Below are 72089 nucleotides of genomic sequence, written 5' to 3'. Positions count from 1 at the left end.
GCACTTCCCAAGTTTCAGACAGCTGGCACACTTATTTTCTGAATTAAAATCAGAGGCGCACTTAACATACTCTAAAAATAAATGTGTTCATACTGAAGAGCAAGACTTACCTGCTCTCAGAGGAGCCAAAGCATTAAGGGAGTTGCCAAAGCTCAGTGGCAGGGAAGGTCTCCCGTTCCATCCCTGGCATCTCCAGTTAAAACGTAGCAAAAAGGTGATGGGAAAGACTTCTGCCGGTCAGACTAGATTATACTGAGCTAAGTGGTCAAATACTCAGCCCTGGTATAAAACAGATTCCCATCTTCCTAACACCTGCACTTTTGCATGAGTCACTGATCTGGGCATGCCTCCTGCCTGGAAAGAGGCAAGTCCAAAACAGTGATTCATGCAGACATATAAGAGGCAGTCTCCTCTTAACAAAAGCAACACAGGTAATGCTACTAAAACTTTAGGAGTGACTGAATGATCCAACCGCACTCAGTGTCACCCCTCACCCCATAATTCTACTTCATTACATATCCACCACACTGAGGAAAACGGGAGGGAGAATATCTGCAGCAGGCAGTTAAAATCACCTAGAAGGCAACTCTTGAATAGGATGCATTAATGGGTTGAGTTACTTGAAAGAAGCCCATTTGCTCCCCACTTTTTTGTTTCAGACCTGCACCTATTTTTGTTTCCAAGAAGAACCAGATCACTTGGGTGTGTCTTCCGTGGCCGTTGGGGAATGAAAACCAAGCTGCTTCATTTAGAGCACCTGATCTGCATGCAAGAGGATCCAGGCTCAATCTCAGGCATCTCCAGGTAGGCTAATTGGTAAAGACCCCTCTGAAAGTCACCGTCAATCAGAGCAGACAATACTGAGCATCTTGTGGTTCATGACTTTGGGTGGGAGAAGAACCATTGCTCCCAGACAATTGTTATGAGTTTGAAGGACAACTGCTTTGTCCATCGCAATAGCTCCACAGCAGATTAGTGTCTCTCTGCTGCAGAGAGTGCCAGGAGACCTACGGTAATTCCACTGCGTGGGTTGAAAAAGACTAGTTGCATCCAGTACTACAAACCAGCTCAAAAACTTGGCAAAAAGCATGAATGTAATAGGTTGCTAAAAATATACATGCTTTGCTGATCCAGATGCATGCTTTACATGCCAAGTAGATGATGAATCCAGTTCCCCAAACCCCTTGATGTAAACAAAAATGTCCACTTTTCCATTAAATAACACTCTGTTCTCAAGGTTCATATTTTGGTCATTTTTATACAAGGAAAAGATACGCACAGTTGCAGGAAGCAGCTCTCATGGTAGAAAAAAGGGGAACGCAGCCCACTTTTCCCATGCTTAATTTGGCAGCCAAGCCCCACATATTAAGGTAATTAAAGTAGCTTGAGGGAACCGAGCCCTGGAAGAAACCTATTTTAAAATCAACACCAGGAAGCAGTAGAATTCATGAAATAGAAAGGGAGGAAAGTCCTCTGGGCACAAGCAAAGTGCAAGATAATTTCAGTGAAATCTCATCAGGGCTTAGAACTGGAATTTGTTTTCAGAACCATGGACCTACTCAAGAATATATGCAGAAGAATTAATGCCACTGGGCATGTTCCAGGTGCTATTTCTCAAGGGAAATGCTTTAGGAACACACAGGGACAAGAGCAGCTATTTGGATTTGAACCAAGTCAGTAGAGAGAGAGAGAGAGATCCAAATTAAAGTACAGTGCTGCTTTTACTTTGAAATTGCATATATGGCTTGCAGAAGTCTTGCCAAATTAGAATGTTGTACAAATAATGCACATACATTAAGCCAATGTGTTTTTAATGTTATGCATGCTTCATTTCCCAGGATATTCCACTGGAAAGGTTTTTAAAGGAAATGGGATTTCAAGTCACCTATGTAGCATGAGAATTAAATTCTACTGAGCTCAATGGAACTTACACCCAAGGAACAGAGAACGTAGGATTACAACCTTAAAGGGAGGGGGAAGGTTGGGCAAGAGTGGAGAAAGAAGATGCAGATGCAGATGAGCTGAAAAAAGGAGCTATAAGAGGGAAAAGCTAAGGTTCCCATCATGGTACCAATGGGAACACAAAGTGTTATTCAATTCAGCTTTACTCACTGACCCACTGAATACCACTCAATCCCCTCCTTCATCACCTGCCAATTTCCCTTGCCCCTGCCATTTTTAAATGAATTTGCTTTTGTTTAGTTGGGAAGGGACTGCCTACTCTTTTACTTTTATTTTAAATTTTTGGCCTACTATTTGCTTGGGCCGGTGTGGGTGTTCTGCCTTTTGTTTGTGGGAGGCTGAGTATCACCAATTTTTTACTGTGACATGGGTATTTTGTGGTGGTGCCCACGATTTTTTATATTTCTATATTCCCTGGGGCCCAAAAAGGCTGGGGCAAAGGAGGGACTGTAGTCAGGGAGGTAAAATGGTCAAAAACATACTTTAGGGGTAGAACAGAGCTTGGGCAGCTGTGCCCCCTCAGATGTTCCTGGACTGCACCTCCCATCATCCCTGCCCATTGGTCGTATTTGCTGGGGCTGATGGGGGTTGGGAGTCCAGCAACATCAGAAGGGGCCACAGCTTCCCCACCCTTGGGCTAGAAGCTTGGCAGTGGGCACCAGAATAGTTTGTGCAAGAGTGGTGCTGAAAGGCAACCAGCCTGCTGACAGACATGTGTCCAATAAAAAGCAGCTACAGCCCCTTATCCTGCCCTGTCCCTGCAACAAATATGCCAGCTATGTTCAGCAAAGACAGATATTAACTGGGATTACAACTTGTTTGCCTGCAGAATTGTGTCAGAGTGAAAGCCTTATCCCCTGCCTTCATTTTTTTTTAATGTAAAGGAAAAGGGAACAGGAACCAAATAATATGACTATTGTTGTAATTGTGCTGTTAAGCTTACGTTTTCGTTGCTCTTTTGTTAATAGTGCTTTATAGATTGCAATTATGTTATTGATTATTTGTTAATGGCACATGTTTTCGTAAAAGTCAAAGCACTCGTAAGCAGAGGGAAGGGAGCAATACATTAAAAGGCCTCCACTGGCATTGCATTACATCTGGACCCCCCTTGCAAAAAGAGAAATAGTCATCTGTCTTTTCCGTAATGGGACAGTTTGTTTCCCTTCACATTCTGCTCCCCTACTTCTACAAAGAAGCCTCTTGAGCTTAGGATTCTTTCCTATTGCTTGAATAAATGCCAGCTACTTTTGGAAAGGACGGAAAATAGTTTTAAGTTCATAAAGTAATAAACTTCCGACAGATGTTCCTTTTGTAACAAGTGGACCATTTTCATTGTGTGTTTCATGAAAAGGAGGCCACTTGCTCAGAAGCAACCTTTAACCCCAAAAGCTGTATAAACTACGTGCTCCTCTTTAAGAGTGTGAGCCCTATGACCCTCCAGATGTTGTTGAATGTCATCTCCCATCAACGGTGACCATTAGTCATGGCAATGTCTGGAGGGCTACAGAGCCGCCCACCCTTGAAGCCATCTTAAACAAATAGCAGAAGTAGTTGTGGTAGTTTCTGTTATAACTCCAAGTTCCCAATGTTCTCAACACATTTAAATACAAAGGCCAAGTTCTCACAATAAATGCCATAGGAAATGCCCCCCCCCCCGAAAATTGGCTTTGTGAGACACACACAAACTGACAGGTGTCCATGGCAGAGTGAGGTTCCAAACCACACCACAAGTATTGCCTTCTAACTGGAACTTAGGATTCAAGCAACAGGATCTGAAAGCAAAGAGTTCACCCACTTTGCTGATAAACCACATGTTACAGTCTGCCTCTGTTCCAGTTAAAATGCTGGGTCATCTGTGAGGATTGGGATGTCTTAATAAGGAACCCAGTGCGATTTGCCACCACACCTATCTCAGCCCCTGTGACCATGTTGCAGTGAAAGTAATTGAACCTTGTACAATTCTCCCTCCTATGCAACTTCTAAAGTTTCTAAAACATCATGGCCTGGTCTTAACAACCTAACCAAAACTAGATGTGGCTCCAATGCATTATTTGGCATGGCATGCAATTTCTAGAACAAAATCTTAGGTCCATCATCCAACTTAAAATGGAGTACTTTCAGATTCTTCATTGCCTATCCTAATATCCAAGGCAAAAAAGCACTTAAAATGGGATTATACCGATTGCTGTGCCCATTCGACACCACCATGACAACACCTGTGCAAAATGTTCAAGATTAGGAAATATATTCCATTATTTTAACTGTGCCAAAAATTAAGTGCAAGGATCCATGTCCAAGTGCTCTGACGTATGTTTGGTGTGTGGAGCAGGAATGGGCAACCTGTGGCCCTTCAGGTGACAAAGGAACTACAACTCCCATCAAGACAGACCATTGGCCCACATTGGCTGGGGCTGATGGGAACTGGAATCCAGCCATAGGTTCCCCAACTGTCACATACAGGCTCTCATGGACAGCAGTGTGCAATGCATCCTGCTGGTTTGCTCAAGAATTAGTGCAATGAAATCCAAGATCTTTCCAAGACTACTATCCGCATCCCTCCTTGTCACTTTAGCCTGGTAGCAGGACCAAAGGCATCTGCAGCTGAACAAGTCCTTTCTCCACCTTAGAGCTGGGGCTTTCAGATCTCCAGGTGTCATTAAGACTCCAGCTCCCATCATGCCTGACTATTAACCATGTTGCCTGGGCTGATGTTGCCTGCAGGTTTCTCCACCCCTGTTCTACCCCCAAGTCCCTGCCGAATCCCAACATTCACAACCTCCTCCCACTTGTAGATGGCTTGCAAGTCTCTCCAGTAGTTCTTGAAAGGAGAGGAGAACCCAAGAGCTGTAGCATTTGCTGTTCTTCAGCATGATAAGAGGTAAGCATAGCATGATCTGTGAATTAGGAAATGCCTGGTTCAAATCTAACCTCAAGAGATGGACCATCATCTCTCAGCAGCCTTGTCTGGCATATGAAATATTGCTGAGCTACTATGCAGGGTTGTTATGAGCACTTTGAAGTGTTGAAACAAAATAAAAAAAATTCTTTCCAGTAGCACCTTAGAGACCAACTAAGTTTGTTCTTGGTATGAGCTTTCGTGTGCATGCACACTTCTTCAGATACACTGAAACGGAAGTCACCAGACCCTTAAATATAGTGAGGGAGTGGGGAGGGGTATTACCGGTACTCAGAAGGGTGGTGGGAATGGGTGATCAGCTGATAGGCGTGGAAAACCTGTTGACGACTTAATGGCTGCAATTGGTCTTGCAGGGAAAGGCAAGGGGTGAGATGGCTAAAGATAGCTTTGTCATGTATAATGAGATAAGAATCCAATGTCTTTGACATTGAGATAAGAATCCCTAATCATTCTTCCCTAGTTTTTCTCTCATTAGCCCCAGTTGTGGCCAAAAACATCTGGAGAGCACAAGGTTGGGGAAGGCTGCTCTTGTTGACTCCCTGAATACTGCAAGCCCAAAGCTGAAGTGAAGGCCTGGCTCCAACACACAGCATTCCCCTTTCTAATTTCCAAAGCTGTACCACATACATGCAAGTGCTCATCACCAAGAGAATGGGTAATAATGAAATGCACAGCCCTGGCATTCCTTTGTTCTCAGAGCAATTCAGGCAGCTGAGTAACAGCCCAAACTGAACATGTAAGAACTTATTCAGTTTAAATGTTGCTGAAGACCAACCCTGGCCTAAAGAACATCCAGGGCTTGTAAACTAGCAACTGTTTCCTTGTTTAGTCAACAATATATACGGGTCCCAATTCTGCAAGCTGCAGAACATCACTGCACCAAAATCCTAGGCAGACTTACTTGGGGGCGAGTCTTAGGGAAATCACTTAGCCTCACCTCCAAGGGATGAAGCACAAGTTGGGCTGCCAATACTGCTCACACTTAGCAAGCTCCACTGAAATTCCGAATGAAGCTCCCTTGGAGCAGGCTGCACAAGTTGGGATAAGGTGTTTAAAAAGCTGGCACACAGTCCCTATCAGCTGATCCAGTCAAATATAACATCTCACTTTTTCTCTCCCCGTGCTGCTTTCAAGGCAAAAGCTGCCGCCAGTCAGGTAGAAAACACTGAGCTAGAAAAGTCTGGCTTTCGTCAGCTTGCTTATGAATCCAGACTAAGTATGGCACACTTTGCAAAGAACATACTTTGCAGAAGGAGAAAGATAAGAGCCACAGGCAGCAGCTGTGCGTGCTAGTATCTTAAAACCTTATACAAGCGTACGTGCGCTGAAGTGGCCTCTAGTGCAAAGAAGCGGACGCCACAATAACAACACGCCGAGTGCAATGGGAGTCGACGCCCACACAAGGATTGCAACCAGCCTAAATCCCACGCAGGCTGCAGCACAATCCTGCGCGGGCTTCCGCGCAAATCCCCAGCCTGTGCAATGGAGCAAGTGCGTCGAGGACTACAACTTTGCAGCGCCATCCCAACTAGGTCGACTTCAGTGGGTCTTGTAGCCACCCCCCCACCCCCCCACCCCAGGTAAATGGGGCCGGGATTCAAGGGGCCACGAGGGAGTCCCTTGGATGCAAACAGGCAAGCGAAAGAAGGCGGCTTAACTTACTAGCGCTCGGTCACCCTCCAGTTTCCCACAGAAGATCAGCGCGCCTGCTGGGATCCCACGACGGCGACGGCATTCCCATATTCGTCCGGCTTTGGAAGCCTCGGGGGACTGCGAGGCGGCTCGCTCATGGCGCTCCGGAGCGGCCTCTCGGCAGGAATGGAAACAGCCGAGCGCCTCGCTCGCTGTCGGCGGCGTTGCACAACTCTCCGCCTCCTTCCTTTGTGTAGGTCCGGGAAAGGGGCAGCCGCAGGAGAGGCACCCCTGGCTGGAGGCTGGAGCTGCCTCCTTCCGCGTCGGGGACTGGCGGCAAAGGAGGCTCCCCAAGCGGCTGGGTCTGGGCCGCAGGGAGCGGCGGCGCTGAGCGCACGGAGACGGCCCACGAGGCGCGAGAAAACGGCCCGCCTCCCTGGCGAGCCTCTCCGGGCGCTGCAGCATCTCCGCGCCGACGGCTGCTCTGCGCGGCGGGGAAAGGGAGCAAGAGGACGCTGGCGAAGGCTCGTCGCGAACTGCTGCCCTCTCCCGGGTGCCGCGGGCGTAGCCGGCTTGGCAAAGGGCCCCCGGGACCACCAGGGAAGATCAAAGGGAGCTTAATTAAAAACAGCGTCCTGGGAATCGAGGCGCCTCTGTGGAGTGAGCCTTGCTAGGTGAGATTGGTCGAAAGCTGTACGGTGGCGGGTGGTGGTGACCTCCAGGTGTGGCTGGGCTACAATTCCCATCCGGTTAGGGTAGCTGGTGAAAGTCCGAACCCTCTGGAGGGCGCCCGCTTGCTGAGCCCTTCTCTGCTGGGGTGGGATTTCAGAGGGATGGGTCTTCCTCCTCCTCTTCCTATTAATCTCCTAACGAATTCCTAGCCAGGCACTGTTTCTCAAACTTGGGTCCCCAGCTGTTGTTGGACTACAACTCCCATCATTTTCCTGCTATCAATCTAGGGATGATGGGAGTTGTAGTCCAACAACAGCTGGGGACTCAGCTTTCAACAAGTCCCGGAGCAGCAGAGTTCCACCTATCCAATGAAATGGAGTGAAACTGCTCCAGGCCCTGATAAGCTGGAATCACATATAAAACATGGACTGGATTGGAACACTTACACAGGTATGGTCTCTTGGGGTCTAGAAATGGAAAGTGACACCTACCTGGCTGGTCCCTTTCTGTCCCCTGCCTCTGGGTTAGTGGGAGCATCTTAAGCAGGGTCAGAGTTGGGGTCAGGAGACTAGGGGCAAGCTATGCTGGGCTTGGGGGCACCTACTGTGGGTTATTTTATTTTGTTTTATTTAGAAAGATTTATAGACCACTTGATCATAAGCAGTGCACTTCATAGAATTATTCAGCTCTCCACATAATGAAATACACAATGCCAACAGATCATGTTCACTTGTCAAGCTGGCAACACTGGCCTGCATTGTGTTAACATGTACATTTTCTCATGATTTTAAAAATAAAAACCAGTCCCTGTTGGTGTGCTTGTGAGTGATGGTGTGCCATTAAAGTAACTGAGTACTTGTGTTATTCTTAACCAATGGAGTGGGAGACACCAAATGTGATGCTTTTGTGGGGTGCTGTCAAGGTGAACTGGTCATTGGCAGTTTAGTGGCTTTTGCACAGAAGAATAGCCAATCACATTCTGTCTTGCAGAAATCATCAGTGATAATGAGACAGCTGTTCCACTGAAATGGCTCCATGGAAAAGAACATTTTCTTGGCAAAACAGAGCTCTATTTTGCCTTTGCTCGCACACATCCCGCTCAGTTTTGCCTTCTGTTCTGGTGCCAGCCAAACCACTCCTCTCAGAAATCTCTCCTGCCAACTATACAAGCCTTCTGTTTGCATACTTCAGTGTTGCAGCCTGGCTTTCACATGAAAGTGACTGCAGCTCAGAACTTTGAAAGTCTCCTGACTGACTGCATTGCAGTGACTCTTATCTATACCACAGACTTAAAACTGGTTTGATAGCCAACTCTGAGAGCCAGTGTGGTATAGTGGTTAAGAGCGGTAGTCTCGTAATCTGGGGAACTGGGTTCGTGTCTCCGCTCCTCCACATGCAGCTGCTGGGTGACCTTGGGCTAGTCATACTTCTTTGAAGTCTCTCAGCCCCACTCACCTCACAGAGTGTTTGTTGTGGGGGAGGAAGGGAAAGGAGAATGTTTGCTGCTTTGAGACTCCTTTGGGTAGTGATAAAGTGGGATATCAAATCCAAACTCTTCTTCTTCTTCTTCTTCTTCTTCTTCCCCAGGGAAGCTGTAGTTCTAACAGAGAATAGTCAGCACTTTCACCAAAGCAAAGTTCCCAGGATTCTGTAGGGCAAGTATGGCTAGTTTGGGAGTATGATCCAGATCCCAAAACTCCCCCAATTTTGGAGGCATCAGCAAAAAAACAAAAACAATCTTATACCTCTGAGGTACGTGAATGCCCTCAGTTTGATGGGGAGAAAAATTGTCCCTCCTCAGTCATCACATCCATCACTTGAGGAGTGGAGAGAGAATGATAGCCCCACTCCTGACTTCGTAGATCACTGAAGGGGGGGCTATGTGTATTTGTGTGTGCTTGTGTGCATGTAAGAGTGTGGGGTGGCCACAGACATTTATGGCCAGTTTCCCTGGGAAGAAGGAATGATTAAACATCAGGAAGAGCTTTCTGATGCTAAGAGCTGTTTGGCAGTGGAATCAACCCACTCGGAAGGTGGTGGGCTTTCTTTCATTTGAGGTTTTAAAGTGGAGGGTGGACGGTCATCTGTCATGGATGCTTTAGTTGAGATTCCTACATTGCAGGGGGTTGGACTAGATGACCCTTCGTGCCCCTTCCAATGCTATGGTTCTATGAACTCTTTCCCCCCTCGAGAGTATTATAGCAGTAGTATAGAGATCAAAGATAGAATAAATTACTACAGCAGTTTCCGCCAATCCTCACAGCCTGTTAATTTCTGTAAGAAGGCAACGGACCTACTATAATTATACCCCCTATTGCACAAATTGATGGGGAGTTTGGCCGGATGACCCGCAAGGTCCCTTCCAACTCTACAACTCTATGATGCTATGGTTAAACCACTCTGATAACACTGGGGAACAATTTTTTTTTCATTTTCTGTTGCATGGGATTTTTCAACTGTTCTTATATGTTCTTTCAATGCTGATTTCAAATCTGAAGTTGGTTTTGTTCTGTAAGCTCTAGTTTTTTGCAATTCATGTTTTTCACTTTTCGCCATAATCTTCGTTTTTCACAATGCAAGAATTCAATATTTTATTAAACACATAGCCAAAGTAGTACAATGTGAGTATAAATGTAAGCGACTTATATAGCATTGAACATGGCATGCATAGCATTGAAAATGACATGTATATCTATGTACAGTTAGAGGTATGCAAAAAAATGCATTCCCTTGGGATACACAGCATCTGCAAGCTGTTCTTCAGCTAAGAATTTGTGCTTGTAGCTCTTGTGTTTGTGGACTTGCACAAGGGATTCTCATTTGATGGTCCAACAGTATTCTGACATCATAGTTTTGTCCCATCGCCCTTGATAAAGCTCTTCCATTGTCTTCAGGTATTGATGGAAGCACTCTCCCTGTTCATCAATGACTGCCCCAAGGTTTTCGGGGAATTGATCTAGGTGACTGTTCAGGAAATGGAGCTTCACACTCATATTCATCAACATGGAAGGAGGAATTCTGGATTTGATTCTGAGATGGATTTAAAAGAACTAATCTGGAGTTTGAAAAGCAACATAGGAGACATGAAAAAGGTGGCTTAACACGAAACGGTGTTAATACCAGATCACTGTCCATTGTCTTACTGTTATTATACATGATAGAAAAATATATACTACTTGTATTGGCCGTTGTGGTGCTTGTTTTTGGTTTCTGCTTGAAGATTGCATCACAGAGGTTCTTTGGTTTTACCACAAAGAAAGGCAGCAAGTTGAATAGCCAGAGAGGCAGAACACAATGTTTGATGTCTGTCTGAATCTAAGTCTGCAGATATGGGAGAAGCAAGACCCTTTGGGGTCAGGTTGTGTGTGTGTGTGTGTGTGTGTGTGTGTAAATAAACCACATATCATAAAGACACCACAGTTTCCCCTGTGACTCATTTGCAAAAGGAAACACAGACCTTGGGTGAGCACCAGGCACCCCCAGAATCCCTCATTGCTCAAAGATTGGGGTAACATGCAACAATATTGTGCAGATGGAGCTTTAGTTGGATACAACCTATTGCAAGCTGCACTTCAGGTCCAGCTATGCTGGTCTGAAACAATAAGAAGCCCTACGACTTTACTGAGTTGTGTGAGCATCAGAAACATAATGATTCTGCTTCAGTTTGGCCTCTAGCTTTCTGAATAAATTTACATGATTTTCTGTCTGAAAGCTTCTTAACAAGTCAGAATGGCAAATGCTGAAATTTGCCTGAAGCCTAGTTGGCTCCCCTTTCTTTCTTTCTTTCTTTCTTTCTTTCTTTCTTTCTTTCTTTCTTTCTTTCTTTCTTTCTTTCTTTCTTTCTTTCTTTCTTTCCATCCTTCTTTCTCCCTCCCTCCCTCCCTCCTTTCTCTCCATTGCATGGCAATGTTGTCCTACTACTACTACATTTGCATTTGGATATACAGGTGTGCATTAAATAATGAACTGCACCTGCGGAAGGACAGAATCTTCCATCTGAGCTTATTGTTGGGCAGGTGGGCAGGATCTCAAGGGACTTGTTTTTGCATAGCTGATCATCAGGGCTTGCAATGATTACAGCAATTGGAAGGGGATTTCCTAGTTTGGGTAATAGCAGGTTATCACCAAGGCACCTCTTAGTGGTTCCCAGTTGAATGGCTAGGTCTCAAGAGAAAGTCATATGAGGGAGGCAGTGTCTGGAAATCAGAAGAAACCCTAAAACCTAGAGTAACTGAAACAGTTGCAGTGTACTTTGGTCTCTAATTATAGCTTCCTGTTTTAGGCTCCTCTGATCACTGGGAAGTGCTATCGATGTTGGCTTTAGAACTCTAAAGGTAATCATTGCCAAAGATGTGTTCCTGTCCTCCCCTATCCCGTAAATGCTTGTACAATCCCTTTTATATTTTTGTCGGTCTGTCTCTTGCTAGGTATCTGCTCATGAAACTAGGAGAGAGGAGGAATGATATGTGGCTACAGAACTGATAAGGATTAAATACGTAAAAGTGGCCATCTCTTAACTGAGATGCAATAGCTGTTAAAGTACATGAAACAATAAGATAGGCAAGGAATTTGAGATGCATTTTAAGTTTAGCCTTCCCATTAAGTGGCACGAAGCAATCTCATTATGCAAAAGATTATGAGAAGACCGAGAGTGGAGAATACCCTCTACTCCAGCATCTATATTTGTGTGGCATTAAAAAAGTGGGGTAGGATAGGGGAGCTTCATTTTGCCCAGGCATAGGCAAACTTGGCCCTCCATATGTTTTGAGACTACAATTCCCATCATCCCTGACCACTGGTCCTGTTAGCTAGGGATGATGGGAGTTGTAGTCCCAAAACGTCTGAAGGGCCGAGTTTGCCTCTTTGTTTCAGTTGCAAAAATATCAGACTGATATTGCTTTAGAAGATTAATATTATTGTGTGAACATGATATTTCAACATTATTGCAATGTTTTAACAATATTATGTTATATTTATCACCTTTAAAAATATTATGTCTGACTCTTTCCCTATCTAGGAAATCAGATTCAGGCATGGCTCATACAAACTGTAGATAAGGTACATGGTTGTAGCCCGGGGGGGGGCAGCTCCCCCCATCAAATAAATAAATAAAAATAATTAACTGACCAATTGCATCACTGATTACTTGGTTCTGCCCCACCCCCACCCCCAACATAAGGCCTGCCCTTCCTAAAATAAATCCTGGCTACACTCATGAAAAAGTATTGAATTGTTTTTCCTGATCTACACCACTTCAGACTGCAGGTGGGGAGATCTCCAAATAAAATTCTCCCTGCACATAGAAAACTAACAGTCCAATCCTATGCATATCTATTCAGAAGGAAGCCCCTTTGAGTTCAGTAAATGTTGTCATAGTGATAAAGTCAGGGATAACCTAGCCTTATCCCTATTGTGCAAGATAAGAGTGGTTAGAGGGTTTGCCTAGGACCTGGGAGAGACCAGGGTTCAAATTCTCACTCAGCCATGAAGCTCATGGGTGTCTTTGGGCCTTTCACTGCCTCTCAGCGTTACCCACCTCACAGGGCTGTTGTGGGGGATTAAATGACACAAGGGAGAACCATGTATGCCACCTTGAGTTCGTAGGAGAAAAAGAAGAGATAAAAGTGCAATCAATCAATCAATAATATAAAATACATTTAGTCTTCACTTCAATAACAGTCCACCTTCTCCACTTCAGAGGTTCTGCTTTTAATAAGAAGACTGTAAGGACAGGCCACATGCAAATCCTTGTTGTTACATGCCCTGCATTTAGCAAGAGAGTAATTTTTCTAACAACAAATAGCAAATTGTCATGTGAGAGCTCTGAAGGATATGATGCAAATGTTACTCATAAATTATTAGCTCACGTATTATTAATTATGCACATGACAGCCATTTTCTCTTGACCTTCTAGTGTTGCATGATTGAGGAGCTCAAAGTGTAACTCAAATATTTCATTTCCATCTCTTCTCTTTTCACAACCAAAATTGAGTTGGATAGCGTTGGTTTTTTTCCGTTGCATGAAATTGAATAAGATCAGCAAGACCAGTCAGCAATCAAAGTTAGAGAACGAAAGGTCAAATGAAACTGGCTTTCTTTGTTCTAATTTATACATCAAGTGGGCTGTTTCAACTAAGTGGCAGACCCCCACACATATCAAAAGTTTAAGCCATTCATTCTCTCTTACTCACTTCTCAGTTGCTCAGTTTCATCTGCATACTCAGCTATGGCAGACCAACACGGCTACCTACCTGTAACTCAAACCAACAAAGTTCATCATTGAAAACACAAGGTGGAGGAAAAGGGGAAGCCCCTAATATTGCTTATCAGAATGAATCTAAAGGTCTTTCTTTGGTTCCAACCCCACCCCCCACAACCCAGTTCCCATAAGGCAAATCAACTGACCCAAGGGAAGAATGTAGAATCTCTGGCAGGCAAGCAGGCTGATAAGCAGCAACGACACTCCGTCAGTTTTATGTAAGTTTATTTACAGAAAAAACCACATCCAGAGAATGGCCTTCCCGCCTGTTCTCATTAACAGTAGTTGCTCAGTCCAGGGGCGTCTTAGCCATAGAGGCTAGTGGCACAGGGAACCACGGTGCCACGTTCTGGAGGGCACCAGGGAAGAGGTCCGGGGGCCACGTTGGTGGCTCAGTAGGGGCGGCAGCCTGCCCGCCGCCAGGGGGAAGGCAGGAGGAGGCGATCGGCGGCGGTGAGCCGGGCGCACAGCGATCAGCCCTCAATCCCTCCCTCCCTCTGCCCGTCCCTCTCCGGCTGGTGTGTGCGCCCCGCCCGCAAGGTGGGTGCGATCCCCGGCAGCCGCCCCTCTCAGCACCGCAATTGGTCGCCGGAGCACTTCTCCAGCCTGCCACTGCGCCGGACTGGAAGAGGGCGCAGGGCGGCTGGGAAGGAGCCCGAGGGGTCCCCGTGGAAGGGATCAATGCAGAACATGAGCCAAGATCAATCCCGGCACCTATTCTCTGTGCCCAGCACGCGCCCAGCCTTACACCTGGAACAGGATCCTGTGTGGAGGGGGGGGTGGAGACCTCCCTGCCGGAGGAGTCGCCCTCCAGCTGCTGCCCGCCTGGAGGGAAAGGTGGGTGTGGGGGGCGCCAGAGGGATCCTTGCACCACAGCACCAGATAGGCTTAAGACGGCCCTGGTCAGTCTGTCTTACTGTCTCTCCCCCAACAGGAAGAACGCCAAAATCCTGCCTTTCTTCTCCTTCCCTTCTGTTGTTCTCTGAGCTTCTCCAGTCTCCTAGTACAGGGGCTGAATGGCTAGCCTGTCTCCTCCTCACTCCCAGAAGACACAGCCTCAGATTCTGGCTTATCTACTAGTTGCCTGGCAATGCTCGGGCCAACTTCCAACTATTCCTTTCCTTGGGAGCTAACAGCTTCTTCACTGGGAAGGAGGGGGGGCAGGCTGTCCTCTCTAAACTCTGACAAACAACTCTCATCTGAAGAGTCGGCCCCTTGCTCGCTTAGCTCAATTTCTGAGGCTGACTCTTCTGCTGCGCTCTGGGGGGGGGGGCACATTCCTGACAAAGCTTTTTCACAGAGTGTATGTCTGGACTCACATCCCAGTGACTTCGGGCACAATCCTAACCCCTGCTCTCTGCCAGTAGTGCTTTGTGGACTGGTGGGGCCACAACTGCATCCATAGCCCTGCTGTTCACAGTGGCTGTGGTGGAAAGTTGAGGGCAGCGGGAGAAGATTTGGCCTGATGCCATCACACAATGCCATCACATCACCGGCTCAGGATGCAGCAAACAGTGAGGCCAGTGGTGGCTGGCTCAATGCACACCTAGCCCAGAGTAACAGCGGTTTGGATCATTCTGCCAGTTCAGTGATGCATGTGATCAGATTTTAACAGTACAAATATTGAATAGTAGTAAAAGTAAGAGAAAAGAGAATTAGACAGCCCAGCAACAAAACCATAGAGCCACATTATTAGCATATACTCGGGTCTGGCTTCACCATTAGACAGGATGAAGCAGGCACCCCAGGCAGCTGATTTTGAGTCTCATGCAACGGCAGCAAATATTAAGTAATTTAATTTATCACCATTGTATTTTTACTGCCAGGGAGGTATGAAGGTACTTCTGGGGTTTTCTGCATCAGGGCCAGAATAACTTGACTGACTTTTAATACTATGCACTAGGAATGCGGGTGAGGGGGTGGGGACCATTTATTTTTCTACCTCCAGCAGGAAAAACTCTTAGGCTAACTTGTGAGTCTTCAGAAACCCAGGTTTATATATCAAAATGTAAAATGTAATTAATTTACCAATCCAGAAAGCACAAATACGTTGTTACAGAAACATCTACAAATCAACATTTTACATCTAGAGCAATTATGTCTTCAAAAGTGAAACACAATTTCATTTCCCCCCACCTTCAGGCGATTCTTAATTGTCTGTCAGAATACTGGAAAGCCTTAAAAAAAAAAAAGCAAAGCATGCAGCCTACTAATTACTCTGGTTTTGTAGCTGTGATAGGATGTTTAGAAACTAAACTAAATGTTGGGTTTCCGAAACAACATTTGGACTAATCTAGTGCTTTCCCAGAACTTTTGTACTCATATTTGCATATGGTTCTCCCACTTCTCATTGGACATTTCCTAGTTTTGGCCTGTGACCAGTTTTCCCTGCGTCTGACCTTGTCTCTTCCCCATATCTGGGGATAGCCCCTTTGAAGCAGATGAACTTTGCCCTTGAAGAGGCTTTCTTCATACATGATTTTGTGGCTGTCATCTTGGGACTTACCCTGACATTTAGGCAGTGCTTTTTTTTTTCCTTAAAAAAAATGTTCAGGGGTACTCTTATCTTCCTGCTCATATTGAAATAATGTCCCTCAATGAGGCCAAACTTAGATTTACAAAATGTTTAGGGGTATGCGTACCCCCAGAAAAAAGCACTGCATCTAGGGATATCACAGATTAAAGAAACAATGTGCATAAATGTATTAGCTGACTGGGATGACCATTCTAGAAGTTAGGTTACAATCACTTGAGCTTTTTTTGGGGGGGGGGGTCTTACAGCAAACACGATTCTGTGACATCCCCACCATACATAGCTCCCCGCCAATCCTGTAAAAAGTAGTTTACCCCTCACGGAGCTACAATTTATCAACTCCCTTAACAAACTATAGTTCCCAGGATTCTTTGGGAAAGTCATGTACATTAAAGGTATGGTCTGGGTGTGAACTTTGACTGCTATTTAAAAGGTCCTCTGCAGCTGATTATATTTTAACCAATGTTCTAACTAAATTATCCCAACTCTGATTTATCTCAGATACTGTAAATATCTTCCTTTAGGCAAGCCTCAGAGGATAACAAACAAAAGAGGACAAACATGACTAGATAAACATTGTTCTAGAAGGAGATGGGGTGTAGGCAACATACAGAACAAGTGGAAAAGAAGAGCCTCACCTTTCTATTTACAAACCAAAGCATCCTTCAAATCTTGGGAGCTGTATGTGCTTGTGTCTTATGATTGACACATAAGACGCAAGCACCAAAAGGAGGGAGCAAAGAGGTACCGGTAACCCTCTGTTGTTCTTTTACAACTTCATTGTGTCTATAAAATGTACCAATTCAAGTCCAGCTTTGTGAATGACAGACTGAGCACAAGGTGACCATGGAGTGTGGTGATCCAGTGTTTTATTATTGAGCAGAGTCAGGTGAATGGTTAGATGAAAAGCTGTTGCATGAAGCCATGTTTTCTTTCAGGACCAAGTGGATAAGCTTCTATTGCTATAATTAGAATAGGAGAATACATAAGATACTGATGGAAATAATACACAGATAAGCTTTCCTAAGTCATATAGCTAAATACCAGGTACTTGGGAGCTTGAAGGCATCTAGTCCAGCATCCTGTTCTCACAGTGGCCAACCAGGTGCCTGTGGGAAAGCAGCAAGCAGGATCTGAGCACAAGAGCACCTCTTTCCACCTATGGTTTCCAGCAACTGGTATTCAGAAGCTCCCTCCAACTATGGTAGCCATTGACGGCCTTCTCCTCTATGAATTTGTCTAATTCTCTTTTAAAGCTATCCAAGTTGGTGGCCATCACTGCCTCCTGGGAGATTGAGTTCCATAGTTTGACTATGTGCTGTGTGAAGTACTTCCTTTTATCTGTCCTAACCCCCCCCCCCCAGCATTCAGTTTCATTGAATGTCCATGAGTCTTTGTATTCATTCACAAAGCCCTAAGCAACTTAGGTCCAGGGTAACTTAGGGACCACTTAAACCCTTAGCTCAGTGGTTTTCAACCAGGGTGGTCAGGGGTGCCATGGGCAACAAGGGCCTCTGTCCCTCTTTCTTCCCCTCCCTCCTCTGATGCCCTCTCGTGTCTCTGCCTCCCAAAGGCCTGCACAGCTGTTTATTGCAGCAGCCCTGGCTACAAGCTCTCCAGATGAATGGTGCCTCTGGGGGCAGCTCAGAGACCAGAGGCAGTGGCAGGGGTTGCCCAGAGGACTTCCAAGGAGAGGGGAGAGGAAAGGAGGCTGAGGGAACACTCCACAAGGGAAGGTGTTTGAAAAAGGGTGTGAGACTGCCAGCTCCGCAGGCAAGAGGTGACATAACTGGGCTCCAGAGCCCCACAGGGGTGCCACAGAAATAACGTAGTTGGTCAAGGGAGCCATAGACTCAAAAAGGTTGAGAACCTCTGCCTTACCTTGATCACTGAGATCATCTGAGGGAGCATAGTTGGTTACCTCCCAAGTTGGCGTGGTTCATCGGGCAACGCCAAGAGACCGAGTCTCTAGTGCAGCACTCTGACAACAGAGATTCAGCAGGTGCCTTCTCTTTGAACCTTGACATGCTTGCTAAAAACTTTTCCATACTGCCACACTTGATTTAGGCAATTAAGAAAGTATCTGTCTGTAATAGTTAGTTGATGGTCTGTAATTTTAATTTCCCCCACAGTTTTCACTGTATATAGACATTGTGGCAATTCACTTTGAAACTTCTTTATGATACAGCAGTATGTAAATAAATAAAAATAAATTCAGCCTGGGCTAGGCTTTCTCCCTGGCTGCTACATGTTGAAATCATTGCCAGAATGGACCCTACCTGAACTGTGCATTTAGTCATTGGGGTTGGATTCGTGGAGAAGCTTTGAGCTGTTGTTGTTGTTGGTTGTTTGGGGGAGGGGGTTGTAATCTAGAGACATTATAATAATTTAATAATATTAATTTATTATTTGTACCCCGCCCATCTGGCTGAGTTTCCCCAGCCACTCTGGGCGGCTCCCAAACAAATGTTAAAACAATACAGCGCTAGGTATTAAAAAGGTCCCTAAACATGGCTGCCTTCAGATGTCTCTTAAGATGTCTCTATGATGTGCTTCCATCCTCTCTAAACGAAAAAAAATAATACCTAAGTATTTCAGAGCAAAAATTCATTTACATATACTGGGAAAGTTCTTCTACGCTTTCTCAACATCTAATCAAACATATCTGTGTTATTTTGTAAGATCTTGAATTCAAGGTTATGTTTGAACGTTTTGAGTAGAAAGAGAGGCCCTCGGCACCAAGAGAATGTTTAACTTGCGTTGGCTATCTGGTTTGCTTAATGCTTGTCTAAATCTGAGCTGAGTCAATAAAACTTTGTCCATTGAGAGGCAGACCTTTCAGCACACAACCTGCCTTTCCCAAAATGAAGTCTTGCAAACATATTTTTGTGTTGCTTTTATTTCTCTTCTCAGGTAAGGTTGCTTTTACATTGCTTTTTTAATGATGCAGAGAATGTGGGCAAGGTTTTCAGAAATAGTTTGTAATCTTCAAACCAACTTAAACTGGATTTATCCTCTAGACTTGAAATAGGCTGAGCCCATGTAAGTGTTTGAAATGTAGTGTCTATATATGTTTAATGCTGACACCTAAATATTTTTTTCAGATATATTCTATAAAGACAATGGATTTTCTAAATGCTTTGCAATCTCAAGAACTATGGAACTAAAAGGATTGGCTCAGGGATACTGTGGTCACATTTAATGTAAACTAGGATGTTTTTATGCTAAAATTTTCCAAACACCAGGTGTTTGGGTTTGCAAACTATGACCCATATAGGAATGCTTAATTATGTAGGTACGAAGATACAGATTAGTCTGTCCTATGAAACATTTATTGTGCCATGCTGTATTTTGACTCGGTCCTTTTATTATTTGAATATCCTCCATTCCCCTCTTATAAATATATTCTCTCCTTTATATGAATATCCTCCATTCTGCCTTTAGCTCAGGGAAGATTAGTTATGTTTCTCCAGACTGTCGCACCCAGGCAACTTTCAGAGCAAGATATGCTTAGGTTCAGCCACAGAACTGTTTCATATCTCACCAGACCATTCTCTTGCTAGAGTAATGTTAGTGTAATAGGCAAAAACTACACATGATAAGCTGCACACATTTCGTGTTGTTTCAGGGATACTTTCGACTGTCCCTCAAAAGGGAGACAGCAGCTTCATAGGAAGGAAACCTGAACTATTTATTTTGGGTATGAGACCTGGAACTCAAGGGTAGTCAATGTGGTGCCCTCTAAATGCTGTTGGACTACAATTCCTGTCATCCTTGACCATTGTATTTGCTAGCTGGGGCTAATGGGAACTGGAGTCCAACATCTTCTGGCTGCCCCAGCTCTAACTGAAGTAACTCAGCAGCCATCTTAACTACAATGTGTTTCTTCTTCCCACAATCCACTTGGAGGCAGAATGTGCAAAACGTTTACTTTCTGGACTATATAAGTAGAGTACAATCATAAGCATGAAGTTTGTGGTTCATTAAGAACTGATAAGGGGATCCCAGATCATGGTCCCAAGGCACATGATGCAACAACTTCAGAAGATCTGGGTTTGCTCATCACTTGTATACCCCCTGAGCTCTATTCATGGAAGAAATGATATAAATATTAATAATAAAATAATACCTTTCCAGGTGTGGCACTTTAGTTTGATCCACTAGTTTGTCATTGGAGGTCATCTCATTCACAATGCATGGTTTGTTCATATGTATTTTGCTGCAAGACAATGCATAGATAAGGGACATGCCTGTTCTGTGAGTTGGTCTTGCAACACCTGTGCCGTGGTCACTGTTTTCTTCACATGCATCTCTTCCCTTGGATTGGTGAAAGGTAGGAAGGAGGGTGCTGTAGAGCAACCAGAAACCAGGGAGACAGTGGGGAGAAAGCAAAAGAGAATGCTTCCTGTTTTGACGGTTGTAAGAAATGCTTTATTTGAAGTGCTTTATGTGATGGTTTGAGGGACTCGGGTGGTGCTGTGGACTAAACTACAGAGCCTAGGGCTTGCCGATCAGAAGGTCAGCGGTTCGAATCCCCGTGATGGGGTGAGCTCCCGTTGCTCGGCCCCTGCTTCTGCCAACCTAGCAGTTCGAAAGCATGTCAAAGTGCAAATAGATAAATAGGTACCGCTCCGGCGGGAAGGTAAACGGCATTTCCGTGCACTGCTCTGGTTTGCCAGAAGCTGCTTAGTCATGCTGGCCACATGACCCGGAAGCTGTCTGCGGACAAATGCCGGCTCCCTCGGCCTATAGAGCTAGATGAGCGTGCAATCTCAGAGTCATTCGTGACTGGACCTAACAGTCAGGGGTACCTTTACCTTTATGTGATGTTTTAGAAAAATATTTCTTATTATCTAATTATTCTAATAATTTCTAATATTGTTCTAATAACATTTAAAAGGCAAGTGTAGATCCAGCCAAAGAGTGGCAACCACACAGCACTCTTTAAGATTTGGTCACAGTGGCCTTGATGCAAAGGCCATCTCAGCCAATGGACAAATTTCACTGGACTTTGGAAGTGGTTCTATAAATCTATTCACAAAAATTGCTACCATGTCTCCTTCAATTCTTGGTCCTGACTCAACAAATATTGCATATCTATAAGAGCTGCCGGATAGAACTCAGTCTAATGATCACAGTCTAAGGCTGCAATCTTCACTGGTCTACTCAGAAGAATTCACTGTTGAATTCAATACGGCTTACTCCCAGGTGAATAGGATTAGGGTTGCCAGTATGATTCAGAGCAACCCTTCTTACCCTTTTATTGGACACCTATAATCTCACACAAGCAAGTGTGCACCTCAGCTACTAATATAGATGGTTCCTCCTTTTGTTTCGAAGCTCCAAACCACAGAGGATACTGTTTCCGTATTCAGAAGCCAGACACCACTCACTGACAGCTTTCTCACTGCTGAGCTGAACAGGGCACCAAAGCATTTTCAGTAGATTAAGCTTTTAATCTGCAGTTGTCTGGATGTTAGAAGATTACTTCTCCAAAATAAATAAATAATTTTACAAAGATTAATAAAGTATTAGACTATATGATAAGATTTTACTGGTGGGTTGGGTCTGCACTCAGTACTCGCATTGAACAAATTGGACTCTGTTTTCCCTGGTCATTTCCCCTCACCACTGGATTTCGGAGTATCTACCGGTATTTAAAGCCCAGATTACACAGTTATCATGGTCAATGTGTAGGCATTCCCTCCTCTGATTCTCTCCCATTTTGGTTTTTGCTGCAGAAAAATCAAATGACACACTCATAGTGGCAAAATAAGCTAAAGAAAGCAATAGATGATTTTACTGCCTTTTACAAGAGGCCAATCACCTACAGCCTGCCTCCCTTCCCCTCGTGCTAATACAGATCCCTTTAGAAAGGCAAAATGGGTGACCTGAAGTCATTATGCAGCAAGTTTCTCCACCCAAAATGTCAGCCAATGAACTGGAGTGGGGATAAGGACACTCACAGTGCTATGATATTACATCATGAGACACTGACATGACAACATAAGAAGATCACACGATAAAGAGGCAATCTTCATAATGGCAAAATCCAAAGAAGTGGCATCCTGAACAACATCTCAGAGAGGGTGACCACATGCCCTACTTTACAGAATACAGTGCTTTATTTAAATAGTTGTCAGAAGATAGCCCTTTGGTGAGAGGAGTCCTCCTTTTTGAATGGCTGCCCAGTCCTAGTCTGGTTTAAAGCAACTAGACAGTGGACTGAGTGGTCATCTGGTCACCCTACTGTTGTGTCCCCTTTTTTAGTGATGTTTAATTGGCCATCCTAATGTTGTGATGGCACATGACAACCCCAACATGTGCCCCAACACATCAAAATTGCCCAGATTAGTCACTTCTTTTCAATCATTTTGTTACTGTTTTTATTAGCTGCAGCATTTTCACCTTTTAATCTTGCCTCTTTGCTCGTTTTCTTTTAGTTCGAGGAGATCTCCTTGATGATAACTATGCAAGAACAGATGGCGCATGGATACTTGGTCAACAAAGCCAGGTCTATAGGACCCTCAATATAGAAGGATGTGCACAGAAATGTGAAGCTGAAACAACATTTACTTGCAGGTAACCCTGACACTGTTACATCCTGTCAAGGATGCCCAAACGTCCTCATGATCAATTATGACCTTCAAATGTTTTGTATCCATTAAGACTTGGGTAGCCATGTGTTCTACCTAAAGAAGACATTTCTCTCTTTGAAGGGTGCCCAAATCTGGCTTAAATGTGAAGAGCCATCAGAAGAGAGAGCAGGGGTCTTGAAGTTGGTCCTCAATGGTCAGCACAGGGGTAACCAATGTGGTGTCCTCCAGATGTTGTTGGACTACAACTTCCATTAGCCCCAGCCAGGGGGGGGGCAAATGTCCGGGGATGATGGGAATTGTTCCACCTTGGTTTCCACACATTGTTTGTTGGGTCCAGGTTCAGATGACACAACATGGTTTGCTTCCCAGGAGCACAGCGGTGGAGGATTGAAGTGCCTGTTGTTTCAGCACGCTGCCTGTTCATATGGAGCCATATTTTATTTTAACTATAGTTTAATGGGACATGTGAATCAGGTTGATCACATTTCATAATGACAGCCTTGATGTAACTTCTGCTTTGATGTAATTTCATACAAATGACTTTCAGTGAGTGAATTCAATACAATCGAAGATGGATAGAATAATTCTCTTGGTAATAATAACTCAGATTGCATTCATGCCACATTCACATCTTGCCATTTCAACAGGTCTTTTATATTTGCCGTCAAAGATCAGCAATGCATTACACTGGCCGACAACACCAAAACAACAGTTGTGTTCAGAAGGGCAGATGCAATTCTCTTTGAAAAAAGAAGTAAGTGTATACAGCTTTTGGATATCAAGACCTCAATTAGTGCCAGGGCCTTTTTGGCCATGGCCCCGGCCTGGTGGAACGCTCTCCCACAAGAGACCAGGGCCCTGTTGGATTTGACATCTTTCTGCAGGGCCTGCAAGATGGAGCTGTTCCGCCAGCCCTTTGGGCAGGATGCAGTTTGACTCACTTTCCTTTGTATAAAACAAGCCTGAAGGAGGCCCCCAACCCACTCACAGGTCCTTGTATGATCAGTGGAAAAATTTGGTCCTGGCAAGTATTAACCACTCTCAATTCCAACCTGATAATTGCCACCTGCCCAGATTTTAACTTGTCTGAATTAATTTTAAGATGTATTTTAATTAATTGATGTCTGTTTTTATGCATATTGTGTTGTTTTTATGATGTTAGCCGATCAGAGCCTGTCCTCGGCTAGGGAGGGCGGGATACAAATTATTTATTTATTTATTTATTTATTTATTTATTAATTATTATTATTATTATTATTATTATTATTATTATTATTATTATTATGAATGTCCTCTCTAGCACTTTATGCAATGGCATGTATTCACAATATCTTACACGATTGACAGCCAAGGCCATTTGAAATATATTTGATGAGTGTCTTTGTCAAAGAAACATTGTCCTGAAGAGAAAATAATTCCAATGTCATTCATGTGCTACTGCCATCTTTTGTCACATACGACCTTAGCCTCAGTTTAAGGGGGGGAACTGATTATTTAAGGAAATGAAAATATAGCTGCTAATATTGTTTAAGGCAGGTGTGGGTAATCTTTGGCCCTTCAGATATTGCCAAACAATAACTCCCATCATTTCTGGCCATTGCCCATCCTTGCTAGGGTTGATGGGAGTTGTGGCTCAGCAACATCTGGAGGGCCAGTGGTTTTGTGTGCCTGGTGTAAAGGCTATTCCTTATTACCTGGAATAATTTCCTGAAGAACTGAGTGGCCTAAAATAATTGAAAATGGCTTAAGTTAAGCCAGAGAGGGACCACTGGAAACTCCAGAAATTAATGCAGCCCTTGAACATCTTCATCTGGTATCCAGTGGCTTCATACTCAAGGTGTGATGTTTGCTTTTTAAAACGCTCTCAGGACCAAAGTATACATGACACTTCAAATCTGTGAATTGGATTTCCCCACAATCATTTTCCTAGCTTAAAATCACAAAACATTAATGTTCTTATAGGATGCCTTCCTTGTAGCCTTACCCATCCTGGTGCTTTCCAGATGTTTTGGACTATAACTCCCATCATCACTGATCATTGACTGGGGCAGATAGGAGTTACACTCCAACAACATCTAGAGTGCAACAGGTTGGAGAAGGCCGTCTATATGCCATGCAGCTTAGTGGTGGGAGTTAATTGGGAAAACTAGATCACTCCCCTCCAGGAAAGCTGCTCTTACGTTCTTAGTCCAAAATTCGCTAAACAAGTATGCTCATGTTCCCATCAGCAGTTGAGAAATAGGTCATGTCAGCCAAGATCTTGACATTTCACGGACACTTAAAGACTGCTCCCAAAGGCTGCACTGGGATTTCTTCAAGGGTGGAGAGAAAACAGCCAGTGAGGGAACAGATGTCTCCTGTAGGAGGATATTTGGCAATGACATCCTCATTTCTTTCTCTGCCATAGTGCTGGGCTAATACACAGGAGATCTTCAAAAGCAGCCTTTGATGTGGTGTTGGCAATAGATATCCCAAGAAAATGAAATCCCCGTTGCCTGTATGCAATTGTTTGCCTATCTCTAAGTGTATATGCTAGATTATAGATTGTGAAGGTCTTTAAAGATCTTCATTTGTCTCTTTGGTTTTTCCAAATCTGTGATGCAAAGACATTACCACTGTCTGTGTTGCATTTCTCTCACATGAAACATAATTCCTTTTTCTGACCCTCCTCCACAAATACGAAAAGTAGACAGAGTTTGCTATAATTGCTTCCCATGCACAGAGGTTTGTGCCAGCTGTCGCAATAATGTGACTTCATTGATGTACTTAATTGAAAACAACAAAATCAACTTTTTAGAGTGGTGTGTTTCTTATAAACTGGGTATTTTATTTACTCCCTTTCCCAGTATACTTGGCATTTAATTAGCTATAGTTAGCATAATCAACAGATTGTTTCACATGAACTTTTTAAATGCAGAGTTGACTTCTGTTGAAGCAAATTGAGAAACTCTTCACTTGCACCTTTTAATATGAGACTAACTTCAGTTGAATCAATTTTGGGAAAGTGTTCCTGTCTGCTGCACTAATTAGCATCTGGCAGACTGTTGGCAGCACTGAATAAATTATAGTTGTTTGGCAATTCCATTCCACCCTATTAACATGCTGCAGAGTCTTGCTGCAGTGACTGCAGGGAAGCTCTCTCACATCCCCATGTGAATGGGCTTTTCCCAGGTCATGCAATGACTTCCAAATTTATTTCCCTATGAACAGAGCTCTCCCCACCTGGACACACCCATATACCCCAATGCTACACAGCCACCAACAGTGGCTTGCTAGTTTCTTTTGATGTTTCCACACTTTGGGGGCACTTGCAGACCGGCAGTTTATTTGCAAAATGTTTAGTTCTTATCCCACACTTTTCTCATGGAATCATCCTGCCATTTTTCTAGCCACAAGCAGTCAGGTAAGAAAACAGATGAAACATTGCAACTGAAAGTGGGGAATGGCAACCACTAGCTGACAATGGACCCCTCCAAAAAAAAATTGTGTGTGCATTCAGGATTATTTGTGCTCATGATGGCATTGGGGCTGTTCTACGTGAGATGGGTTCCAATATTGCTTGCACCTGCAAAAGTTTCAGGGCAGGCATACTGCTTTATTTCCAGTTGGCGCATGCCTCAATTCTTCGTGCTGAAATCCTGTACTCTTTTTTTTTTTTTAATACCACAAATGTTCGGGGGGGGGGGAGAGAAGTTGTCCTGCTTTTGTTACAGCACAAGAATGCCCCTGCAGATGGCGATAATGTGGTAACACTGAAGAAGCACCGCAGAACAACAAATAAAGCCAAATGATGTGTGGATGGTCCAGCATTAATCCACCGCTGACACACTATTATTGTGTTAATGACATGTTGCGGAATACACCTGCAAGAAAAACACCACCCTGAAGGGGCCCAGTATCATATAAGCTCCACACTAAACCTATCAGGATGAACGTTGCATTCTGGAAACATTTTGGGTAGATAGACTTAGGCATTAAACATAGACCTGCTATAATGGCATCATTATATTCTACATTTCCCCATCCAGCAAGCAGTATCCAATGATGAAGAGTGGAGGGTGGGAGGAGGCACAATGCTATGACATGGGGTAAGCATTACTACTTACTGCGGGAGAAAGAAACTCAGCACAGTGCACTAATGCTTCTTCTGGTTCACACACAAAATGTTATCTCTCTTGCTTGAACTGTCTAGCCCACCCACCTGCAATTACACAGGGAACTTGAAGTGTGAACCAGGCTGCCACCATTGTCTGTAACTTATTTCAGCTGCCACAATCGTAGGATTGTTTCTAGCTCGGTCCACATTTCCATTCTTTTCATCAGCAGCACTGATTTGTGTGAACCGGCCTTTCCTGGATAGTGGCTTAAGCATGCAGTTAGAAGAAGGAACAAAATAGAAAATTCTTTCCAGTAGCACCTTAGAGACCAACTGAGTTTGTTCTTGGTATGAGCTTTCGTGTGCATGCACACTTCTTCAGATACACTTCTTCAGATACTTCTTCAGATATCTGAAGAAGTGTGCATGCACACGAAAGCTCATACCAAGAACAAACTCAGTTGGTCTCTAAGGTGCTACTGGAAATAATTTTCTATTTTGTTTCGACTATGGCAGACCAACACGGCTACCCACCTGTAGTTAGAAGAAGGGTCTGTGCAGCAGCACCTGGATTGCAGTGCATTCTGTATTGTTCATTTCAGTAAATGGAAAGTCATAACATTAGATTGGGGTGCATAAATCATTCATTCATTCATCGTTTTATTTGTATGCTGCCTTTCCATAGTTAAAACAATGCTCAATGTGGCTTACAACATGACAAGATTTACATAATTACCAACACAACAAAAGTCATAAACAATAAATAAACACATCAAAAAGTACACAAAAAATTGTGTGTGTGTGTTCATTAATACTGAGTGGTGGTGCTGTGTAGTAGCTGTAGCAATAATAATGATAAATAATAATATTAAGCATTGTCTTTCAGTGTATCTACTTGAATGCAAAAGAGGAACTGGACAAGACTACAGAGGAACTGAATCTAAAACTCAGACTGGAGTTGCATGCCAGAGATGGGCAGCCACCACTCCTCATATTCCCAGGTATGATCTGTTCCCATCTGAGAATGAGCCGCTTCCCACTTCATGCAACGTATAGATTTTCTTTTCTTTCTTTTTTAAAGAATTTATTTAAAAAATTTAAAACAACAAACACAAAATACAACAAAACAATACATAACACTACAAAAATACAAAAATACAAAAAATAAAAAATAAACACAAAAATACAAAAATCTTAAAAACACTTATTAAACTATCCTTATCATATTCCTCACATTGTTTAGGGACCTCCTCACATCCTCTCTTCTGCGTTCATTTCTAATCTTCTTTAGTAATTTTATAACATTTTAAAATTATCATTCTCATCTAATCTTAATCCTTATACACATTATAAATTTATCATTCTCATCTAGTCTTAATCCTTATAAAAATGAGTATTAAATATTTCTATCTACTTCTTATATCCTATGTTAATCTAACTAATAGCATTACTGTAGCCTTATACGTCCTCTGATTTCAATTTCAAATATCAATCTTTTCACGTGTTTCAAATAGTCTTTAAATTTCTTCCAATCCTCCTGCACCGTTTCTTCCCTCTGGTCTCGGAGTTTCGCGGTCAGTTCTGCGAGTTCCATATATTCAATCAACTTCATCTGCCAATCTTCCACTGTCAGTAGTTCTTCAGTTTTCCAGTTTTTAGCTATTAAAATCCTAGCAGCTGTCGAGGCATACATAAAAAATGTTCTATCTTTGTTGAGAATTTCATAATTGGTCATGCCCAGCAGAAAGACCTCTGGTTTCTTACTAAATGTGTTTTTCAACACCTTTTAAAGCTCATTATAAATCTTCTCCCAGAAGTCCTTTACCTTTGGGCACATCCACCACATATGAAAGAAGGTACCTTCTACTTGCTTACACTTCCAGCATTTGAAACAAAATAGGAAACAAAATAGGAAATTCTTTCCAGTAGCACCTTAGAGACCAACTGAGTTTGTTCTTGGTATGAGCTTTCGTGTGCATGCACACTTCTTCAGATACTTCCAGCATTTGTTACACAAACCATGGTACATCTTAGCTAAGATGCAACGTATAGATTTTCAACTAGACTTTGCTCTCTGAAATATGTAGGGCAATTCGGTAAAAGTTAGTTGTGCCTAACAAACTCCAATTATCTGCTTAATTACTTGTGGGTAGGCCCCAGTGAAGTCTGCGGGACCTACTTCTGTGTAAAGATGCACAGGATTGGGTTGTGAGTCCCCTTGATTAAAGCCCAATCTTTCGTGTGATCATTTAGGATTAAGTCCCACTGAGTTAAGTGGCACTTATTCCCAAGAAAGTGTGCACAGGACTGCAGTTTAAGGTGGACCACCTTCTCATAGAAACACTGGTGTACCTGCAGTGCTGCACAAAGCAACTCTTATGCTAATAATCTTCTTTTTAAAGCTATTCATGCAAAACAGTATAAAAGAATTGCACTTTGAACATTATCAAAACAAAATATTGAATGTAACTAAGTACAGTGGTACCTCAACTTACGAATTACTCGACATACGAATTTTTCGACTTACGAATGGACATCCGTTGGCGGTTTTAGATGGGGTTTACTCGACTTACGAATTTTTCCAAATTTTTCGTTTCCAATGCATTCCTATGGGGAAATCGCTTTTTTTTGGCTTACAAATCTTTCGACCTACGAATGTGCATTCGGAACAGATTAAATTCATAAGTCGAGGTACCACTGTACTTATCTGAGTAGATCCACTGAAAGTAATAGACTTAAGTTAGTAATGTCCATTCATTTCAATGGGTTGTAACAACAACAACAACAACAACAACAACAACAACAACAACATTTATACCCTGCCCATCTGGCTGGGTTGTCCCAGCCACTCTAGGTAGCTTCCAGCACATATAAAAACATAATGAAATGTCAAACATTATAAACTTCCCGATGCAGGGCTGTCTTCAGATGTCTTCTAAAAGTTGTGTAGTTCTTTATCTCCTTGACGTCTGATGGGAGGGTGTTGTAGTGCTAAGGAGATCATTTCATCAGCACAAGCATTTCTGTTTGTCTCTCTCCTCTTCATGCACATGCTGTTCGGGGGGGGGGGGGGATCTCTGGAACTTCCAGAACAGATTTGAGGGTGGAGGGAGTGCTCGGTTGCATTAGTGGGAATCTTTACACTGGCTTCTGCTAGCATAATGGGTTCATTCAAAATGAAACAATGGTCTCTGAGTATGACTAACATAGAACACAACCCTCAGTAATTACACATAGTCTTTAAAGACATTTATTTTGCTGCTTCTCTCTCTCTCTCTCTCTCTCTCTCTCTCTCTCTCTCTCTCTCATGTAACAAACATGCCTTTTAAGGATTTTTGACTTTTAACCCGCTGCAATTCAAGCCATGAGCCAGATGATTGGCCAAGAAGATAGAATTTATGTACTTCCTGACTGCGATAGCAGTAATAGGTGACAAAAGGATTCATCAGAGCCTGCATTGTTCTGCAGTGGCAATAAGTTATAGCTCTTCAGCAATCCATGCTGAATTACTAACCTGAAGTTTAGATAGGATAGGCAAGTAGCTATTCATTTCTCAGTGCTTCATTATTGTTTGCTTTGCAACCCTCGTGAAATTATTTGCCATATGAATAAAGATACTTTAGTTGTGCGGGACACCAAAAGAGCAACAGTTTTGTATAAACTCATCGACGTAAACGCAGTTGATTCAGACCAAAGCTAGTTGTTACAGAGGATGGGTAGCTGTTGCTGAAAGGAGCTGCAACACCATGTCTCCCTTCTGCTCTTTCCTCCAGTAATAGCTGCTGCTATAAGATGTATGGCATTGTCATATTATTGTCACATTCCTGCCTCTGCATGTAGCAGGCAATGGTGTTGAATGGGGAGATAGCCTATAACAGAGATGTCCAGCTTCCAAGAGACTGCAATCTACTCCCACTAAAAAATAATAATGGCAGTGATCCCATTGTATTGACCAGAGTTGTTGAGCTTTTTGGGGGGAGCCTTCACCAAAGTTGAGGAAGACCCAAGGTTGTTCAGCTTTTTCTCAAATTCCCTGGCTCCCGAACAAATCAGCTCCCAGACGATTCAAACCCGGAAGTGAGTGTTCCGACTTTCAAACAATGTTAGAAGCCGAATGTCTGGCATGGCTTCCACGGCTTCCAATTGGCTGCAGGAGCTTCCTGCAGCCAATCGGAAGCTACTCTTTGGTTTCCGAATGTTTTGGAAGTCAAACGGATTTTCAGAACGGATTCCATTCGACTTACAAGGTATGACTGTATTCTTTATCTCTGTTTTCTTATTTCTTTCTAGGTATTCACCTACCACTAACCCTGATAGTGGATTAGAAAAAAATTACTGTAGAAATCCTGATAATGATGCGAAAGGTCCCTGGTGCTACACAACAGATCCTTCTAAAAGATTTGACTATTGCAACATCCAAGAATGTGAAGGTGGGTTTGAGTGCACCAGAATTTTAATTTTACAAGGCTATTTTAAATGCAGCATATACTCAAGTATTGTTCTTTTTAATGATGAAGAAACCCAGTTTTCACATGTACATGGCCACATTATTCATAATATCAAAATACAAATATTGTAGTAGTGCCTTTATAGAAGCATTAGTCTTCTGATTAATTCTCACTAATGTAAGCTGCTGTTGGGTTGTTTGGTAATCATTCGTAAGTGAACAGACGAGTTCCCCAAGACTTGATTTTAAGACACAGAAAATTGGATTACAGAAAAAAATCCGTATTGGCAATAATTAGTCTACATTAATCCAATTTTGATGAAGCATCATTATGTTTTTATTCTATAATACCCACTCTAGGATCATTTGGCAAAGAAGGGTAAACTAAAAAACAGTATCGGACGCACACGCACAAGCACACAAGCAATTCCATTACCCCAACAAACATTGTAACATGCTCTTAAAAACATTTTTATAATAGTACATAAGACAGTATAATTTAAAACTTCAGGAAGACAATATGAACAAATTACTTACTACCTTAGATTTTGAAGGGCAGAGTAGCTTAGCTCCGACACCTTCAAGGAACCAGCCCTGATATAACCTGAGCTCTAAACTTCCTAGCGACTTTAACAGCCTTATAATATAAAACCAGAACTTGATCACTGTCCTATTATTGTGTACAGTAAGTGGAGAGCAGAAGACCTAACATTCCACCATTCCTCCTGCCTGTAAGACAAGAAGACAAAGCTGCATGACTCAAAGAGAAACATTTATCTTTACAGAGCAATGCATGTACTGCAGTGGGGAAAACTACCAAGGCAGGGTCTCCCAAACTGAATCTGGACTTGAATGCCAGGATTGGGCTTCTCAGGAACCTCATGCTCATGGATATATTCCATCAAAGTAAGTCACAAGTAAAAAAAAAAAAACCCTCACCAATTCAACTAATGGCAATTACCAATGGTGTGTGGAACAGAATGGGGGATAAAAGGATAACATGTTGAGTTATATGAAGGCTTCAGGCAGAAACCATTTATTTTGATGATTACCGTATTGCTCAACCCCACAGTTTCTAAACAGTGTACAGTAGGGATAGAGCATGGAGTCCGTTACCGATAACATCAGAAAAACTCGGGGGTAGAAGGCATCAGGCAATCCTAAAGGTATCCTGGACTCAGGTTGCTAAAGGCTTTGTAAATTAATACATGAGCCTTGCTTGAACTTGCCCTTTAAGAGTTATGTGCTGCTGCTAACATGCCCCCGCCCACAGTCTCAGTGCAGTATTTTGCTCCATCTGGAGCTTCTGGATTAACCCCACATAGGGTGCAATGCAATAACCATGACTGTACTATAGTTTTAGTTCTTCTGCCCATTGAAATGAATGGAATCTGTGTGAGATGTCTCTGGATGTATATAGGATATAGGAACTTCATGTGTGGAAACTACAGAGCTCAACATGCAAAATATATGCTTGATTCCAAAGTCTTTGGCACATTGCTTTGCAGCTCAGTGGCAGAGCACATGAACTGCAAGTACAAAGTCATGGGTTCAAGGAACCCGGGGATGGGAAGGATCCCTGCCTGATACCCTGACAAACTGTTGCAATTCATAGAATCATAGAGTTGGAAGAGGGACCCTGAGGATCATCATGTCCAACCCCCTGCAATGCAGGAATATACCGCTGTCCCATACAGGGATTGAACCTGCAACCTTGGCATGATTAGCAACACGCTTTAACCAACTGAGCTGTTGGGGTCAAGAGAAGGCAATGCTTAGACAGAGGGACAGATAGTCTGACCTGCCAGAGGGCAGTTTCCTGCACCCCCTCCCCAAGGAAACATAATAACCAGTGCAGTGGTCAATAGGCAGAAGCCTCAACTTTCCCAATGTAATGTTCAGTTTTCCAGAAAAGAATCTGAAGTCAAACTTCTGCCGTAATCCTGATGGTGAGCCTCGCCCTTGGTGTTTCACCACCAGCCCGACTAAACGCTGGGAATTTTGTAACATTCCTCGGTGCAGTAAGTATTTGGATGATCAATTCCAGGTTTGATGTGATGATACATTATAGCAATATATTCGTTTTCCTTTGGCAGCAGTGGGAATCCAACACTCAAGTAGAAGAAACTACAGTCCTTTGATCTCACAAAGCATATGGTAGCTTTTTGGCAACCTCAAACATTCCACAGAATGGAATGCATATTCCACTTAAGGAAGTAGTAAATTGGATTGCTGTCTCTTAGGTGTTCTGAAGATGCTGGCTTCATTTGCTTTCTCTTTTCTGATATAGCGACACCCCCACCAACCTCTGGCCCAGGGCGCCAGTGCCTGGCAGGAAGAGGAGAAGACTATCGGGGTAACGTAGCCGTCACAGTATCGGGGAAAACATGCCAGGCCTGGGCAGCCCAAGAACCTCACAAGCATGCCAGAACGCCAGAGAACTACCCTTGCAAGTATGTTAAACTATAGATCCAATATTGTTATCTCAGTCTTTGAGACTAGAAATGCATTGCAGTAAGCTTGTCATCTCTCTGATTTCCTAAAAATAAGTGCAAAGTTGTTCCAACATCAGTTGCCTTCATGCATTTTCTGTTTTAGGCATTTAGAAAATAACTATTGTAGAAACCCGGATGGAGAGAACATGCCTTGGTGCTACACCTCTGATCCGCAAAAAAGATGGGAATACTGCAATATTGCTAGCTGTGATGGTGCACCAGTAGCTACTGGTAAGAGAGGCTGCATTTGTGCATCTGCAGTAGATGTGAGCAGAACAAGCCATTTTGATATTTTAAAAAAATTAAAGAGCTCATGTGACAAATCTGGCTATGATATCTGGGTTTAATTTTAAGAAGAGGCGACAAGCAGATGCAGAGTAAGTTCAACCCTTTGGGTCGTTCATTATGCTGATTTTTATCTGTTGCATCTGTTGTTCCTATCTGGATGAGGAAAGGGCTGAGTCAGAATTGTATATTAACTGAATAAATTCCTTCTGTTGTTGGGATTGGCTTGCTTCCCAGGCAAAATTCCAATTGAATTCGTAGGAACTTCTTTTCTGAACACATGTGTTTAGGATATCTGCTTTGATCTATACTGTAAAGCAGGATGCAAATCTAATCCACAAGAAATAAATTAGGATTGGGTTGTCAATCTGAACGATATATTGCCTGGCTTTCTTGTAGCCTTTCCTGTAGCTTCAGCGAGCCTACATCATTCTGTCATCGGGATGCAGAACCAAATGCCCTCTAGCATACCTTCCAGGTGCCCTGGAAAAAAGGGACATCCTGGTTTTCCCCACGAGATCTTGGTGGGCATTTTGGCTACCACAATCTTGTGTGCTCTCGTGAGGTCTCGCCCCAGGAAAAGCACTTGGGGGGGAGGCAAAAAAGATGCTTATTTCTGTAGCAATTTTGTTTTAATTTAGCTGCAGCTCCTTCTGTTGCTGGGCAAACCGAACCTGTTGACGACTGCTATCAAGGCACTGGCACAAGTTACCGGGGTACAACGGCCTTGACCATCTCTGGAAAGAAATGCCAAGCATGGAGCGCTATGACACCTCATGTTCACACTAAAACCCCAGAAGCCCTCCCAAATGCGTATGTTCGCCTCAGCTTTCCTCAGACATTGTGACTTGTTTGTGTGTCTAGCAAATCATGTAAAATGGCCCTACATATAGGTAATGTTAAACAAGATTCTTTGGGCGAGTGTCCCACTTTTTGAGTGTCCCACCTCCAGTGAACTCTTCAAACTCCTCTTGGCATTACATACAAACCAGGGTTCTGGATTTGTTCCACTCCGTGCCAGTCATGTGAAATTTCATGTGAAATCAAGAAGAAACCTTGCCTTGACAATGTGGTTTGTTTAGAATGAAACAAACTGCAACCCCTGGTTTGGATATTATGCTAGGCAGGGAATTGTAGTTGCTGTTCCTGCTTGTATTGGGGGATGAGAGAAATGGGAACCGTTACCCTTTAAGCAAGGTTTACTGTACCATGCAAAAAACAGCCAGCGTAGCAAATGCTCAGCTAGATGGACTAACAGTCTGTCGTGATACAAGGCAGCTTCATATGCTCCTAATCTGCTAGAGATCATAGGCTGTTATGATAAGCCAAGATAGTTGATATCCTTATTCATTCAAATTTTTTTTTTTAACAATTCACACATGTTGGATATATTTTGTTAAAAGTGGTACAATTTCTCTGTTGGGGCAAGGTCTATGGTTACAAGTGATGTCATAAGTTTAGGAAAAGAAAGACCTTTGGATCAGACCAAAGGCCCATCGTGTCCAATATTCTGTTCCTAGAAATGGCCAACTAGATGTCTTCTGGAAGTTCATAAGAAGAGTATAAAGCATCAGACACCTAAGTTGTATAATTATTTTATTTGTTAAAAAAACCACATGCTGCCTAAGGCATCTTGCAACAAATTAAAAGATATCATTCAAATAATCAATTACAAAACCAGCTTAACACATACAGCAGAAACCCAGAAACCTTGCAATGCAGCAACAATTCACACCCCCCAAACAGGTTTAAGCAGTTATGGAAGCCTTTAAAAAACAGGTTGAAGGTATTTACTGTAAGCCATGGGTGGGGAGCCTATAGCCCTTCAATTGTTGATGACCTACAACTCCCATCATCCCTGATGGTTGACCATGCTAGTCCAGTAGTATTTGAAGGGTCACAGCTTCCCCCAAAACTACTGTATTGGTTGGTATAGCTAAGAAATGCACCATTATAGTGAGCAACCAGGCACATTACCCTGGGAGCAAGACATCAATGAATCAAACGATAGAATCCTAAGCATCCTAACCTATTATATTCAAACTGTTTTAAATGTTATTCTCACCCTGGATATTATATAGAGTTTTGTATCTACATTTATAGGGACCTGAGGAGAAACTACTGCAGAAACCCAGACAACGATAAGGCTCCCTGGTGTTATACTACGGATCCCAGTACAAGATGGGAGTACTGTAATCTACGAAAGTGTCCTGATCCTGTACAGCAACAACAACAGCCACAGCCCACATTGTCACCAAACCTTGGTATGACTGCTTCCCTCAGTGCAGACAGCCAGCCCAGAGTCACCTTTATATAGAAGTGATATGGAATTCAGTGAAGTAAAGATTAAATAATTTATTTTGTGGCTGCTTTAAGTTACTATAGGAATGCAATACAGTGGTACCTTAGTTTTTGAGCATCTCGGAAGCCGAACATTTTGGATTTTGAACACCAAAAACCCAGAAGTAATTGCTTCCATTTTTGAATGCACCTCGGAAGTCGAACGGCTTCCGCTGCGTTTTTAAAAATCTTCTTCATTGACTGTGCAGACCACCCTTTGCGCCTCAGTTGTCAAACGTTTCGGAAGTCGAACTGTCTTCCAGAACGGATTACGTTTGACAACCGAAGTACCACTGTAGAGAAAGGTGCCTCTAGGCTTGATCTTTTTTCAGTTCACTACGTTAACATTCTCTCTGTTACATTTTAGACCACATTTGTTGTCCATTAAATTCTATAGGTCTGGGGGGTGCAGGCGCGCAGATATAGGATAGATTATATTTCCCTATGCTGCTTTGCACTTCATTCTAAAAAATTAGTTCAATGCTGCAAGCAAATTGGCAGTGAAGCATTTGTGTACATGTTATCAAAAGACCATCATATAGGCTTTCATTATCACTTCTACACAGATGATCTCCAGATCTTTAAGGAAATTGTAGTGATCAGTAGTTATAAGTTACTACTCTCTGTTTCCTGAGGCCTTAAGCAAAATAAGCCAAATATATGGTAGCCACACGTGATCAGAGAGGTCTAAGGTACTGGTTTCAAACCAAGGTTTGACCCAAATAGTCACACAAAAGTGAAAGCTATATATTTGATTGATAATACTGAAATAGCAGCATAGCATGAACCCTGATACCAAAGATACAGAAAATACAGAAACCCACAAAGACTAACTTAGCCAAGAGTAGAATACTTTACCAACACTCTTGGTCTCCCAAGGTTGCTGAAGGTGTCAGTCAGGAGAGTACAAACTTAAAGGATAGACAAAAAGGGCCTGAGGGAAAGCAGATGTAACAGTGAGGTAGATGATTCATATATTCTTGTCTAGTAACAAGTGTCTCTCTCCTCAATCAATCAAAAGGCTTCATAGCTATAATTATCCAAAACCCTATGTCTGGTGATGCTCCCAATGACAACATTGCTGAAAAATGTTATTCCAATTAGCAAACTGGCCATGTAAGTCCTTGAGACACTGGCATGGGATAACACAGGTGCAGTAAATCTTGGGTCTGCCAGCAATGAACTGAGAGAGTGAAAACTGCTTTCTCACGATCCCAGATCTTACTGAGAAGGCTTTCTTGCCGAACCAAAGTTTTACACTTTATCTGGAACCAAAGTCTAAACACAGGACAGAAATAAAGTCCCCACAACACAGAAAGAGCTACAATTCCCAGGTTTCCTGGGCAAAGTGGGAATGAATGTTAAAGCAATTTAATCCTGTAGTGCAAATATGACCTGTGTAAGAAAAGCACCTAACCAACCATCTTTATCTCCCTTTAAAGACTGTAGGACCGGTTATGGTAAAGATTATCGTGGAAAGATTGCAGTGACAACAACTGGCAAGACTTGCCAAGAGTGGCGTTTGCAGACACCTCATAAGCATGATTTTTTCACACCACAGACTCACCCCCGTTCAGGTCTGGAAAAAAATGTAAGTGGCATTATGTAGTAGGTAGGATATGTTGTGAAATGTAAAGAAACAGAAAATACCAGACAAAGCTTAAGCAGGATTGACCTTATGAAAAATGTCCCCAAGCCTCCTGATTTTTTTCTTCCCTTTCATATGCTCCTTTTTCATTTTCCCCACTAATTATTCCCCCTTTATTATCTCATTCTTTTGCTAAATGTCTATCATGTTTAGCTACATTTTAAAAATGTTGTAGTGGTTTGAGTGTTGGGCTAGGACCTGGGAGACCAGGGTTCAAATCCCAGCACAGCCATGCAGCTCACTGGGTCAGTTACTGTCTCTCAGCCTCTCAAGGTTGATGTGAAGATAAATAGGGTGGGAGAGCACAGCACCTTGAGCTACTTGGGTGAAAGGGGGGGATAGAAATATACCAAATAAATAATGTTATTTTACCACATTAACTTTTTTTTAAAGTTTGAAACAAGATATTGAAATTGGTTTCTAGAGAGCCAGTTTTATGTCTGCACCAAATCAAAGTAGCTTCTGTACTATAAACATAGTTACAGTGGTACCTCTGGTTAAGAACTTAATTCGTTCCAGAGGTCTGTTCTTAACCTGAAACTGTTCTTAACCTGAGGTACCACTTTAGCTAATAGGACCTCCCGCTGCCGTTGTGCTGCCAGAGCACGAATTCTGTTCTCATCCTGAAGCAAAGTTCTTAACCCAAGGTACTATTTCTGGGTTAGTGGAGTCTGTAACCTGAAGTGTCTGTAACCCGAGGTACCACTGTACGTTCTTACAGCTTCTATGGAACTGAATTTTTCATTTTGGTTGCATTTTGAAAATAGTAAAGGACATAAGCCCTAGCCACTTGCTGAATGAGGTTGTCACACCCATGAACATACAAATATTGCAGATTGAGTAGTTCTGTTTTTGTTGTCCCCCCCCACCCCCATAGTATTGCAGAAATCCAGATGGTGATATTAATGGCCCTTGGTGCTATACCACAGACCCAAGCAAAACATGGGACTACTGTGATGTCCCACAGTGCCGTAAGTATGCTTGTAATGACTTGTCAGCTTTGTTATATTTCGTTTTAAGTGTTTAAACATTTCTATTTCAATGTTGTTTTAGGCTGGAACTAGGCCTGCTGCAGGAAATGGCAGGCTCATTTTGATTTTGCTCACCTCTCTCTATAATGTGTAGCTCTGGTAGCACATAACATGATCTCATCTTGGCATGGTGCCATTTATTCTGACTCTGTTATTGACAGCTGCCACGGTTGGGGAACATCTGATATGATAATTTCATGTCCTACATGTCTATCACTAGACATTAGTGGAAAAGAATGAGGAATCTGACATGGGATTGCTGTTTTTGATTGCAGTCCAAAACACATTTTGCTGGGAGTAAGTCCCATCAAATTCAGTGGGGCATGGTGGACACACATAGGCTTTCACTGTACACCTATTGCTGTTGACCATCTCTTCTTAGTCAATAGTTTTTCATCTGCTAAAAAACCAATTTCTCTAAACAAGGTCAGGTGCACTGAAAAAGAGAAGACTTGATATCTGCACAAGATAGCAGTCCTTGCTGTGGTTGAAATGAATTACCTCCAGTCCATTCAAGCTGTTCCACAGCTAGTCACTAGTTAATTTAGGCTTCATTGGATTTTCCTTAACCATAGCAATGAGCTGAAGGTTTAGGGTTGGTGTAGGAACTAGAAATGGATTGTGGGAGATTAATGGTTTTCAGAGTTACATACAAACGTGTCTCATTATGGTGTCCAGGTGTGAGACAGGGCTCGTGAACCTTTCATGGCTGTGTAATGTAAGGCATTTCTCATGAAAACTACACCTGGTGAAATTTCCTCTTCTATGCAACTATTGAAGGTGCAGAAGCCATGTCCTCTTTTGCATCTGACAACTCGGTTTCCCAAATTATGAAGACCTGTTGAGGTGTTTATAATCCTAACATTCTACTAATTTTCACATTTCCTCTGTGTCTCTTTGATTTATTCTCCAGCTGCTGAGGAATATGAATGTGGAAAAGCCAAATATAAACCAGTCCTTTGCTTTGGACGGATTGTTGGTGGATGCATTGCAAATCCCCATTCTTGGCCTTGGCAGATTAGTCTTCGAGTAAGGTATTAAAACCCACAATCCATTTTGCTACACCAATGGTGGGGAACATTTGGCCCTCCAGATGTTGCTTAACTACGACACCCATAATTCATGACAATTGGCCATGATGGCTTGCATGATGGGAGCTGGGATCCGGGATCCAGAAACAAATGTTCCCCACCCCTGGGCTACATAATGTCCCTCAAGTGTTTGTGTTAGCAAGGAAGTGGGAAAGATGTATGTGTTGGTGCAAGGAAAAAATTGGTATAAAGAGGATAATTCCTGGATGCCAAGATCAAAGCTTAGGGCAATTACTCTTTGGTCAGAGAACTCCAGAGGAGATTTAAAACCACAAAATATGAAGCATTGTAAAATAGGAAATATAAGCTGTTGTACCTTTAAAATGTACCCTTTCCCAAAACTCCCCTTTTCCCCCAGCATAGGAAAAGACCACACATTTGTTAAGTTAAAAATTGGTTTACTTACAAACTCTTTAAAGGTGTGGTTCATGTGCTTTTCCATACAGCATTCATAAAAGGTTGCACAGGCATTTAAACTTAGTTTGGTTCCGAAGTGGTGAAAGTTCCTAAATTATTAGTTTTGGAACTCAGGAATGGCTGAAGAGATCCATGCATTTGAGCTGGAGCAACCAGCTCAGAACCAATTCACACATGGAGCTTCTTAGGTAGACTGAAAACAAAAGCTTGATTATCTAGTTCTTCCCAAGGTGAGAGGAAGTGGGCAGCACAGCTTACTCTATGGTATTAACCCCTTCATGCATTAATTAAACTTAACCAACCTCATATAACCAATAAACTTATCTGACAGTATATACACGTGCTTGGGGAAAGTAAGTTTGAAGTGAAGGTTTCAATGGAAAAGCTTCAGACTTTTCCTAAAATTCCTTCAACTTTTCAATATGCTTAAAGGAAACCACATGGACAAAAGTTATTGAAACCATTAAAACCAACAGACTCTTGTAACTCAAACTCATTGATTTCAATGGGTCTACAGTGGTACCTCGAGTTAAGAACTTAATTCGTTCTGGAGGTCTGTTCTTATCCTGAAACTGTTCTTAACCTGAAGCACCACTTTAGCTAATGGGGCCTCCCGCTGCCACTGCGCCGCCAGAGTACGATTTCTGTTCTTATCCTGAAGCAAAGTTCTTAACCTGAAGTGTTATTTCTGGGTTAGCGGAGTCTGTAACCTGAAGCGTCTGTAACCTGAAGCGTCTGTAACCTGAGGTACCACTGTATTCCAAAGATGGTTTAGTTGGCATCACTTATATTCATCATTTTTATCAATAAGATCACTGTGGGAGAGAGAATACATGTTCACACATCAGAAAAAAATTCTGTGTTATGTTGAAGCAAAGCTGGAGAACCTCTGACCCTCCAGATGTTGTTGGATTCCATTCATCTCAGCCAGGATCACCAGTGGTTGGGATGATGGAAGCTGTAATCCAGCAACATCTGGAAGGCCACAGATTTCTCACTCTTGAGTTAAAGGCAGTATTGTTTGCCAGCCTTTCGGGAGAACTGGGATACACCCATCCATCCATTTCTTTGTATTGCTTCCTTTAAAGATTTCCCCCATCTGAAGACTTTCTAATAAAATATAAGTAATCAAACAAAAATAATACAATGTATGCAGTAAAATAATGACAGTAATAGGATCTGAAACAGCAACTGGTAGAACAGATAAAAACAAATCATTGGGGGCGAACTCATAGTTAAAATGGCTGGGAGCAGCAGAAATACAACTAATCTGCCTTTCCTTCTTTTCAGGTCCTTTGATTTGCATTTCTGTGGAGGCACATTGATAGCTCCACAGTGGGTTCTGACAGCCACCCACTGCTTAGATAAGTAAGCCATTTCAAACTGTTGGTGCTACTTTCTCCGAGCAGACAAGCAGCACAATGGGTCTGCCATGTTGCAATGGACATTTACTGTTCCATGTTTATTTTTTTGTTAGAGGCATTTATGCACCCCCAAAGCGTGCGGATAATATTGACTCGGTACAAGGCAGCTTCTTATATTCCCCTTTTATAAATGGTTAGTAATCATTACCTGGTGGCCAATTGTGTTTTAGAAGAAGAGAATCAATCACTGGTTCCTAGTTGCTAGGATTGTTATATCCTGCTGTTCCCTGTTTCTCACTAGTGAGAAGTTTTGCTTGTAGTATCTTAATCTACCTGTAACTGGGCAGTTACTACTTTTGCACCTGCCCATAAGTTCCCAAATTGTACCTGTCATCCTGGCTGTAATTTCACTCCCTGTGGTGTGAGATGGTGACAAATGCATAGCTGTATGGTGGGTTGGATTAAAACTGGAGGCATAGTATGTGCTTCAGTCGCCCAATCTCTGACTTTGAAAGAATTCTGCCCTCTTCAGCCATAGTGAGCAGAACTGCGCCTTGGTTATTTGGAGATGCCCTTACATAATGAGTCTGCCTTTTGCAGATCGTCAAGACCTTCATATTACAAAGTGACACTCGGGGCACACACAGAGAGAGCTACTGAGCCATCTGTACAAGAGCGAGATGTTGAAAAAATATTCAAAGGACCAAATAGGGCAGACATTGCCTTGCTGAAACTAAGCAGGTATCTCTTTGTGTTATACATTTTAATAGTCATTTTATTGACCAGTTCATATGTTGTGAAGTGATAGCTATTGAAATGGTTGTTTCCCACAGTTGTTGGGGAGGGTCAAATCACAGTACGGAGCAGGGAGAATTTTAGCACATACTTGCATGCAAACCTTTTCAATGCATACTCCCCAAAACCAATATATGAACCAAAGCACTGCTCTCCTATAGAATTTGCACTTGCATGCTCAGGCTCCACACCCTCAGTTGGATAGAAGGAGCTGACACAACACAGCTTAATTGGGTTATTGACCACTGATGCAAGAGGTTTGGCATAGGAGTTGGGCATATGAAAAGGTTTTGTTTTTTTAATGTATTTATTGGGAGAAATATACACTTTAAAAAATTGGGCAAATTTTCACGAGCACTTCTTATTTTTTAAAATCACAAACTGATGCAAAAATGTGAACTTGAGTGGAAAAATGAGAAACTGAGACAAACCAAGATTACAGATTTGCCCATCCCTAGATCACCAGACCACTCCCCTCCATAGCTGTCAAGTTTCGGATTTGAAAATAAGGGATCAGCAGTCTCACCTATCCCGGGGACAGTCACATGTTGGTGGTGGGCGGAGCCAGAAGCAAAAGTGGGCGGAGCAGCAATGTAAACTCCAAGCGGGCTCGGGCTCGGAGCGGAGCAAAGAGGAGGGCAGCCAGCAAAGAGGAGGGCAGCCATGTGCTCCGTGCGATTGAGCCCCATCGTCTTCTTGTCTGATCCCATCAAAACAGGACAGGAAGCAGCAGCTGCTCAAAGGCAGCCAGGCTCCACCCGCCAGCTAACCCTATTGGCCGGCTGAGGGGCTCGGCGGCAACGGATAGGGGCTGATGCAGGGGGAGGAATACACCCTCCCTGTAAGCGCGGGAAACAGCTCCCACTTGCTTTGAGGGCTGAGGCTTTTCTCTCCAAGTAGGTGAGGTCTTCCCACCCAGTCCCTGGCCAGCAGGGGAGGAGCTGTTTCCATTAAAAACGGGAAATTTAAGGGAAATAAAAAAATAAGGGAGAGCAGCGGGAAACTGCTCGAAATAAGGGAGAATCCCGGGGGAAATGGGATACTTGACAGCACTGCTCCCCTCTCTTAAAAAAAGTATTATGTTAACTTGATTGAAATCACTAACAGCAGAGAATTCTTGTTTTAGTCAAATTGCTTTGCACGTGGAATAATATCCACCTAGTTCGGTGTTTTAAGCAACCACCTGTTGAAGCAATAATGATCTGTCTGCAGTGTATCCTTATGTTATGTACATATTTAGGACTAATGGCCCTAATTGCAGGTTTTCTTTTAGCAGCGACATGCTGCAATGAATATGAATTGACATCTGTTCTAGTATATCTGGGGCTTCAGCTGCATGAAGAAATAATGTGTGGTCAAAGCGTTTTAATATAACAACGAAGGGTAAAATCAGTCATGATATTTAAACAATAGCTATCACAGTGTGATGTTTGATTTGCAACTTGCCTTATTCAGATAAATACCTGCAAGTTAAATGCCGGACTCATACCACGTTCCTATGCTTTAGGTGGATAGACTGCCTAAAAAGCAGTAGATGTGCCTTTCCAAAATGGAAAGGGAGGTTCCAAACAAGATCAGTTGTTCTAAAAACATTGTGTCTGTCTTCACCATCAGAGCTTAACCCTTTTTGCTCTGGAGCAGTACTTCCTTCCAAGTAAACATGTGTAGGACCAGGATGCAAGTAAGGCTTACAGGGAAAGCATTTGAATTGAATATTTCTTTGTTAGTTCCAACTTCCATCACTTTTGCTTGCCTGAGACTGGGGAAAATTGAGCATTGATAAGGACAGACACATTTGGGAACAGGTAGGTAGCCGTGTTGGTCTGCCATAGTCAAAACAAAATAAAATAAAAAATTATTTCCAGTAGCACCTTAGGAATTTTTTTATTTTATTTTGTTTTGACATTTGGGAACATTAGTCTTCTAGAAATGCATTCCTTAAAAAAGAAGAAGTTGCCTGAAGGTTCACAACCCAACTGGTTGCAACCAGGGTATGTGGAATGATGAAAAAGAACAATGTCAAGCCTCTTGGGAAATGTTTGTTTCAGCCCTGCTGTGATCAACGATAAGGTCATTCCAGCATGTTTGCCTCCAGCCAATTCAATGGTAGCAGGTGGAGCAGAATGTTATGTTACTGGATGGGGTGAAACAAAAGGTGAGTAAATTTTGAGCAGCTAAGTATCCAAAGTAGCTAAGGTTGTGTTGTCTTCCCTCCATATTCCATTATATTATTCTAATCTCCATCCTTTTGATTTTTGTCTTCCTTACACATGGGTAGGGTCGCCATATTTCAAAAAGTGAATAGTTGTTGAGCTTTTTTTTTTTTTTTGCAAAATCTACCCCCCCCCCAAAAAAAACAACAATTTTGGAGCTACTTTTTATGAAATTTGCCATGCATCCAGATTTTCCTGGACATTTCAGCGATTTCTGCCCAGACGGTTTTTACGAGGACCAAATACTGGCTATGTCCAGTATTGAAAGCCTGACAGCTTGGCATTTCTCCTAGCACTACTGGGACATAAAAAGAGAAAATTAAAGCAACCACCCATCATTACAGCCTGTCACCAACCCTGCCAATGTTTATATCACAATTTAATGTCTGTTTATTTTCTTCCTTTCTCCCTTACTCGCAAAGGAACTGGTGGAGAAAGCATTCTTAAAGAAACTGGCTTCCCTGTAATTGAAAATAAAGTGTGCAATCGGCCTGAATTTCTGAACAACAAGGTCAGAACCACCGAACTCTGTGCTGGGAATATTGATGGTGGTACTGACAGTTGCCAGGTAAGAGAGTCTAGTGATGGAAATACTTGGCAATAATATTATAATAGTAACAATTTATTATTTATATCCTGCCTATCTGGCTGGGTTTCCCCAGCCACTCTGGGCAGCTCCCAACAGAATATTAAAAATGTGATAAAACATCAAACATTAAAAACTTCCCTAAACAGGGCTGCCTTCAGATGTCTTCTAAAAGTCAGATCGTTGATTATTTCCTTGACATCTGATGGGAGTTACAGGTGGGTAGCCGTGTTGGTCTGCCATAGTCGAAACAAAATAGGAAATTCTTTCCAGTAGCACCTTAGAGACCAACTCAGTCTGAGTTGGTCTCTAAGGTGCTACTGGAAAGAATTTCCTATTTTGTTTCATCTGATGGGAGGGCATTCCACAGGGTGGGCGCCACAACAGAGAAGGCCCTCTGCCTGGTTCCCTGCAACTTCGCTTCTCACAGTGAGGGAACTGCCAGAAGGCCCTTGGAGCTGGATCTCAGTCTCTAGGCTGAATGATGGGGGTGGAGACGCTCCTTCAGGTATACAATACACCAGAAACAACAGACATTCGGGTATTGCTTGGTGTAAGCCTTGGCTGCTCAACATTCCAAACCCTCATTGCCCCATCCACATAATACATTATGTATTATGCCACTTTAAACAATCATGGGTTCCCCCCATGAATCCTTGGAACTGTAGTTTGTTATGTCTTTGTGGGAAGGAGTCGGGGGTTATTGGTTTTAGGTTTTTCTTCGTTCTTGTTTTTGGTATACTACTACTAGTAGTAGTGGTAATAGTGCTGAGAGTTGCTAGGAGACCCTGGTTCCCCTTGTTGTTGTTGTTGTTGTTGTTGTTGTTCAGTCGTGTCCGACTCTTCGTGACCCCATGGACCAGAGCACGCCAGGCATGCCTATCCTTCACTGCCTCTCGCAGTTTGGCCAAACTCATGTTAGTAGCTTCGAGAACACTGTCCAACCATCTCATCCTCTGTCGTCCCCTTCTCCTTGTGCCCTCCATCTTTCCCAACATCAGGGTCTTTTCTAGGGAGTCTTCTCTTCTCATGAGGTGGCCAAAGTACTGGAGCCTCAACTTCAGGATCTGTCCTTCTAGTGAGCACTCAGGGCTGATTTCTTTGAGAATGGATAGGTTTGATCTTCTTGCAGTCCATGGGACTCTCAAGTGTCTTCTCCAGCACCATAATTCAAAAGCATCAATTCTTCAGTGATCAGCCTTCTTGATGGTCCAGCTCTCACTTCCGTACATTACTACTGGGAAAACCATAGCTTTAACTATATGGACCTTTGTTGGCAAGGTGATGTCTTTGCTTTTTAAGATGCTGTCTAGGTTTGTCATTGCTTTTCTCCCAAGAAGCAGGCGTCTTCTAATTTCGTGACTGCTGTCACCATCTGCAGTGATCATGGAACCCAAGAAAGTGAAATCTCTCACTGCCTCCATTTCTTCTGGTTCCCCTTACAAATCTACAATTCCCAGTGATCCCTGGGAAGATGGGATTGATGGTTACACTCTTGCAATTGTAGCTCTAGGGGTCTCCTGACATTTGCTGTTATGGGGAACAACCCTGCCTCCCCCCCCCCCACCGCCCTTATTTAGTGATACTGTGCTGTTAGGTCTTTGAACTGCAATAAAGAATTGACCTAATGACCTAGTCATATTGTAGTTTTGTATGCTAATCTTCCTTCCCAGGGCACTGCATTCACTGACTATGCTGTGGTTCTGTAATTGTTGTTGGAGCTGGGAAGGAATTTGCCTGCACACAATTAGCCCCGTTTGCAGGTTTTGTCTTCCCCATAGCAATAGTCACAACTTTGGTGGATAAGGCATTGGGGTGGAATCCTTTAGTTTAACATCAGGCAGGAGGTGAAATGGTGCCTCACCCCCACCTCAGAAAGGGTGTGTTCACAGGGTACCTCGTGAGAGGGGTCTGGTTGGAAGTCTCTGTCCCCAAGCCAAGGCTAATGAGCCATAGAGCTTCCTTCAGCGGCTAGGGGGAGGGGGCATCCATGTAGACCTTCATCTTGCAATGGACTCATTAATCCAGGGGTCAGCAAACATTTTCAGCAGCAGGCCGGTCCACTGTCCCTCAGACCTTGTGGGGGGCCTGACTATATTTTGGTTTTAAAAAAATGATGCAAGAGCACCACGAGCCCTGGTGGCTGCTTACCTGTGTCTTGCGAGGGGCAGGGGCTGGTGGCGGGACGTTAAGTGGCATGCGAAAGATCTCTGGAGAGGGGCTGCTTTAAATGTCGGCCACTCAAGAGGGGCGCTCAGCCAACCACGGCTCCTGTGTCTTGCAAGCGACGGGCTGGCAGCAGTGGGACGATGAAAGGGCTACGGAGAGGGGCTGCTTAAAATGGTGGCTGCTCGAGTGCTGCTGCTGCTGGCACCAACAAAGCCCAGCCCCCTTCCTTCTCTAGGCAGGGTGGGGAGAAGCCAGGAGGAGGGAGGGAGGAGGCGGCAGCGCCGCCACCGTGTGAGGGAGAGGGAAAGAACGAGTGCACTGGTGATCCACGTGGCGATTCCTGGACCGTCTGCAGACCGGATCCAGAAGGCAATTGGGCCTGATCCGGCCCGTGGGCCTTAGTTTGCCAACCCATGCATTAATCCCATCAGCAACTCTGTCATGCCTCAGCCCTCCACCAGGAGGCTGAGAGGGATATACAACCCAATACCTAAGCCAAATGTTATCTCCATCTGGAATCAATAAAGTTATGGCCAATTTTAAAATCCCAGTATGTTGCCTTGTTCAGTTTGTTCACCTTTCTTAGGTTAGGCCTTGCCCCCTGGGGAGCGGTTGCTGTGAGTGGGCCTGCATATATGAATGATCTTGTGTGGGCACAGTCTCAGACAAAATGTATCCAGTAAGATCTGTTTATTACATGGTTATGTTTATTTCTGCTATGTTCATTTCCCTTTTTCATTTGTAGGGTGATAGTGGAGGGCCTCTGGTCTGTGCAGAACAAGGAAAATATATCCTTCATGGAGTCACCTCCTGGGGTCTTGGCTGTGCGCAGCCCATGAAGCCTGGTGTTTATGTTCGAGTTTCCCAGTTTGTTTCATGGATTGAAAAAACAATGCGTGAAAACTGAGTTATTTCACTCTTGTTGAAAGAAGCACATACATATACAGATGTATTACACAGGATTCAGGGTGCAATGTTGTAAAATAAATTACATGATTGTAAAAATGACCGATTGGCTGGCTGACTTTCATTAACAACACGGTTTATATGCTGCAAAATTTTGTTTGCAATGTGCTTAAGCTTGAACAATAAGCCAAACTGGATGTGATTTGAGTGATCTATGAATAGAATTGCCAACATTTTTAAAGGGCTAATGTCATCCATAGGAGAAAACGTTCTAGTGTCATTCAAGGTGCCTGCATTGATTCGCCTGTGGGGCAAATAGTTTTGAGGGCTTTAAAAATGCAGGTTCTCCCGTGTCACCTAACTACAGCCCCATTTGCTACCATTTGATTGAAAGCTATGACAAATAAAAATGAAATAAATTGGTCTTAAATTTGTTATGTTCATGTTTTCTGATCTACTGGATACAAATCTAACGGTTCTTTACCTTCAGTTATTAGATTAATTATCAATAGATTATTTCACATGACTACATAGTGAGGATTAGAACCTCTCTATACTGTGTAGTTACCTCTCATAACAGAGGTAATGGGAGGGCCCAATCCATACTACACATATTGCATCCTTTGCAGTGCAAAACAAGTGATTTTAGTATATTTCATTCGTTTTTATTGTTTCATTTTTGTTCCACTTTTTACCCTTTTTAAAACCTTTATTAAACTTTTTTGAAAATACCAAATAGACGCAAAGGGTAAGTTATTAGCATAACAGGCTTAAGGCAACTCAACAAATATACATACTTTTTATTGCATCTTTGAAATAAGAATTTGTTTCCCCTGTTCTCATTCAGTTCCACTGGAGTATTTGAATGGCTATATTTTTCTTGTTATTTATCACAATGTTGTGGATTCCTTCAGTGTATTTCCTGTTTCTCCAACAGAAGTGTGAAACAATTACTCTTATGAGTTAGGGAAGATAAAGGATGGCCAGATGGCCCAGACATAAGCAAAGAGTCAAGATTCAAATACAACAACTTATTTAATGGAAATTATTTCTCTTCTACAAAATCCACATATAACAGTTCCCCACCTTGAAACAATAGGCTCAGAAAACACACTCATACTCCCAAAGTCATAGAAAAATATTATATTTACTTTAAGTGTCTTTTAGGGATTTTAATTATGGAACAACAGGATCCATTTTCTCCATCTGGCATGATAATGGCATCCACTGGACATCAGACTGAAAGCCAGGTGATTGGCGATGACCTCAGAACATTTGGCAAATGATCAAACATATGTGCTGGAAATCTGATGTTTCTGTTTCCCACACCTTCTGCTGAAACTGTGGTGTTAAAAGGAAAGAGGGTAAAAAGAAGAAAAGTCATGCTTTAATGGTGGGACAAAGTTTTGATTTAAGCAGAAATGTATGCTTTTTCAAATCACGCTACTCTTGTACCCTTTGAGGGGCTATTTTGATGAAAACCGCTGTCACTGAAGATAGCACTACAAGGGAAGCGACTATGGAAGCTGAGATTACTGTAGAGATTATAGTACAGTGGTGCCCCGCTAGACGAATGCCTCGCTAGACGCAAAACTCGCTAGACGAAGGCATTCGTCTAGCGGAAGGCTGCCCTGCAAGACGAGTTTGTCAATGGGGCTGCCTCGCAAGACGAATTTTTTTTTCGTCTAGTGAAAACCGCGGTTTGCATTGGTGCTTCGCTAGACGAAAAAATTGCTAGACGAAAATACTCGCAGAACGAATTATTTTCGTCTAGCGAGGCACCACTGTATCGGACTAGGAAGACACAGATTCAAATCCATACTCAGACTTGAGGCTTACTGGGGCAGTTACTGTTTCTAAGCATCACTTCTCTGTCAGTGTTCTTGTAAGGACAAAATGTGGTGAGGAGGATGGGGAGAGAATAACAAATTGTTGCATATGCCACTCCAATCTATGAGTGGTGTAATATTCCAGGGGGTTCCAGGGTTCGGTTTCCTTGGAATGAGGGACAGTGGAGACGGTGGTTTATTTACACATAGATACAGCCTGAGCCTATGATGTAGGGGCTCATGGTATCAACACCCCAGAAGGTCTCACTTCTCCCATTGCTACAGCCTTGGATTCCAGTAGAAATACAGCATGGCTCTCACCCTCTGCTTTTAGCTTCCCTCCCCCTCTCACATCACTCTGGCTATTGTGCTTCTCACTACCAGCCAGGTGAGGGAGGGGGCCTACCCATATTCCCTCCGGCACAAAGCAACTTCCTTTCTTATACTAACAACCCATACTTAGGACAAGCACATTTTTTTCTAAAAAAAATGTTTAGGGATACTCTCATTTCCCTACTTATATTGAAATACTGCCCCTCAATGAGGCCAAACTTAGATTCACAAAATGTTTAGGGGTACGCATCCCCCCAGAAAAAAAACTGCTTAGGACCAAGTAACTCGCCAAGAAACCTGCCTGTCTCCTTTAGCAATGGAATCCTCAAACTCACACAAATTGTGCTGCCTTGAACTGCCTGGTGGGAAGGTTGGGTATAAACACAACAAATAAATTAGCACCAATAGCAGCTTCCCTGCTGGGAATAGGGATTTTCATTAGGACTGCAGCATGAGGTGCCGGGGTGGGGTTAACCGCTTCCACCCACACACCAATCTCAATCTGACTAGCTCCCCTCACTGATACACACACACACACACACACACACACATATGCAACTGCAAGGGCACATTTAATGAACAGTTTGGCGCTTGAGGCTAATGAAAGGCCTGGAGAAGGAACCATTTGGAATTCCAAGAAAGCATATGAGATTATTTACGGGTAGATAGCAGTGCAGGCATTTGGCAGTTGTTCCACATCCTCTATTGTCTCCGGTAAGGGAAGGCCCTTTGTCTCCGGTAAGAATGTGACCAGAAGCCCACATAGAACAGAAAGTATACCTGTCAAAATGTGAAAAAGGAAACATACAGTATGTCACATGGAGTGAGAAATAATATTTAACACTACAGTTTTAGATAGTTCAGAGTCAGGGAACAAGAAAATGTGGGGGAAGCCCTCACTAATTGCTGGGCAGGAAGAAGTGAGTGGTTTATGTGTATATATGTATGTTTATGGGTGGATGTTTACGAGTGGATGCAGCGGCACCAGCTCTTGGGGGCACAACCCTTTTGGGCCCCCCAATATTTTTTAGGGGTGCTCCCCATGCTCAAAAAAATCAGGGCTAATGCAGAGCCAAGCGTGGTGCAGTTTCAGTGGCTGGCTCCTTCTCCTCCTGCTTCTGCCATGGAGGGGAAGGAGGGGGAAGCAGCCCGCAGCCAATGGCGGCAGTGGCAGGAGGAGGAGGAGCCACTGAAGCTGTGCTGCCGCCATATTCAGCTCAGCCCCTTGGCTCCTCCAACATCCTGATTCGATGTTGGGACATCACACACACAACGTTCCCCCCTTCCCCAATCTCTCTCACAAACTAGCGCCTCTGAATGGATATTTTAGATGTCATGAGGAACACATCCCTCAGGCTGGTTATTCTAAGGGCTACTATTTAACTTTAATAATTGGTGCCTGAGTTAGCTTTTTTCTCTTCCCTACCTCTCCCCCTTTCTCTTTTGTGCCATGTCTTTTAGACTGAAAGCCTGCAAGCAGGGACTATCTTGTTTTTATTGTTATGTAAGCTGTTTTAATTGATTGTGTGGGAGACTTTTTGGCTAAAGAGCAGAGCACAAGCTCTCTAAATAAATAAAAGTAGTATGTAAACAAACTTCATGATGATATTGTTAAGGATTTCTATTACCTACAATACAGTGTTGGTACCTATCCAGCAATTGCACATAAGGAACTGACCACTGCTAACAATATGTAGTAGCCTACTTGTTCCCCTGACAACTTTCCAAAGGGCAGGCCTGTTAGATGCTTTCAGAAGTGTAGAGTCAGTGTGGATGGTATCACAAGGGTGATCTGAAAATTCAGTGGGAGAAAGTGGTCATGGGAAGTGGCTCTCAGCATCACACTTTGCTTCGGGCCAGGGGTGGTGGTAATTGTATGGCAAAATGGAGCTGCCAAACAGTAGTGAGTGTGGAATCCCAACCCCAATATTACTTCCTGAAATAATCAGAAAAAGAAGAAGAACCATCTTTGAAAAGAGATCACTTTCAAAACAATATCTTACAATAAACAATCAGAGGCAGCTCTGACCAGTAGGCTGCTAGCCGGTAGAGAAGAAATGGGGCTAAAATGCCCCCTATGTCACACAGTCCTGAGCACAACGAAACACCAAAGTTTCTATAGGGGAAAGAAAAGAAAATATATTACTCAGGATTTATGCACTAAGCTTCCAAGATGATATACTATACCTACCGGTACTTTGCACATGATACCTACATTCCACTCTGGTTTGCTTTCTTTAACTGAACTCCAGATTTGGCCTTTAAGTCAGGGTATAAGAGCCTATCAACAGGCACTTGCAAAGGTGATGATATCAAGAATGCACTTTGTTCTAGACCACACTTCCCCAACCTGCCGCACCCCAGATATTTCGGATCCCAACTCCCTTCTCCCCCAGCCAGCATGGCCAACAGCCAAGGCTGATGAGAGTTGTGGTTAAACCACATTCATATACTGCTTTTGGAAATGTTTCTTTAAGAATGTCCTAGACCTAGACAATATTGGGGTTCCTTTGGCTCTTTTTATATGGGAATGCTAAGGAGACCTCATTGGCTTCTTCAAACCACTGGAGAGCAGGGCTGTGAACTGAGGATTTTTAACAATAAATTTTAGACTCTGAGCACACTGCAGTATGCGACTGCCTTGTAAGTGGTTTTCTCTATCATTTAACCAGTGCTTTTTTCCTTAGAACTCCTACCTTTTTTGACGGACAACTCTAAGTCCCAATGAACTCAGTGGGGCTTACTTCTGAGTAGGCATGCATAGGTTAGCAGTGCATATCTACGAGCCACTTCACTGCTTGATGTAATCTGTCAGATTAACCATCATTTCTGCGTCACTTCTACTTCCTCCCCCAACCCAAGCCCACAACTATGTGGATTTTTTTTCAAAGTGCTTATTCCATTTACCTGAATATTGTAGGATACAATTCAGAATTCACAAGATAGACAAGCTCAAAAGTTATGGTGATCCCCAGTCTTGCCAAGATGGCACATGATGTACTTAGCCATCGTATATCTGTGGAGGGTACATGCAGATGAAACACTAAAAGGACTTATTTAACCTAGGAAACCACAAATCAAAATCCTTTTCATGATGCATTTCACAATGAATTCGTATCCTTCTCATCTAACCCCTGTTGCTTCAGCAAAGCTTCTTCACGGACAAATGAGCAAAAGAAGTGCTGCTATGTTCTACTCAAATGAGGTCAGAAGTGGAGAATCATTTGATTATGAATGGACAAAATGGAAGTTTAAAAGAGATATTATTTATTCACCATTGGTACCTGCCCCAATATTAAGGGAAGGTATTTAATTTCAATAAATAACAACAAATGAGCTAGAAATGCAACCTGCAGATTTGAAAATATAATTAGCAGTGCTACTCACATTTCATATTTACCAGCAGGTGGCACTAAAAAACTACTTTTCATTATGCAGCTGCCAGCTTAGCTTTAAAGCAGAGCAACGTGAAGCAATGCCAGAGATTCCCCCTGTTAGTTTTCTAGGGTTGCCATAGTCCAACCAGTGAAAATCTGGACAGTTGTTGAACTTTTCTTTGGGGTGGGGGTGGGGTGGGCAAAATTGTTGGCAAAATTGCAAAAAAAAAATGCTGTTTTGAGCTTTTTTTACGGTAAAAATGGCACGGCTGACACATGTCTGGATTTTCCCGGACATTTAATCTGATTTCTGCCTGGGCACTGCTGTCAACTGCTGTATTCTGTGCATGTCCAGGAAATCCTGGGCATATGGCAACCCTAGTTTTGCTCATTCGGAAAGAAAATGAAAAGCAACAGCAGCACAATACCTATCATTAAGACTCAGTATAAGGTCACAAAGCAGTGTGTGCAAGCTTTTCTGGAGTCTGCCATTATTTCCAAGAAAAAATGCAAGATTATATTTCAGCAAGCTTCCAAAATATGGTGGGGGGGGGGGTATGTGTTTCACATATTTTAAAATGTGTGTGTGCACGCACACACGTGTGGTCCGCCTTGAAAGACGAGACGGGTGAGTTAGCAACTAAAACAGGAGTCAGCAACCTTTTTCAGCCATGGGCCAGTCCACCGTCCCTCAGACCATGTGGTGGGCCGACTAATTTTTTTTTTTGGGGGGGGGGGGAATGAACTAATTCCTACGCCCCACAAATAACCCAGAGATGCATTTTAAATAAAAGCACACATTCTACTCATCTAAAAACACACTGACTCCTGGACTGTCCGCGGGCCAGACTGAGAAGGCGATTGGGCCGCATCCGGCCCACAGGCCTTAGGTTGCCTACCCCTGAACTAAAACAAGCAAATAAAACCGAAAAGGTTACCTTTGGGCAAGAATGCGGTCATTAAGCACGCAGCACCTGCCACGAAGGCACTTGTTGCAAAGAGAGGGCGCCTGCCAATGCGGTCAATTGTCAATAAGATTAGAAAAGCTGAAGGCAATTCCATCAGTGCCGAGACAAAGAACTCCAAATACAGATTTCCTTCTATGATTCCCAGGCGCAAGACAAGCCCTTGATAAACCACTGCACTTGTGAACCTTAAAAAGGAAGAAGAAAAAAACAGCTGCAAAAGACTCAAAGCAGGCCAGCTTGCATGGCAAAGGACAAGGGGGGAAAGCCACAGAGGCCACACAGATGGGACTCACCAGGCATACATCAGGATTAGAGTGAACTTTCTCATCTGTGGAGTTCTAACCAGTTCAAGGAGAGACGGGTTGCTAACCTCCTTGTCGGAGAGACTGATCTAAGTAAAAGAAACAGAGACCAGAACCCAAATAACTTCAAAGGAATCTGTACATGTAGAAGTGGTATAGAAATAAATATGCAAAGTACGGGTTTATGGCAAGTGGAGCGAACCAAGATTTGCTGCCTGGTGTTCCGCATGCTCTGAACGATTCATAAAAAAATTAAACAAATAATATCATATAAAAACTTGGGGAGGAGGGGAGATACTTGCATTATATCTACCAAATATTTTGCTTACTTTCAGTGAACAATATTTATTACCCTGTTTAAATACTGCTGTCAAATAAGACAAGGAGCCTTGGGCTTGAGTAACTAGGGGCTACAGCTTATCAATATGCAACCCCCCCCCCCAAAAAAATATAAGGGTGTTAGGCATTCAGATCAAAATCCAATGTACAACCAAATGAGTTTTCATTAAAGCATTAATATTAAACATTAAGTGTTATTATTGCCTGCCATATTTTTTACAGAAACTATGAAACTATTTGCATAATACTGCAAAAGCAGAAAAGCAATCTAGCACAAATTTTTTAAATGTTTTTTTTTTTTTTTTAAGGTTGGCATTCTGGTTTTTTTTTGCAAATACTGTAACTTTTTGATTTTGCTAGGCTTTTACTATTTGGGGAGTTCTTCTATTTGAGTTTATTTCTGTTTTTATTTTGTTGCTTTATGATATGTGTGTGCGTATGTGTGTTTAATTGTACTTCTAAGATTTCATTTATTATTGCGATCTAGGCTAGTAATCTTTGTCATTTAAAGGTGGAACAGAAACAGAATAAACAGGAAGAAGTATAGACAATTATGTGTGATGCTGCCTTAGACTGAGTTAGAGGACTCAGTTGTCCAAACTGTCCGGTACTGTTTTAATATGCACAGCAGCATATATGCACACACGGCAGGAGAAGCCATGGCAATCAATCTACCTCCTGACAGCTGAGCTGCTGCTGTTTTTTGGGAAGAGAGACAGCAGAAGGGAGATCAGAAGGGTTCGAATACAGTGCTAAGAGTGCCAGATTGGCTCCCTGATGCATTGGCGCCATTCTGACCTCCCTGCCATTTCCCTCTTCCCCTCCGAATAGGCAGCAACTCTCAGAAAAGCACAAACAAAAATATTTTGTCAACCTTGATAAACAAAAAGAAAATACTCATGCATTTTCACTTTTTAAATTCAAATCAGCACTGATTTTGCTCACTTCTAGCCTTGGGCCCCTCACCAGCTCTCAGCCTAACCTACCTCACACATGGCTGTAACATTAAAAGCTTCCCTAAACAGGAAAATGACTTTTAAAAAAAGACTTAGTGCTTCTGTCATAAACCTCAAACTTTGATTCCTTTAAGCAGAGTGATGCATCTTTGGACTATAAAAGGCCATGTTTTTCTCTCCCCCCCCCCCCGGAAAATAAGTATAGCTCCAAGGCTTCAACCAGTCCTCACCTCTCCCCCCACCTTTGTTGTTGTTGGAGGAGAAGCATGCTCTGTTGTACAATGTAAAGAAATTATAATGAAAACAACTCTACAACACCACACCGTTCAATGCCACACAGCTTGTCATCATTACAGCAGGTTTATCATCACCAGGGCATTGGCATGCCTACAAGAGATACAATACAGCAAATTTTCTCAAACTCAGAGCTTCGCTTTGAAAAGCAGAGCTATGTAATCTTGGAACTAGGAACTCCACTGAGAGTACAGCCTGTGAAATGCACTTGACCCTCCCATTATCACACTTCCGGGAGCATCGTGCTCTCCTTCTGGGCGTAGAATCAAGAATGACTGAACTTGTGTATCCAAAAGGATCTGGAACAGTTCCGAAGTGCAGCTTAGAAGCCTTAGATATTACTGAGGGCTAAGCAATTGCAGCTGTGAATAAATTAGGGTCACCCAGCTGTGGATACTACTTAAAAATATAGGCTAAGATGTTTGGGAAAGATGAGGAGAGAGTAATACTAGCCTGGATACCAAGGTCACCATTCTAAAAATAGTGAGATGTTGAACAAACTGAACAATCTGAACAGATGGACACCATGCAGTCCGCACATTCCCTTGTCCGTAATCTGATCGCATGAAAATATTATCTTCACAATATGGTTGACAGACAACGCATTCGGAAGATGTGTGGCAAAAGCAACTCTTTCATGTATGGCTGTTTAAAAAAAGAAATTTGCGAAAAACTGCAGTACCTCTTTGTGTTCATTTACATTGATATAGTATAGGATCCTCTGATTTTTGGGAAGGAAAGTATTTAATTCAGCATGTGCTTACTAAGTATTTTGAGGGAAATGTCCTCAAATGGGTAGATTTCCCACAATCCACCTGAAGAATACTGCTGCTTTGGAAGAGCCCTGACACCTGCCTGAGCAGGCAGGGGCCTGCAATTATTGACAGGCCTCTCACTGGTGGTAGCCAGCGTAGAGTTCCCAAAAGGGGTGTTTTGGGATATGTGGAGGTTTGGGCCAGTTACAGATCTGCTGAATCCTTTTTCTTCTTCTTCTTTTTGCCCATGAGGGGCCTGATTCAGACATCTCTGTTGCACCAGCTGGTGTAGTAAAACCACCCTGACCAACAGGAGTTTGGATGGGGTGGTGGTTCCACTGCCCACTGTCCTGTTTGCATAGTTAGTATTTCTCTCAATAACTAATTGGCCAACGCAAATGTTTTCAAAGCACCTACAGCAATTAAGTGCAGGACATAAGACAAATGAAAGAAAGATAACCTGAAAGCCCTGCCATCAAGTTTCCACTCCCAAGAGGCTAGGATCAAACAAGCATGCAACAGAATGGGTCTCTGCAGACTTTCTTCTTTGCATATTCGCTATACAAATGGTGTGCAAGACATCTGACACCTGACTTACCTCCAATATGACATATTCTAATCGCACATGTTCGGCACAACACCTGAAAGATAAGCAGGAGTGAAACACACCCCAGAGAGCAAGCCCTTAATACAAAAAAGGTATAAAACAGGGGAAATCATCTCCTCCATACTCCAGGTATCAGTTAGACAGCTGTAGGGTGAAAAACAGAAAACCCAACTGCACAAACTGAACGTGCCTTGCTCGCACCATGATGATGCTAAAAGTGGTACATTTGATGCTTAGCACATATATGGTGATTACCTCAGTATAATGTGGTGGAAGACATTTGCCATTGTCTTTGGCGATGGATTGGATTATCTTTAGGGCTTTTTCTCCTTTTTTACGTGTCAGTAGCCACCGTGGAGATTCAGGTACTGCCCTGAAAAAGTAGAGACGCTGGTAAGGATGTATCTGCAAGTTGTGTTCAGAAACCAAATAGATTTACTGCCTGTAAGAAGGCAAGAAGCTAATCAACATCCCTGTGTGGTTCTCCTGCCTTCCATTTTTTTCCTGGCAAGCTGGAAGCTCTTTAATCCTCCTGTGTGAATGTGTGTGTGCTTGTGTGAAGACTGAAACAAGCATCCCACAGAGTCAGCAAGCAATTCGACACTGCACACAGTAGAAGCCCAGTATAAGTGACCCACATAATGCTGATGATTCTGTCCATTCTTTATACATAGTTGGACAAAGGTGCACATAAATTATGTGGATGACTTGTAATATGATCCCTGGAAACTAGTGAAATGCAAACTAGATTCTAAAGGGAATGCTGCATAGTCTGGAAACTTTCAGAATTGATTGTAAATTCTGAACTGAACTGACAAAACTTTGAGTTTACCGTGAAGAGGTAGATCAACTCTTTGTAAATAGCACTCCTATTTGTCCATATTTTACACAAACTATATCTGTGGCTTGTGGTTCTATATTCAGCCATAACTCATTTCAAATATGTTCAGATAGGTATACTGTTTATAGATGTGGGCTTACATGTAAAAAGGGACAATTTGGGGAGGAGGTTACTCATGATAACTTTCTGTGTTCTTAAACAATGTATTTTGTTTACATTGTGCTTTAGAGTATTCAAAGCACTTCAAATGCATATCACAGCAATCCTTATAATTATGAATGAAGGTCAGTATTATCGCTCCCATACAATTTAATGAGCTGTGAGACAGACAGAGGACTTCTCATAATTACTAAAGCTCCCAGTTTATCCTATAGGACCTCATACTGTGTACTATGTAATTATTCTAAAGATACAAGAAAGAAAGTAAAATCAAATTACCAGTAATACAACAGGAAGAGGAAGTTGGGGAGTGTTGTAGCTAGCTGAATCTCTCGCCATGTGGGAATCAAATAAGCAATTCCAGGAAGAATCACAACTCCAAGGGTGAAAAAGATCTGAATTACAATTCCAACAATCCTTCGCTGATCTGAACCAACTATCTCTGTCACTGAATACAGAAATGCACAAAACAAAATACATTGAAAGGAAACAGCCTGCTCATTATTAAAACCATTAACAGGGTGATGATAGCAAGTCACTGTTCTGTGGTACATGTGGAGATATTTTGATTTGGTATCGCTGACTTCTTTACATACGTTGGCAGAAGAAAATTAATGTCACAGATGTCTCATGTTATGAATCTATGGCCTGGTTCAGACATAACTATCTCAGCTAACAAACCATTGTTTATTAGGCTAAGAACAAGTGGTTAGCCTGGACATTCGTCCCTCCCTCCTCCCCTTTCATTCCTTCTTTTGCACAATGTATTGCCATAAATCACACTTTCCCATTACATCCAGACTTGGAAACTGGTTTAATCTCTGGCTACAAAAGTGGGGCATCAAACCAGATGGTTCAACAATTGACAGAAATCCTGCCATTGTTTATTAAGCCAAAATAATTGTATCTGAATTGAGCCCATAGCTCATTCATTGGTGAGATAGTGCATGTTGGTATTCTTTGGTCTTATTACTATTGAATGAGCACCTGTGTAGCTTCATATGTATAAAAATGTACTATAAAGAACACATTTTTCTTCTCCTGAGTGATGCTGGCTTTTGCTTACCTTCACTGTAAAACAGGCGGATGTACATACCAACAATCTGAGTGATGATTCCATATTCTCCACCCCTTTAGTTTTGGGATTTAACTTTTAAAATTCCACATGCACACTTCTCCCAGTTAAATGTATAATTATGTGTCACCCCACCTTGAAAACCAGAAATGGCTCATGGAGTGTGGTGGTAAATTAGTGGTGAATTACTTTCCTTTGTGCTCAAAAACGTATGTCTAAAAAACCCAGCCCAACCATGGTGACTGCATTTTTTAAAGCCAGCTCACCACTCAAATTAGGTACATCTCTGTGCATTCTTAAATTTATAAACCATGGACTTATTTAAAATCTGGGTCATATTAGATCGGCTTGTGACCAAACTATACACAATTCAGAAGCCATTATTGTCTTCAATAAACTTAATGTTTTCGCAGTCCCTGAGGCAGATAACAAAAACAGGAGAGCTATTGAGCCTCTGGTCAGCTGCTGCACATGGATCTTGTGTGGAGTTTTGCCTAGTGGGTCATGAACTTGGGTCAACTGAGACATGACCTGGGGTTAAATATGTTGCTGCATTTCATATGCATGTTTGTTAACATTCAAATAGCAGCTGCTGGGGATGGGATTGATAATTATCAGGGCTGCAGTGTGGCAGAGAGGGAGAGATTTGGAACTTGTATTAACGTAAGGAGGAAATCACCACCAGCACTATCAGGGGGAAAAAATGTCTTCAAATGAACCAATCCCTGCATAATCAACCCTCCCTTTCATGCAGTAATTTAGCAATACTCACAATGCAATCCATCGATTTCATGTGCAATGTGCCTACAGTATAATAATCCCATTCAAGAAATCCCCCTTTTTATCTAGTATCCCACATATTACATGCATAATATGAAGAGGAAGAATGGAAAACACGCCGAGTCTTACCGATGACAAAGCTTGTCATCCAGGTTCCCTTTCCAAATACACCTTGTAGAAAGCGAAATATCGAAAATACTACAATATTTGGTGCAAAAGCCACTATGAGGCCACATAGTCCTGCCCCAAAGGAGGAAATGAGGTAAATGTTGATTCTGCCATATCTGTCAAGAACAGAGAGTGTGAGAGTAAAACAGAGAGAATAGGATTACCTGGTGCGAAACGAGCTTTTAAGGTCTCGGCCTTTCTTCCTGGGCAATGCCTGGTTAGCAAACCAGCTCTGGGAATGGTAGGGATGCTCTCTCTCCCACTCCCACCCCTCACTAGTCACCTCACTGAAGCCAGACTGAACATATTCCTAATCTTCACACATAATGGCATACAAAAGTGCTGTGCCGAAAACTCTCCTCCAATTTCAATTTTGTTCCTTTACGAAAGAGACTTCTGCTGTTCTGCCTCATTCAAGGGACACTTTATAATTTTGGTGGGTGAGGACAGGGCTTTTTTCCCAGCCAGAACTCAGTTCCAACACCTCACAGGTGGGCGCCATTGCCATTCTAAGAGAATGAGGAAGGTGTTCATGGTGACTTTTGGCACCTCTATTTCTGGGAAAATAGCACTGGGTGTGGAGTTGAGTTTACTTTATTGTGTCAGTGAGTGGGTCAACAGTGGTGTGTGTTTTTTCCCCCTTTCCATTAAACACTCTCCCATATTTCCTGATCTGAAAAATCTCCATGGGAAGAAGCTGCTCATGATGCCTCCTCCTGCCTAAAACTGAAGCTTGGGAGGCTGGGGTAACTCGCTTCCAAGTGCCTGCTTCCCTTTTGCTTAAAAAACACCAATAGCTCTCTGCAATTATGTCTCTAAAAATAAATATGCAATCTAATAAAATGATCAGTTGTCAGGGGCATAGTAGACAACCTCTGCTTCCCCTGCTAACAGGAAAGGCCAACTGAAGACATCAAATGTTCTTCAGGAAATGTGGGCACCTGGTAAGGCTGCAGAATGTAGAAGGAAAGAAGAGACACTCACAAAACCTCTTGGCCACATCAAAATAATTGCAACAACATTTCATTCATGAAAATTTCACTGAAATTTTCTTTCACCTTTGACAATTTTCAAATGCTTTCTCCCCACATGAGTTAATGGAGAATGGATAAAAAACATGGAAGACGCTTTGGGTACAGTACTAATACAATGTCAACACTCACTCACATAAGTAAAGTAACGTGTGAAGCAGCCCTGTCTGCAGTTGAAGAATGACATGTAAAAAAGAAAATTTTACCTGTCTGAAGCGTAGCCTAGGTAAAATCCTCCTACCAAAAAACCGAGATTGAGGAGAGACTGTGTCATATCTATTAGCCATCTGTCCTCACAAACAAGGTTGTACTGTGGGAAGAAGAAAAAGATACAGTAAATTTCCGTAGAAGATAAAGTTTTTATTTGACAAAAGGGAGGCTGCAGGAGAAAGGGAATCACTGTAAAAATTGCCTCCCTCCTTTTTCCCTTCACAGAAACCTTCACTGGCGCAAAAAGCCTTCTGTGACTAGAGATACACCTAGTATTTTTTTTAAAGGGAACTGAAACATTAGAATTGACAGTCTCTATATAAACTATTCCAGGTTTGTATAGAACTAATGTTCAGTTTTAAGAAACATAAAACTATTTAGGATCATATTTTTATGGTGGCTGGGCCTGTGAAGTCCTACCCTCTAGAGATGTCATAAAAGAATCTCATATGAAGTTGAGTCCAAAACATCTTTGCTGCCTGAGGCAAAAGACAAGATGGTGCCTCCCCCCTCCCTGACATTCCATGTACACAAGCCAATGCTGGTAATGGGGCAGCGTCCTCCACCATATTTGTGGTCAGCAGGCTAGCTTAGAAGGTGAATGGCAGGTCTAGTAGCACACAGAGCTCTGCCCTTCAACAACTTGCTGCTGCTCCCCACTTCAAGCACCTGCTGCTTGAGGTTGCCATCTTCCTGTCTAATGGTAAGGTTGGCCATTGTTTTTCAGAGGATCATCCCTGGAAGGCCCCAATGAAAATATAAGAAACTAGCTGGCCCGGCCACACGTTGCGGTGGCTTTTTTGTGAAATGGAAAAGGAAGATCTGTATATATAAAAATGTAAACTGCCCATGCCCACAGCTTCTCCCGTTGAATTTCCACCTGCCTCCTCTCCGTCTTTCCCCCCGTTTCTGCCTGCTACCTTCCCCTCCCCCGCACTTTCCCTGGTCACCCCGAAACTCTGTTGCTTACTGCTGTATAATTGCAAATGGAGCTCGTGTTCTGGAAAGCGGCTGTTGATTGCTGTGGCCTGGGAAGACGCGCATGCACATGCAGACGGCTCCTTCAGGGGTTGGTGGCCTCCATTTTTGCCCTGCATTACCATAGCAACCTGGTCTCGCAACACCGCCTGGCCTCAAAGCCCGGCTTCTCTCCTGTCTCTTGAGGTTTGGTCGTGTAGTAGCAGCTCTATCACCCCACCCCACCCCGCTCCCCGCCTCTCTGCGAACAGCTGCCTGCTTGTTATGCGTTGTTGGGCCCCTTGAGGCGGCGGCTGAAAGTTAGGCCACAAATGGCGGACAGCCATTTGAGGAGGCGGCTGTAAGTTGTCGCCTCGGGAGTTGGGTGGCGCCTTTCTATTGGTTGCTGGTTGTGATGTCAGTGCTGTTGCTGGTGACATCTAATAGGCGCACCAATTTTTTGCATTTATTCTTTATTTTAGGTATGTCAGGTGTGGGTTTTTTGAAATTTAATTATCCTATGTTATTCCCTGATGGTCATGGAATGCTGTGTCCTAATTTGATGCTGTTTGGTCCAGCGGTTACGGAGCAAGTTGGTAACACCCATGCACGCAATGGGAACATTTTTATATATATAGATGGGGGCAAAATGGAGGGAGTGATAGGTAAAGTGAAGACAGAAGGTGACAAAATGTAACTAAAGAAACAAATTGTTAGCACTCAAGTCTTGCCTGCCAGGAACAAGATATGGCGGAAATGCCACTTTGAATATAAAACATCAGGCTTTGTCAGTCCTTGAGCTATCTTTGGTTGATACCATATCATCTACATGATAAACGTGTCTTAAACTCTGTTGTACTTGTAAGACGTCACAGATAAACACTGTTCGTTCTTCCAGTGTTCAACAGCTATCTCCTGACTTAGTGCTGTGAGTGAAATGGTTCCATCTTTTTGAGCACATCCAAGAAAAAGAAAAGCTAAAAGAGCTAAACAAATCTCCGTCTCAGTCCTCTGATTTGTAATCCTGAAGATTTCATGAAATAACTTTTTGAAAGGATTTAACCCAAATCTACTTCAAGGATTGTGAGTTGGTCTGTGACCATAAAAATAAATTGAAATTCAAATTCAAATACTTCAAGGATTGCAGTGGGATAGCCTGATTAATACCAGTTGTTGTAGAGAACTAGAGACCTCAGTCTCTGAAAACTTGCATTAATATAATAAAACTAGCATTAGCAATAGATAGATTTTGGAGAATGCATAATTATTTAGAAGCACGATTTTTGCTTCATCAACATGAGAAGAGCTTAAACTCTTCAACACACTGTTGCATCCTTGACTGAGATCACTAATTAAAATAATAAAATAATGAATATAGGCCTAATTAATTCCAACACTGATTATCTGAGGAATTCCAGCAAGAATTAACTCCTTTTTAGCACTGCATAGCATTTTATTTATTAGTTGAGGCTCCAGTACTTTGGCCACCTCATGAGAAGAGAAGACTCCCTGGAAAAGACCCTGATGTTGGGAAAGATGGAGGGCACAAGGAGAAGGGGACGACAGAGGATGAGATGGTTGGACAGTGTTCTCGAAGCGACTAGCATGAGTTTGGCCAAACTGCGTGAGGCAGTGAAAGATAGGGGTGCCTGGCGTGCTCTGGTCCATGGGGTCACGAAGAGTCGGACACGACTGAACGACTGAACAACAAAAGCATTTTATTTATTTATTTATTTTTGGTCTCACATTTAAACAGTCCCATCTTTTTAGTAGGGCCAGTCCCCATGCTGGATTACTCAGTTTTTTTTAATTTGGTATGTTAGGGTGTTTTTTCCTTAAAGGTGGTATCTGATATATAGAGTAGACCCACTGAAACCAATGCATTTAAATTAGCCATATTTGAATGCTACATTTTAGCATGATAAGATCCATACATGGGATAGATCTGCACATTAACTTTGTGTATTGTACATTTTTTGCATATTTTTTGGTATATAGGTTATATATGAAGAAGGGTTAATCATAGCTGTCAACATTTCCCCTTTTTAAAGGGAAGTTCCCTTATTCCGAATAGGATTCCTCGCAAGAAAAGGGAAAAGTTGACAGCTATGGGGTTAATTGTAGGTGATGTTACAATCAACAGATTTTTTTTAATCACACATGGGCCTATATATGTACCAGGAAGAGAATGTAATTCACAGTATGTTCATTAGAATGGGTAGAAATGATTTCAGTTAGCATGGAACTAGGATTGTTTATGATGGGTTAACTTATTTTCTGAAGTTAAATGCTTATAGCCTGAACATGTGCAAAATAAATATTATCTAGTCTAGTGAGAAACCATAAAAATATCTAAATGGGGTACCAAGATTCCTTGCCAATTGTTTATTTATATTAAAACACTGACACAATCAATATTTTGAGAGGGGTTGCTGCTTTCTTGTATTTGATTGACAATTGATTTATTGCATTTTGCTGTCATTTTATTGTATTAATAAAAAGGTTTGAGGACCTCTGGGATGAAAAGTGGTATATACATGAATGGATGAATAAATCCTGCGTGTCCTTAGAGCTAAGTAAGGTCTGTGTATAGATGGGGAATGTAGTACTTGGCCCTTAAAATAGCTTCAACAGCAACAGTAATGTTTCATATAGGACTTTATTATGTTGCTGACATCAGTATGTTCTAAACAACTGCATTTCTTCTTCTTCTAGGAAACCAATTATCTTCCCACAAAAGGCATGTAAATCTGGCAAGTGTTAACTTGGCAGACCAAAAGTGTATGCAGGCAGCGGACCAGAATGTATCCTCCATGGAGGACCAAGTGTCAAGATTACAACAAAAGCAAAGCAGCTCCAGGCGTAATTTGACCTGAGAGCTTGGCAAGTACTTCCAGTATTTGACTCTGGATTTAGGGGAGAAACACCCTGGGGCCTGGATGAAGAACCTTCAGCCCTTCATACTTCGTTGGACTTCAGCCACTAGCCAGAATGGCCAATGGTCAGGGGTGGTAGAAATTGTAGTCTAACATCTGCAGGGCCACAGGTTCCCTATCGCCGCTCTAGAAGCTCTCTGTGCCCTCTCCTGGAGGCCTGCTGCTGCTCTCAGAGAACTGCCATCTACTGACCATCTACTGACCAACCAGCCAGCCAGCAATCTAGTGGGGTAGTTGGCTTATATAACTAGATAGATAGCCATTAACCTCAGAATGCACATAGGAAATCATTTGCTGTCACAACACTATGATTTTCTTGACTGCTTTTTTTTTTTTTTAGTCAAGGGTGGAGGAGGCAAAACTTCATGCCTAGGCTATGGACAAGGCTAGGCTTCAGGCATGAGATTCTCCTTGTGCTAGGAAATTGGGGCAAGCCTACTCCTAAGCTAGTCATTAAGGCTGTGCTTGCTTACTGAGGGCTAAGCCCCATCAGAGACAGCAAGACTTACCTGAGTAAACATGCATGGGATTGTGCTACATATTGCAATAAGGAAAAACACATGCAGAGACTAAAGAGTTATAAGAATGTTAACAGTCTGGATTGGCAGTTATATCCAGACAGCCATATTGTTTTCATTTCCATAAAAAGTTGATGTGATTGCACCCCAATGGTCATCATCTAGATTCATAGTAACACTGCTTGAAGGAAGAAATGTAGCATAGTGGAGCAGGATTTTCCACTCCCAAAGTAAGCAATAAGAAATACTTGTTACAACAGTAAATGTTTCCTCCACATGCATCATTTGCCTCTGGTTTGGCAAAAGGTAGGAGGGCCACTGGCCACAGGTACAACTGCTGTCATAATCCCAGCCCTCGCATGCTTTGCAAACAAAAAGTCCCTGATTCTTGCTCCATCTGCACTATGTATTTGAACATGCTACTACAGTCATGGCTTCCCCAAAGAATCCAGGGAACTGAAGTCTGATGAAATTGCTGTGAGTACTTAGAAGACCCCTGTTGCCCCTGTAGAGCAACAGTTCATTGGGAAGAGGGATTGATTGTTAAACCATTCTGGAAATTGTAGCTCTGTAAGGGGAAAAGGGGTCTCCTAACAACTCTCTGTGCCCTTAACAAATTACAGTTCCCAGGATTCTCTGGGGGAAGCCATGACTGTTTAAAGTGGTGTGATACTGCTTTAAATGTATAGTGCAGATCGGGCACCAGTCTCCGGTATCTCTTAGTTATAGTATAATAAACAAATATCTAGTTAGAACAGGGAAAGGTCCTTGTCTGCAACCCTGGAGAGCTGCTTCCAGTCAGCATGGAGCATTTGTCTTCAGCTCGTGGGTTGGGACTAGGGATGAAAGAGAGCTGCAATTCATTGAAAGTGGAATTTATCCAATTTGCCCTTTCCAAAATACCATAAGAACTGAAATGCACCATCCTTCAAAATTCACAATTATCCTAATTTTGCGATGTTGTTCTTTGATCAAAGCTTAATACAATGCATTTGTTAGAGGAAACAGTGCATAAAAACATATATATTGGTGAAAATAACATACAAAATGCATAACATTAGGAGAAATTGCTTGCAAAAATGTGAACATTTGTCAAAACTGTTTCCAATGCTGTGTTGATTAGGATAAATTTGCACTAAAATGCTGAAGAATTTTCATGAGGATTTTTTTTTTTTAATCACAGAAATTTTGAGAACTAAAGACTGGAAAAATGAGAAACTATGGGCCCATCCATACTTTCATTTGTTCCATGATTTCAAGTCAAGGGTCCAATTTTAGATTTTCAACTTATCTCTAGGATTTAAGATTACAGGAGACTGCCTTGTACCAGGTCAGATTATTTGTCTCTTTAGCCCAGTTTTGCTGACAGGCAGAAGTGGGTAGAATTAGTTCCCATCGCTGACTATCTGATCTTTTTTGCAATGCCAGGGATTAAATCTAAGACCTTCTGCACGCAAAGGATGTGCACCACCAGTGAGCCACACTCCCTTCCTAATGTATTATCGAATGATAAATGACAAGAAATTTATCCTGAGAGATGATACACTGTCTATCTGAATTGGTGCTGCCAATTGGTGTATCACCTCAGTTTCCAAGAGGAGTCATTTATATATATTCTATTAGCCCATCCATTATCTAAAATGCTATAGCTCTCATTATACTCTTCTATCTCAAAGAGTCAGTAGAAATGGCTCAGTTTTGGAATTTGCTCACATATTAAGCACATTAAACACTGGTGCTGCTGTTTAAGGTTACCTATGAAACTTTTCCAATTGCTGTTGTGGAGAAGATTTAATTATCTGTGCCAACCCACCATAGTTTGCACTCCAGCCTTCTACTTATATGAATTTTATGGTCCTGTATTGCTAATGAAAATATGACTGGAGGATGTATTTTGAATTCTCTTACCTCGCTGGCAATAGTTGAATGAGGTTCTTTGTAGAGCCAGCCATCCCGGCGGCATGTTGTAAATGACACATTGCTCAAGCTGTTGCTGGTAAGATGAGACAGTGGGTTGGTGCAGCTAGAAGAGGTGTTATACCACTCCAGGTCATACTTCTTGCACTGGGAAGAATCATTCGCCAGACTTGAAGCTCGAATGGTAACGTTGTACTCCTCTTCAAATGTCCACCCACATTGCTTCCTTAATTTAGATGCATAAGGAACCCTGCACCAATATTGCTCTGGGTCCCGGCCAAGGAACACAACACCAACAAATAAGAAGGAAAAGGTTATACCAGTCTGGCAAAGGAGGAGGAAGACCCGCTTTTGAAACCTTCCAAATTCCCCAGCCTCTTTTAGAAACTCTTCAAAAGACGGCATTGTAGACAGTTCCTCCCCTCCCCCAAGTCAGATGAATCCAAGAGGTGACACAGCGTCAACAGCTCTCAAACTTTGTGGCTGTTGCCGGTGCTTCCTATAAATCATGTACGCGCAATCTCTCTCTTCTTTCTCTGTCTTCCTCTCTGTCTCCCTCAGCTACACACACATGCAATCAAGTAGCAAAAGCAATGTCGGGGCAGAGCAAAGTCACACACACACACACACACACACACGAGTTGTACTGTCAGTTTGGCACAATGCTTACGCACAGAACTGTAGGATTTCACTATACACTTGGCACACATGCTGCCCCAAAGAAGGGGGCGTATATTTTTTTTTTTCTGTCTACCCAAAGGAGAGATTATGTAATCAAACTGGTTAACTCTTTAGGGACATGCAAACAGCAGAATATAAAGCAGAACTGTAGACATTTCCCATAAAAATTAATCCAGATTTGTCACATTAAACAGAAATTATGGGAAAGAATCCACTTTGTTAAAATCCACTGAACTTCTCCCTCCCCATCACACTTGAGTTCTTGCTACTGTGGTGGTTAATCAACTTATTTCAGTTGGTAATTTGAATAGATAACCACACAGGTTACTGCCAATAGGTTATAATGTGGGTCCAGTGGTATGAGGGGGAACCAGACACAGAGAATTTCAGCTGCTGGCAGTTAGAAACAGTGGAAATGAAGAAAAATGAAAGAGAAAAGAGGTGAAACGAAAAGGTAGCTAGAAGAGTCACCACAAAGAAGATGAGGAGCAATCATGGGCATCCACAAGAAATTTTATGGAAGGGGCAAAGTAAATACTCCAAATCAATAAATAAACAAACATGCGTAGTTGAAAAGTGAGAGCAGGCAAGTTTTTCACTTTAAAAAATGAGGAGAATGGTGCCTGCACTTTTTGCCATATAGCTAAAAAATGAATCCTGGAAATATGGGAATCGTGGTTCATTTGGCGGCACAGGAGGCTGTTCTCCTCCACACTGGACACCCATGCAACCAAGCATGGAACAACAGAAACTTGAAGGGAACGTTCAAGTCAGGCTGACCGACTGTGTCCTCCAACCCATGATAGATAATTAGCAGTGTTGCTAATAAAAAAATGGTTTGGGTGTGTGTGCTCTATCATGTTTTTGTTTTCTCGTGTTTATGCTTCTTAATTAAAAGTTGTTCCTGTTTAACTAGAGCAGTGCACAAATGAACCACTCAAAATTTCCCAACCCTTTCTGTGGGCAGGAAAACTGTGGTGCATGGGGGGGGGCAGGGAATATTTTAGTAAATTTGTACAAAGGAAGGGGAGGAGAAAAGCTCCAACGATTTCTCGGGTGTGGGGCTTGCAAGTGGTAGGAGCAGAGCTACTTGCTTGGTTCCTCTAAAGGGTTTCTGTTTTTGCTTGTGGCAGTGGCCACAACTGTGGTTGGAGGCCTGGCAGACATTTTGCACCCTCCACAATGCCCCAAATTTAGCACTGTTCCAGGACATTAAAGGGGGTGGGAGCGGAGAGACACCAGAAAAAATGGTGGATAATATTTAGGCAAAGTTCTGCAATACTGCCTTCTTTTGAGAGGGAGACAGGGCTCTACTTGTCTTATAAAATATATAACAAACCATGGCAAAGTCACCATGGACAGGCAATGTAGATAGACCGGTGGTTTTCAACAAGTGTGCTGTGGCACCCTGGGCTGCCTGGAATGATGGTCAGGGGTGCTGCGGGCAACACTGGCCTCTGTCCCTCTTTCCTTTCCTCCCTCCTCTGGTGCCCTCTCACATCTCTGCCTCCCAAAGGCTTGCACAGCTGTTTGTTGCAGCAGCTCTGGCTACAAGCTCCCCAGGTGAATGGTGCCTCTAGGGCTGGCCGGAGGGTGCTTCCCAGGCCCCTGTGGAGCAGTGGAAGGAGGACTCCCAAGGAGAAGGGAGAAGAGAGGAGGCCGAGGGAGCACTCCACAAAAGAGGGTGTTCGAAAAGGGGTGAGGGGCTGCCAACTCTGGAGGCAAGGGGTGACATAACTGGGCTCCTGAGCCCCACAGAGGTGCCACAGAAAGAATGTAGCTGGTCAAGGGAGCCATGGACTGAAAAAGGTTGAAAAGGTTGCTTTTGCTTCTTTTACGCCATCACTTCAATTTTCTTCTTTCTTCTTCTGTCTTTTCATTTCTTTTCCAAAAGGTGGCAACACTGGATAGACTTAGATATATCCCACGCCTAAGGGTCAGCATAACAACTTGTAGATTAACCCGAAGACATGGGAAATGTCATTTTTCCATCAGCTGTATCCACAGGGTTCCCACCTTTTGAAAAGCATAATGTTGTTATTTCCATGGATTTAAAGCTATTTTTAACCATTCCATTAGCTGATGTAAATACCAGCCATTACAGAATAGTAGTAATAACAAACTTGCTCTGTAAAAGGACAGGAATCCCTGGGCACATCTGTAGGCAGAAGGCTAAAATGGGAAAGAAAGATAAAAGAGAGTCAGGGATTCAGTGTTAAACTGATGTTAGGGAAAAGAAAACTTCAATTAAACGCACTATAAAAGACCCCAAGAATGTTTTGTCTGATAATATTGTTGTCAAGTCATTACATTCCAATGTTTTCCATCTAATCTTCCTTTGCTTTTCTAAAAAATAAAAAATAAAAATGTGTGTGTTTTTAAAACAACCAAACACCACTGCAATGACAGCCCACACAGGCACCACAATTATGTTAAGCTATTTTTAAAAAATGCTACAAATGAGACCTTGGTGGTGGGGACCACAGGAGAAAAAGACAGAAAATACTGGAATGTCATGGTTTGGCAATCATGTTATCTAGATCTTCTTTTGAAAATAAGCAAATGATGGCAATTCCAGAGAAAAGAACAAGCATGGGAT

At 42.6% G+C, this 72089-nt stretch overlaps 2 protein-coding genes across 2 annotated transcripts; one reads left to right on the top strand and one right to left on the bottom strand.

The window, feature by feature from the left end:
* The first annotated feature begins 18741 nt into the window (after nt 1–18741).
* On the top strand, nt 18742–48559 carry PLG (plasminogen). Its single transcript, XM_033144117.1, has 19 exons — nt 18742–18888; nt 22419–22557; nt 23222–23328; nt 27557–27671; nt 30961–31100; nt 31903–32023; nt 33020–33138; nt 33408–33570; nt 33716–33843; nt 34539–34710; nt 36001–36161; nt 37680–37828; nt 38763–38856; nt 39830–39950; nt 41715–41792; nt 42389–42529; nt 44632–44738; nt 45219–45364; nt 48297–48559. Exons 1-19 carry the CDS (start codon nt 18840–18842, stop codon nt 48456–48458), a joined length of 2412 nt encoding a protein of 803 aa, XP_033000008.1. The 5' UTR covers nt 18742–18839; the 3' UTR covers nt 48459–48559.
* Nucleotides 48560–49473: 914 nt separating this feature from the next.
* Nucleotides 49474–69546, bottom strand: SLC22A3 (solute carrier family 22 member 3). The gene is made up of 11 exons (XM_033144118.1): nt 68801–69546; nt 62478–62581; nt 61202–61356; nt 59497–59665; nt 58473–58590; nt 55258–55355; nt 54935–55149; nt 53527–53635; nt 52623–52735; nt 51279–51399; nt 49474–49798 (listed from the first exon to the last, which is right to left on the bottom strand). Exons 1-11 carry the CDS (start codon nt 69212–69214, stop codon nt 49744–49746), a joined length of 1671 nt encoding a protein of 556 aa, XP_033000009.1. The 5' UTR covers nt 69215–69546; the 3' UTR covers nt 49474–49743.
* Between the last annotated feature and the right edge of the window lie 2543 nt (nt 69547–72089).

Source organism: Lacerta agilis, chromosome 3 (genome assembly GCF_009819535.1).
Source record: "Lacerta agilis isolate rLacAgi1 chromosome 3, rLacAgi1.pri, whole genome shotgun sequence".
NCBI classification, from domain to species: Eukaryota; Metazoa; Chordata; class Lepidosauria; order Squamata; family Lacertidae; genus Lacerta; species Lacerta agilis.
This window is presented reverse-complemented; position numbering and strand designations above follow the sequence as displayed.

Coding starts and splice junctions, on each gene's coding strand:
- SLC22A3 (XM_033144118.1), bottom strand. CDS start 69,214: ATGCCGTCTTTTGAAGAGTTTCTAAAAGAGGCTGGGGAATTTGGAAGG. Junction 58,591..59,496: donor CTCTTCCTGTTGTATTACTG/GTAATTTGATTT, acceptor CTACTTTTTCAG/GGCAGTACCTGAATCTCCAC. Junction 55,150..55,257: donor CTAATCCTGATGTATGCCTG/GTGAGTCCCATC, acceptor TTCCTTTTTAAG/GTTCACAAGTGCAGTGGTTT.
- PLG (XM_033144117.1), top strand. CDS start 18,840: ATGAAGTCTTGCAAACATATTTTTGTGTTGCTTTTATTTCTCTTCTCA. Junction 31,101..31,902: donor CAACATCCAAGAATGTGAAG/GTGGGTTTGAGT, acceptor TTATCTTTACAG/AGCAATGCATGTACTGCAGT. Junction 45,365..48,296: donor GTGGTACTGACAGTTGCCAG/GTAAGAGAGTCT, acceptor TTTCATTTGTAG/GGTGATAGTGGAGGGCCTCT.